Consider the following 72,089-nt stretch of genomic DNA (forward strand, 5'->3'; position numbering starts at 1 on the left):
GCTAACCCATCCTCCCACACCCTCCCCTCTAGAACCCTCAGTTTGTTTCTCAGAGTCCCTAGTCTCTCATGGTTCGTCTCCCCTTCCGATATCCCCCCCTTCATTTTTCCCTTCCTACTATCTTTTTTTTTTTTTAACATATAATGTATTATTTGTTTCAGAGGTACAGGTCTGTGACTCATCCGTCTTACACAATTCACAGCACTCACTATAGCACATACCCTCCCCAATATCTACACCCAGCAACCCCATCCCTCCCACACCCCCACCACTCCAGCAACCCTCACTTTGTTTCCTGAGATTAAGAACTCTCATATCAGTGAGATCATATGATACATGTCTTTCTCTGATTGACTTATTTTGCTTAGCATAATACCCTCTAGTTCTATCCACGTCATTGCAAATGGCAAGATTTTGTGGGGGTTTTTTTGATGGCTGCATAATATTCCATTGTATATATATACCACTTCTTCTTTATCCATTCATCTGTCGATGGACATCTTGGCTCTTTGCACAGTTTGGCTATTGTGGACATTGCTGCTATAAACATCGGGGTGCACTACCCCTTCGGATCCCTACATTTGTATCTTTGGGGTAAATACCCAGTAGTGCAATTGCTGGGTCGTAGGGTAGCTCTATTTTCAACTTTTTGAGGAACCTCCATACTGTTTTCCAGAGTGGCTGCACCAACTTGCATTCCCACCAACAGTGTAGGAGGGTTCCCCTTTCTCTGCATCCCGCCAACATGTGTCATTTCCTGACTTGTTAATTTTAGCCATTCTGACTGGTGTGAGGTGGTATCTCACTGAGGTTTTGATTTGGATTTCCCTGATGCTGAGCGATGTTGAGCACTTTTTCAGGTTCTGACACTATCCTTTAATACAGATATTGAGTCATTAACATTGGATGACAGTACAAGCACATACTAAGGAAGGTGATCTGGACAACATGAGGAATATAAACTTGAGGGGTCTTATCTTCCCCCAGTGGCAAAAGTTATCTATTTTATAGTGAAAACTATGACCGTGGTTGGTCCTAGAGCACACTCTGCAAATAACACACATGGGTGAGGTCTCATGAAAGACAATGTATGGAGCAATGGATCTTCCATTAAATTAATTCCAATTTCCAGATATCCATTGCTATTCTTATTTTCACTTTCCATTCCTAGCTAGTTCTGCAAAATGATCATCTTGACAGTCACTTTTCCAAACAGTTATAGATTGCCATTCTTGATTTTTACCGAGGTCCAATTATGGCATATACGGTGACACACTCTGATAATAGGTAGCTTCTCAGAAGAACCGGAGAATGCTCTCCTTTCTGAGAGGGTCCCCCCAAACTACTGAATATATGACTGTTTTACAAGCAGGGAACGTTTAGGCATCAAAAATTCAGGAAAGTACTTTCAGACATCAGGACTAGATGTCATACTTTAGACAGATACTTCTTTTTATACTTTTTAGACAGAAATGGACTATTTGCATTCTAGGTCTTATGTAATTTTTTAAACAATGGATAGAAGGTATAACCTCTGATTTTTTTTTTCTATAAAACTTAATCTGTTCGTATAAAACATGAAGACATCAAGGCTTGTGAGAAAAGATTTCCAGTTTTTTCCTTTTTATTAGACTTCACATGTACTACCAGGAGCTCCTGAATATGGTTTTAAGGTTTGTGACTGATTCATAGGATTTTTTACAAGACACTCAGACTTGGCGGTCTCTGCTTTACAGTGTTGCAGCCTGCTGGGTTAGCATGTGGAAGAGGGCTGGCTCGTCATTAAACAAATAGGCATGGGTGCAGAGGTCTGTATAAAAAGCCTGAGTTTGCTCCTCTGCTTGAAGATTTTAGTATGTGCCAGGGCTCTAATACAGGCTTTTCCTTATTTTTTTCAATTCATACATTCATTCAACAAATATTTTTCAGGCATCTACTATGTGTCCAGCCCTTCTCTACGCCCTGGATTTTCAGGAGTGAAGACAATTGCCAAAATCACCTACTCTGTGGAGCTTACATTCTCTAAGGGTGGACAGAGAAGAAACCAAGCAATGAATACATGTAGCATGCTTGTGGGACTCCCAATGTAGCAGAGAGACAGACATGGAAACTGGATTACCAAACAATGTGGGAAGTGTGACCATAAACCCAAGGTCATCTGCTCGCATGAAAGAAGACACAACTCACTGGGGATAGGGGAGAGGATGGATAGGAAGGCTTCCTGATAGAAGAGACACCCAGGCTGAGTCTTACCAATAGCTAAGTGTTGGCCAGGAAAAAACAGGTTGGAGGGGAGGGAGTAGAAGGAAATTGTCTCAACATGACATGATGGAGTCATGCAGGTGAACAACAGAATATGTGCCATATGTTTGTGGGGCGACCAGCACTTTGGTGTTACTATAACTTGTAGGGGAGGCAAGGGAGTGAGGCCTGCCAGTGAACCACATGAAGGAGCGTGGTCTTTGTACAGCTGAGATTGGAGAAGGCGAGAAGATTTAAGACAGGAGAGTGATGATATCAGATTTCCTAGTGCCTTGTTCTTTGCCCTCATGGAGCACCGTGAGGAGCGTGAGCTACAAAGATACATAAAGACACTGTGGGTCTCTGATCTGAAGGTCTTCCTTGCGCACTGCCTAGTTTTTTGGTCTATCTTCTTGTTCTGCTCTAGACCTGCTTAGCCTGACCCACACTTGACACTCCTTTCTTCTCTGCTTAGGACAGGTTAGGCAGGGTGGAGGGTGTTCCCGTGTCCAGTCCTCATCCTTTAGCCCAGCTCAAGACCCGGGTGGAGGAGAGTGAAATTACTCCCTAATTCCTTGGCAAGATTCATGTTTTAGCTTTAGTGTGAGAAGTATTCTATCATCTGGGACCAAGTGGTCCTGTGCTTCCTGGCACCAGAAAACTTTGAAGACCAAAAGACCTGATTCCCTCTCACCATTTTAAGCCTTCAAACAAATCTACCCTTAAAAGGAAACTTCAAATCAAGCCAGTTCTTTAACGTGTGAACCCCCCCAATTTATGTGCAAAATTTGAGACCATGTGCATATGTTAGAATCACCACTCTCTTTTGCATAAAAAAAACTAAAATTAATTTTACAAAGTGGCTGTATTTGTTTTCCTTCAGCAAGTATTCTGTGAGTCTTTTCATTGCATTTCTCTCTGTGTACCTAGTTCTATCCCTACTCTGTTGGTTTATTGTTTTTGTCTTTCCATTTCTTCTGTTGCTTGCTAAGAGCATGTACTCTTACTAAGACTTTATAACTTTATTCCCCTTTATTTCTCTCACAGTCCTCCCTTTACTACTTATTTAAAAATAGTAAAACCCATCTTTTTTTTAAAAGATTTATTTATTTGTTTGAGAGAAAGAGCACACGCATGCAGCCTGACACAGGGCTCACTCTCACCACCCATGAGATCATGACCTGAGCTGAAACCAAGAGTCAGATGCTCAACTGACTGAGCTACCCAGGTTGCCCCAAACCCATCTTTTTCCTAACACTATGGTTCCACTTTCTGTGTACTTTATGTCGGTTCAAAAGCATTATTTTTATAGAGCTGCAATTAAAAATTAATTTTATGTATTTATTCTTTCCCAAATTATTAACCTTCAGTGTAATGCCAATGTAATTAACACAATCTTCATTGTATTCTAGGTTAGTATGTCACAATTTATGATTTCCTTATTGCTGAACATTTGTTTCCAATTTTTCACTACTAAAACGTTGCTGATGCACCTTTAGGCACAGAGTGTTTCTCTTTTGATGAACTATAGCATGTCCTTAGGTTAGGTTCACAAGAGCAGGATTATTGATGTAAAAGTATAAATATGTTTATGATCTTTGATTTGGGGAGTTGGCATAATGCAAGCAAAATGTATTAAAGTGTAACTGATACAATTCTTGACTGAAAGAGAGTGGTAAATTAAATCACAGATGTAGCATCTGCAGACTGCTCATTGTGCATTTACTCTGTGGGAAGGTCAGATCATGGTTTTGAGTATGTCCCTTCATTTTTAATTAACTTCTGCTCTTAAATCTTAGAGGTAGATAATATCAGCTTCCAAGGTTGAAGATCACATGACAAAGAATTAACCACAAAGACTGATTAAAATGTTATGATTAGACTATACTAGTGCCATTTTCAGCTTATGACATTTGTCAATATCATTTAACCTTATAGAAGACAAATTCATTTAAAAAGGCATTTGCAAGCAAAATAATTATATTTTATTGAGAATTCAGAAGAGTTACAGTACTTTAAGACAGTTTTTTTCGTATTGTAAAGAAAAATAAGTTAAAAGAAAAAGAATTGACTCAAGTGCAATGATATTTCAAACTAACAAAAAATCATTTTGAAAAACACAAAAATCCACAGCTTAATTTATTCATGGTATAAGCATTTACTTTCCTATTTGTTATCAAGAAAACTGTAATGGAATAATTTCTGGAGTGATCTTTCAACACATCATCTTTCTGGTTCCAATTTAAATGGTATGTTAACATTAGTATCTAATTCACATGGATTACAGGTGTGTGTGTGTACATGCATAAGAACTAGCTAATTTTAATATGGCATTTTAAGAGAGAGAGTAAGTCATCATTTCATTTATCACAGGGTAATAAATAGCCTTTCCAGTCATTTCTTAAGTATGTTTTCTTATCTCCTAAGTGAAAACCACTTTCATTAAGGCGTTTAGTTGAGTAAGCACTTGGGGCATAAATAAGATTATCCATAACACTGCCAAAGTCTTAACTATTACAGTCAGCCATTTAATGTTAGGAAGTATCTTGTTACACCTTTTAGATCAAAGTTCTCAACTTTTCTTATGAAGGGAGAAGCTAGTTCAGCCAAAAAGAACCAAATAGACTCATTTAGAAAAAAACAAACAAACTCATTTTACACGATCAATGGTCTGTATTTTTACCAAATCTTATTCCTCAACAGAATATATTCATTGGGCCACTGGTATTCTTTTCAAATTTTTATTTATGATTTCCATTACCTCTATTCTGTGTCTTCTCCTTTTTAAATGAAGAAAGGAGAACTGAGGTCGAAGCCTAACATAAACACATGTACTACTGAGATGCTGTATGGGCTGACATCTACAGTGAAGAAAGCCACAGGTAAGCTCCACTAACACCTGAGCTTTGCCACAGCTGGAAATGGCACTAATGTGGAACTTTAATTCATAGTTCCGTTAATATTTTTATAGTGCCTTGCAGTTAGACAGCTTTCCTGCAACTCTTCGGAAAATACTGAATTAAATTAGGCCCTGTTAGGAAATTTACAACATGCAGATTGCATAAAATGCTTATAAAAACGTTAAGTGCGTTGCCTAGATGAGAGGCAGAACCAGTTTTAAGAAAGGAGAATGCAGCAAGGACAGAATTAAAACATAATGTGGCATTTGCTGCTCCAGTATACTTTCTTATTTGATAACATCATACAGATTGGTCTTTAACCAAGGGAAAACCCTAGTTCTTATTTAATTGTGGAGAAATCTGACCATGTGGGGAAAAGAAGATCCTCTGATAAAAATATATATATATCTGAAAACCAGTGTTTTGACAAGTTGACTCTGAAACTGGTGACACCCTTTTGAAGGTAAGGGACTAATGATAACTGACTTGGAACAGAGGTCAGCAGAGGTAAGTGAAGGTTTCCTTTCTCCCCCATCTCAGTGGTGGAAAAGGCTCTAGGCACCTGATTAGCTTTCAGAGAAGGGGGTTCTTTATTGTGGCAGATGAAACGCTGCAGTCGTCTGAGCCATAACATAATGGACCAGATATACAATTTGACAGGTGCAATCGCTCTCATCTGTCCAGGCCCCAAAATGAAAGCAACAGCTGGTCTCATCAAAATAGCTTCTCCAAGAATCTTTAGAAAAGGTTGTGACTCATTAAAACTAAATTTTCAGAGGAAAAAATATTGCCACTGATTTTTTTTGCAAATAAAATACATCATCAAAAATCCTTAAGTAAGGGTGCATTTATGCTTTACATCTAAACAGTTTCTTGTTAAGGATTAAGACTAGTCTCTCCCTTTTTAGCGCCTTCTTTTGCCATTTCAACTTTTCTCTTGTATTTAAAGTATTGGTGATTTAGTGGACTATGTACTGGCTATCGATTCAGCACTTGCTGCATAAAGAAGCCTGGCTGATAATGCGCTCAACATTTTGTTCATGCAGAATCTAAAATTTATTTATTGCTATGATCAACTATTCAAAATTTATTGAATTTGATGAATTAATAAGGAAAATAAACAGGTCAAAGTATAAAAATAAAATTTCACGCATAGACTAGAAATATCTGAAGACAGCTGACAAAATAATAGTGCTTTCTATTAAATAACGGTTTTCAAGTCATTTTATACCAAGTTACACATTTTTAAAAAAACAACTTAATTTATTCTTAGAAACACGATTATACAACAGTTTCAATGACGATTACTTTTCCTATAACTTTGCCCACATTCTCTCAGTATGACTAAAAGCTCAACAGAACAGATTTGATATAAAAGTGTCACAAACAATTATTGGTGATATCTAATGTAAATGTTTAAAAAAAGTGTGATTCTTATGAATTTGTACAAAAATAAAGCTTCTGATACTTTGTTAGAATTGTATTTGATGACTCATTAATAATGCAAAGCAAAAAATACTTGAACTAAGTTAACATTTACATATAAAAATATAGAATACACACACTACAGTGATCTTGATGATATCTTACAGTATTACAAATTATAGTACCATCAGCCTGATTAAAAAGTTCAACATGTTTTAAAGCATGAATTTTTAAAAAAGTCAAGATTCTTAATGTTTTAAATGTAAAATTTTTCATTTTTCATGTCAACTGAGATTGTTTTGGTTAATAACTGGGCTTGACAAATATGGAGTAATGAAAGGTATTTCTCTGGAAGAAACCTGGAGTGTCTCAAGATTTAGTAGTCTGTTATTGCCTTGATTTTTCCTCAGCACAAATTTCTTTATGGTTTTTTTATTCTGCCCATTCAGATCAGTAAAAGGCTATAATAAAAAAGCCACAGGGCTGGAAGGAATACACATATCCTGCATTTTGTCAGATACTTATTTTCTGCCATTGAGAAAGATGGCGCCTACAAAACCCAAAAAGGGAAGAACTAATAAGGAGACTTTGAGCCACAAACAGAGTAGCTGGGTACCTTCTACTAGCCAGCAGTTAAACTGGCATGTGATTTCTATTTTTTAAAACAGAACAAAACAAAAAAACAAAAAACTTCTTTCTCTTGTTGGGGTTTATATGGCTGTAATACATGCTTTTCAGAGTTCTCTGATTTTTATGGTCAGGTCACATATATTATTCAAAGATCACTGGCTTCCTAAGTATTAAAATATAATTAAATAGATGCAACACTAAAGACTAAACTGGACATAATTTCTTCTTTTTTCTGGATGTGATGTAAAAAACAAAAAATCCTGATTGGGGGTCAAAAGATCAGGTTCTCTTGCTTGATCTCAAAGCTGAGTGGTCTTGACCAAGTTAGTTAACCTTTCTGCGCATGAATTTCCTTAGGTAAGAAATAAGGGAATTGTGTTGGATAACCCTTAAAGTCTCTTTCAAATTTGACTGAAACACTAAGTCAGGATCTCACACAGTGCCTCAGTTTTCATTGTGTAGATCAACTACCATCAGAGAATAGTGTAGAATAATTCTGGTTGTAGGGATTTCTGATGCTTACATTAGGGTTAATGAGTTTTCTATCCTTCCAGGGATGAACTTTAAGTATTTGGCTCTCTAGTAAAAACACAATTTAGGACATTTTTATATTATACACAAAGTACACTCTGATATTCACCGAGACAGTGAGAAGATTTTTGTTAACTATGTCCTTCTTTGATTCTCTTATTGTTAGAACCCTGTTCTCCCCTCAACTGAGTGGGGAAAGAGGAGCATGGGTATAAAAGAGAATCTTCGTTAGATTATTTCTGATTGAATGAAGAATAGTGGAAGTCTTTTTATTCTTTAATTTTTCTACATTTTAATTTCTTAATTTTGATTTAAAAAATTTTCAAAACTAATTTTTTTGAAATTATTGCTAATAGTTAAAACCAATAATCTGTCATAGTTTACCACTATCGGTAAAGAATTACAGTCTACTACTAAAATACCATTACTGTGCCAAAAGAAAAGAGAATTTGGTTCTATTTTTAAGCACATGGCAATATGTTCTACTAGTTCTTATTTTCATCATTTTCAGAATCAAGACAAAAGGAGAAGACTCATAATTCTGCTTCCACTATTTCAAACCAGATGGAAAGCAGGTTGAATTCAAATTTAGAGAAGGGTTTTGTGGTGCGCCAACTTTGGGAGTAGGATAAATAATTTCTTCCACAGTTACATATGTACCTAAGAAGAATCCCACAAGTCCAGTGAATGCTATGGAAGTATTTTTCAGGACCATCCACAGGCTGTAGTGTTCCTTAGAGAACGTAAGAATCTCAACGAAAGGTGGCAGGACCAGGGCCAGGGTGCTGCTGCTCACAGCCCCGACCAAGGAAATCACAGCATCCAGACGCGGGATCAGAATCGCTCCGGCACCTAGGAGATGAGAAGCCGTCGTCTCCTTACTTACATACTCAGTACTTAAAGGAGTACTAAACATAGATAGTGGGTATGGCAACTCTACTTGCCTTTATAACTTTTCTGAATTATTTCAAAACGAAAAGTTAAAAAATAATAATAATAATAACGTACCACTGCTTTCAACCCGATTTTCATCCAAACTGCCGGCAAGCTTTCCGAAAAGCTCTGATCTGGCACCTTCTCGGTCCTACTTACCCTTCTCTTGCCGAAGATACCAACAGAGGGCCTGTAAAAACTCAGACTCCCATTCCTTCCTCAAACCTGCTAAAACGGCCCACTGATGGACTTGCTGAGGGTCTGCAGAGGCCCCCAGAAATAACCCCGGAGCCCTCTCACAGAGGACTCACAGCTACGTCACCCTGCTACCAAGGAGGATTTCATCACCCCAGTTCCGGCTTTGGGGGCTCCACTGATGCGTGCATTGGCGCTCCCTAACTTGTCTCCTAAAGTTACCATCTTCCCTCTAATCTTTTTTATCCCTCCCTCTTTTTTATGTATTTATTTTTAGAGAGAGAGCGAGCAGGGGGAGGGGCAGAGGGAAAGAAACTCAAGCAGGCTACCCACTGGGCATGGAGTTCAATGCAGGGCTTGATCTCACAATCATGACCTGAGCCGAAATCAAGAGTTGGGCACTCAACCGACTGAACCACCCAGGTGCCCCAACCCTCTCTTTTTATTTCTCAGTTTACATACTTTTGCTTTTCCCATTTCTAGCCTCCTGGTCTCTTGCTGAACTTTCTTGGTGTATATATAATTTAACTTGGGCTCTGTAATTAACTCTTCCGTTTGCAGCTTGTGGCTCTCGGTGTTTTTCACGAGGATGTGGTATTAATTTGGAACTACTAGGTTTGTTGGAAGTATTTATTTCCTATTTAATTTCTTTTGAAAGCTAAAACCCTAAAAGTTATTTTGAAATAATAAACCTAGCCTCACACCTAGAGGACTGAAGTGTGGCAAACATTCCTAAATAAGATACATGACTTTGAAGATGTTGCAGCTCTAAACTAGAAATGCTTGATAAAGTGGGTTCCCTATTGAATAGAAGCTTGCTACATTCCTTTAACATTTTTCTCCAGGGAACTATAATCATAACTCCCAAACAAAATTAGGACCTTTCAAATTTCATTGACAACATCCGTTTCATGGGGGACACACTTCTACCTACTTATACTAGATGGCAGTATAAAAGGAAGACCAGACAAGCAGGACTAGAACATTGCCATCTGAAGAGCCTCTCATTTGGGGATTCATTTCTCCTCATTCATGTTTTTCAATAATCCAGCTGTTATTAGTAAAAATCAAGTGAAATATGGTTGGAAAACCATGTGGAGGAACACTATAGGTTTTTTAGAATTTGTTCATTCAGACTAAAATTCCATTTATCAAACACTTTCATTTTTTTATTTTTTATTTTTTTGAAGCTTTTATTTATTTATTTGAGTGAGAGAGAGAGAGAGAGCACAAGCAGGGGGAGCATCAGGCAGAGGGAGAAGCACGTGCCCTGCTGAGCAGGGAGCCCGATGCGGGACTCAATCCCAGGACCCTAGGATCATGACCTGAGCCGAAGGCAGACGCTTGACTGAGCCACCCAGGTGCCCCTTATCAAACACTTTTAAATCATGAAATTTATCAATTAGCTGAAGTCATCCCATAAATCTTATATAATCAATAGATATTTGCTAGTTAAAAAATGACTTGAAGTGTTATTTGGTAATGCTATCAGTCAATAAGGAAGAGAAATATATATATTTTAGGCAAATTTGATATATAAAAACTCCAAAAACAGGAAGTCAAAGGATAGTCTGGGATACGGAGAATTTATTCATTATAAATATTTACTATAGGATTACTGTAAATAGGCTGCCCTATGTCATTTACAGACAGGTGTTATGAATAGATCTATTAAATACTAATTAAGTTTATTCAGTATTTTCCAAAACTATATTATAGAGAAAAAGAATGTATCCTTAAGGCACAAAATTTCCTCTCATTAAAAAAAAAAAAAAAAAAAAAACAAAATTAAAAAAAATTTTTTAAAAAAAAAAAAAAAAAAAAAAAAAACAATTTTAAGTCCATTCTTTGCATCTGCAGGGTGAAAATACAGAGAAGAAAATACAGAGAAAAAAACAAAATACTTGATATTATAACATCAACAACAAAACTGTGAGGAACACTCCAGCACATACATTTTAATTACACAAATAATTAATGGTATTCCCCACGTACCACCTAACTAGAATATGAGGAAGATACAGCTTTCCTCACCTGCAATGGCAACTAACTGAAATGAAGGATTTTAGTGTGTCTTCTCTAATATTCTACAAACTACTAAGATTTATATTTTTTGGTACTTTGCAGTCATATCTCCTAAAACCATAAAGCAAACTCCCAAGGCCAAAAAATTTTCAAATTAGAAATAGTGGAAAGATCAACGAATTGGACAATAATAGAAATAAATAGTACTTAACATATTTTACAGATTCAATTCAAACATGGAATTAAACACTGGTCTCAGGGGCGCCTGGGTGGCTTAGTCATGAAGCGTCTGCCTTCGGCTCAAGTCATGATCCCAGGGTCCTGGGATCGAGCCCCACATCGGGCTCCCTGCTCAGCGGGAAGCCTGCTTCTCCCTCTCCCACTCCCCCTGCTTGTGTTCCCTCTCCCACTGTGTCTCTCTCTGTCAAATAAATAAATAAAATTTAAAAATAAAGATAAACACTGGTCTCAGTGTTCATTATAATTCAAAATTTAACAGTTCTTTCTACAGGTTTGCTTGTAAAATAAAAGGTATTTATTGTAGTTGATGGTGGCTGTTGGCCAGCTTCTATTCACCTTCTCCCTCACCTGTGAGATGCCTCTATAGCAAGTAAATGCCGAGAGAAAACAGGTAGAAAAGAGTCTGACCCATCCTTCCAAGCGTTTGAGTTCCACTAAGAAGATGCTTTGAAATGATGAATCAAATGCTAAATAGAGACTTGGGTGTAACCAACACAATCCAAGCTGATAAGCTCACTGCTTTGAACACCAATACTACAAACTTGGAAAGGATTATGGAACACGGAAAGATGCTCAATTTTCAAAGCACACCCAGCTGAGCCTCCACTCTCACTGCTAGTGTCACACAGCCTGCTCTGTGGACATTACAGGGTCCCATCAGCTGTCCACACACTCATCCGTAAGGAGCCTGCCCCCCAACGCTTGTCAAGTGCTTTACAGAACAGATAAAAAACAGTCCTGTCATGCATATCGGCTGGCTTTTACTTTAATTTGGAAGCATGTGCCAAAGACTCCAGTGAAGCTCAGTGTCCGATGATGTGTCCCAGTGAAGTAGAAGGGAATACTACCTGGTTTGTGTTCTCTTTGTCCAAAGCATGCCATAACTGTAACCCTCATTTACCGTTGAGTAGCTTTGACTATTTTTAACTAAAAAGAGAGAAGTGGCAAAGAAACACCGGCCATTCTCTGTGTCATGAACTCAGCTCTTGAGGAGAGCCCCTGGCTTCTGGGAATAGACTCATGGTAGTGGATGTACAGACAGAGCACTTTGACATAACAATGGTGGCCAGTGTGAAGAAGTGGGTGAAGTTACTGAGCTATCACAAGTTATTAAACCCCATTAACATTTTCTTCAAGCTCCTTCAAGTGAACTTCAGTTACTAATTTCAAAAGGAGAAATGCTTTCAGAGCAGAAGTCTTACATCTATGATAAAAGGATTTGTACTGAAATCAGCCTTTTTATTTAGTACGGTTGTTAAAATATCAATAAAAACAATGTGTAAGAAATATTTCAAAATGTCTTAAAATAATTTTCTCCTACTGACTGTTTTCTTCGTCATCAGAGTTTGGGCTCATTGACTTCACTCTTCAATATGATTTACCTTATTGTTGCTATAATTCATTTAAATGATTAATTTGGAAAAAAGTTTTCCTTTACTTTTCCCAGCTTTGCCTTTTCTTTAGATCTAGGCTAAGCTCCACCCCAAGCTGCTCACTGAAATTTATAGTTGCCCCTAATTTCTAGCTCTCTCATTCTCTCACCTTGACTGGGCCAAGATGGTTACTCATATCTTCCACAGAAAGCTGACCCATTTCCAATGGTCCCTGGTATCATTCTAGATAATCGCTGGTTCAGTATTATGGTCATCTTATATTTGCGGTTATAGCAATAATGGTGACAATTACAACTTCTGGCTACTTTGTTAATATTCTTAAACCCTACAAAAACGCCATGAAGGAAGTCTTCATTTCTCAGTTGAAAAAAGAGGGGTTTACAGATGCCATGGAACTTGTCTAAAGACACCAGCAGGTGAGTGGTAGGTTTGAACTGTCAGGTCAGTGTGACCCCAAAACTCACACTATTTCCACTGTACCAAAATCAAGCTTCTTCTCCACAGGTCTCCATAATTAGTGCTCCCTGGTGGAGGCATTTTATAATGTGAAACCTCAAGACGAGATTACACACATTCCTTCAAATAATAAGCAAAATTAGCCACTGAAATTATTAAAGACCAAAACAAAACAAAACCCATTTCTATAGGTAGTCATGGAGAGTTAAACTGTTAAATATACAAAAGTTAGCAGAGGGCGCCTGGGTGGCTCAGTTGGTTAAGCGACTGCCTTCGGCTCAGGTCATGATCCTGGAGTCCCGGGATCGAGTCCCGCATCGGGCTCCCTGCTCGGCGGGGAGTCTGCTTCTCCCTCTGATCCTCCCCCCTTGTGTGCTCTCTCTCTCTCATTCTCTCTCAAATAAATAAATAAAATCATTAAAAAAATATTAAAAAAAAAGTTAGCAGAAATTAAAAACCCAAGGAAAACTAAAACCAAAGTAAAATGTATATCAACAATATAAGGAGTCCCTTACGCACCTGATTTAAATATATTTTAATCACCACTGATGTAGTTTTCAAAATAATAATTTAATTAGTTCTTTTAAGTATAAGAGGCTCTGGTTTATGTTTTCCTTATACAGTAGTAGAATAACAGAATTTTAATCCAAAAAGTATCTCAGTTATGTAAACAAAATTGTTTTTAAAATATTAAAAAATATACTTAAGTAGCTTCATTATACAAAATTCAACAAGAAAAAATTATGATGATATAAATGTGTAGTAATACTTACACGTAATAGCAACCAAGAAGGACCTTATCGCAAATTCACAGATTTGTTTCCATTTAGCATGAAATTTGGATGTGATCACAGGGATGATGATCTCTGCCGGAACATAGAACTGAATTGAATATGTCACAAAGATGCCAAAGGAATATAGAATTTTCACTGATTGATACAACCTGTTAAAAAAATATTTTAAAATTCAGTCATTCTTTTTTCCCCAGATTTACTGAGGTATAATGGATGACACTGTAGGTAAAGTGTACAATATGACTTGATATAAGTATACACTGTAAAAGGATTCCAACTATCGAGTTCATTAACACCTCCATCACCTCACATATTTGCTTTTTTTTTTCTCTCTTTTTGGTGAGAACACTTTAGTTCTACTCAGCAAATTTCACTTATACACTACACTGTTACCAACTATGGTCACCACATTATACATTAGATCCTTAGAATTTCTTCACCTTACAACTAAAAGTTTGTACTCTTCTATCAAACTCTCTTTTTTCCCCATCCACCAGCCCCCTGGCAACCGTTAAGTCTACTCTGTTTATGTGAGCTTGATATACATATATTTTTAAATTAGTTTTTTAAAAAATTTATTTATTTATTTTAGAGAGAGAGAGCAAGTCTGAGTGAGAGGGGGAGGGGCTGAGAGAGGGAGAGAATCCTCAAGCAGACTCTCTGCTGAGTGCAGATCCTGATGGAGGGGCTCCATTCTAGGACTCTGAGATCATGACCTGAGCTGAAATCAAGAGCCAGCCACTTAATCGACTGAGCCACCCAGGCGCCCCTATATATATATTTTTAGATTCCACCTATGAGTAATACCATGCAGTATCTGTCTTTCTTTCTTTGCCTGGCTTATTTCACTTAACATAATGCCTTCCAGGTTCATCTACACTGTTGTCTTAACATGAATCTGGCTTTCTTCTTTTTATCTTTAATGTTAAGATAGGTAAGAAATCCAACACAAACTTAGGCCAATATCTTACTAATTAGATGTTTATAAAAAAAAAGCCAGCTGATCTCTACTAAATTTCTAGATGACTGGTGGACAGTTCATTTTGACAAGCCTAGAGAGCTTGAATGTGGCAATGCAAAGGTTTGCTGGAAAGATTTCATTGTAGGCTAAGCCAGTGTGCTAAAGGCTACACTGTGTTCCATGAAGAGTTAATGCTTTCTCAATTCTCTTTTAAAAATTGAGCATACTGTTATGTCTTTGATAACTTACTGGTCTATATATAGAAGAAAACTTCACATTGAACTCTGAGTTACAGTTCTCCTTGCTTAAAAATCTTGGTATGTCATTAGTTGCAGAAATGTCGTCATTCTTAGGTCCAAAAGGAGGGCATTTTAAATGGTTTCACCTTAAAAAGTTCTCCAGATTCTACAGGAATTCCACCTATGTTACAGTTATATTAATACGGAAATAAAGTTTGTGAGGTTGGGTTGATGCCCAGTGCTTTACAACAGCACAGCAATGTTCAGTTTTAGAAATATCTTTAGATCTCTGCATTGTAGATAGCCTCTTGTCAAAATCAGTGTGCACGTGTGGATAGAGACTTCGGTTGTCTGGCAAAAGAACACTTTTTAAATGTTGATAACGGCACAGAGAGAAAATGCAGAATCATAGGACTCAGAACATTATAGAGCCTACTCTCTTGGGTTATAGATAATAAAATTACATTGTGATTTTTGAAATTTTGAATATTTTACAATAGTTAAAATAAAAAACCCAATTGCTCTTGTATCCTTTTAAGAAAACAACCGGAGAGCAGACCGTGGATCGAATGTGCCGCAGCATTGGGGTAGTGGTTAACACACGTGTCCTCTCTAGGCCGAATCATCCTTGATAGTCCCAGTCGTCCCTTAAGAGTCCTGCTTTCCCACCTGCAAAGCCTATGCAAGGGAAGAGTGTTTCTTTCTTAGGAAAAAATGAAATCCTTTTAAAGAGATACGAAATATTCCACTTTTGGTAAAGAAAGGCCTCAACATTAATTAGCCTTTAAGCTTATTTCTGATGTCTTAAGGTTTAAAGTAGCAAAGATTATAAACAGTTCTCTAAACTGCAGCCACGCGGGAAGGAATTCCGTAAGTCTCCTCCCATGATATATGCATCATAGGAATGAGTAAGAGAAAGGAAAAAAGTCGAGTAGAAATAGATTTGAAAATACTACAAACATAATTAAAGAACAAAGGAACTCCTTAGGGCTAGCAACGATAAAATCTTAATTTTAAAATGATTTCAGGATATATTTCTCAGCTTGAGACTTAAAGTTTAAATATAAATGGTCAAGTTACTGCAATGCACAGAATAACTGAAACACTCCTGCTCCATATACTCTGATATGTAATTATAGATAATTAAATGAATATTCTTATCAGTTTATTAGAATATTCCTTTTGTTCGAATTATCTTTTAACTTACATGTTTTTAAATATGGTTAACAATATATTTAAAAATACATCACTATGCGCATAGGTATAATTACTTTTCTATTGATTTAAAACAAGTTATACAGGCTAAGAATCCGGTTATTATTAACGCAAGTCAATAAGATTAATTAGGTATTACACAGAGTACAAATGGGAAATAAAATGGTATGAGTCTTTTAAAAGCTAATATACATGCTATTTATCAACCAAAGAAGAGTAATAAAGATGTTTAAGAAAAGCACTGCAGTCTTTTGAAATCAATTGTTCTATTTTGACTTCTTTTCTGTTTTAAGAATCTACTAGTTTCTATGTTTGCCATCTATATTTTCAATCACTCTATTTTTCTCTAATCAACTTTTCTATAGATATTATCAACCTTTGTTCTCATTTTGGTTTTAAGCAAGCATCTATGTACTCAGCTGCAGAAATGAAGAGTTGAAAGAAGAATCTACCCTGTAAACTCTCTCTCCAAAGGATAAAAAACTTTCTTAAAGTTGTAAGAATTTGTTTTGAAGATATAGGAGAGCATAAACAAATTTTAAATAACACTTAATGCACATTAAAAAGTATTTTAAAATTCACTGCCAAAGTTTTGTTGTTTTGTTTTGTTTTTTAAGATTTTATTTATTTATTTGACAGAGAGCTAGAGCCAGAGAGCACAAGCGGGGGTAATGGCAGAGGGAGAGGGAGAAACAGGCTCCCCGCTGAGCAGGGAGCCCCATACAGGGCTCGATCCCAGGACCCTGGGATCACGACCTGAGCTGAAGGCAGACGCTTAATGGCTGAGCCACCCAGGCGTCCCTACTTATCATCTTTAAAACACAATCTTTGCTTCAAAATCTAAATGTGATACACTGAATAATACTACTCGTAACTAGTTTTAAAAGGTGATACCTCAATCAATAAACAGTTAATAACTTGGAGCTTCTCTAATCCATACTTGCTTTATCCTGGGGCTGCTTTCTAATTCAGCATTTTCTTGTAGGACTACCCGTTCTGAATTCATGTAAGTCACATGGCATCAAAAGCCCTTTACAGCTTCCCATCACTAGCAGCTATGAGCCCCCTAGGCTCTTGTGACAGCCAACGGCTTTTATACCAACAATAACCAGTACACTGCACATTCTCTGACTTCCTGGGCCTATCGCCTGAAGCACAGGGAGGGAAAGGAAGAAGAGACTCACACATAGTACAAGAAAGAAATTTTAGATATAATCCTATGATCATTCCAGTCCAAACTTCTCATTTTACAGAAGACTATCACTATATAAAGACAAGCATCTCCTCTGCATTATTCCTCAGTCATGGCTGTTATTTTAACTGTCCCAGAGGCAGAGACCATAAAGAAATGGACAGCGGGCCACAGAAGGCTTATCTCCACAAGGAAAAGGAATTAGCCAACACAAGTTCTCTGAAGGAGAATTACGTATCTTGACTTGCTTTCCGTCCAGATTTTTGTTTCTTAGGATACATGTACTATCCTTTCCTCTAAATGAAAAGCAGGTGACTAGCTAGGCTTTCTTGAACAGAAACAAGGATGTGATGGTCCCTTTTTTTTTTTTTAAGATTTTATTTATTTATTTGAGAGAGAGAGAATGAGAGACAGAGAGCACGAGAGGGAAGAGGGCAGAGAGAGAAGCAGACTCCCTGCTGAGCAGGGAGCCTGATGCGGGACTCGATCCCGGGACTCCACGATCATGACCTGAGCCAAAGGCAGTTGCTTAACCAACTGAGCTACCCAGGTGCCCCGTGATGGTCCCTTTTTAATCAAGACTTTGCAACTAGTTCTAAGTGTAAAGCCATACAATGAGGGATAAGGTGAGAGGCAGGAAAGGGGTGCGGAAAAAGGCAAGGATTACACAGAACTACTGCAGGGGCATCAGGGCTCCCTCAAGACTCAGTTGTGAACACCGACAGCATTCCCTGCTTGTCTCTCCCACTGTTCTTCGCCATGCTCTTCACTCTCTGGGAATAGGAACATCTTAACTTGACATGCATGCATACTCCCCCTTCGATCCCTTCTCTCTTTAAATATTTCTGTGAAGAAGAGTAGGGAAGAATTCTGAGATTGTTTCCACTTACATTTTATATTTGACTTATTAAAAGTACTTGTCAATTTTATTTATAAAATTATTCTTCAGATTTATTCTAAATATTATTCTAAGTTGGGAAAATACTATTTTCTAGACATTATATAGTAGTTGAAAAAAAAAGAATTATGCTACCATAATTTTTAGCCTTGATTATTTCTTATATTAAGCTGTTTAAGCTTCTAGCCTGTATTAAACTATTACAAAAAGAGGCATATTTGGAAGAAACAAAATTATATAAATAACTATAAGTTAATGAAATAAATGCTTAAAGTTATATATCTTGTTTGTGATCATGTCTCTAGTCTGAAATGAAGGCATAACATTTGACACGTTTCCATCATGAAATACATTTATAAAATGTGTCATAGCTAAAGTAGAATTATAATTATAAAAAAATGAACACACTGCATGTTTGCTCCTTGTGCAACCTGGAAACTATTCTAGGTACATTCTATCACAAATGGCTTCCTATATCCATTTGTTCTTACAACATTTTTGACTCCAATAAAAACCCAGGGTTCAGATGACTACTGAGAGGTAGACAAACTCCCAAGCTACCAATAGGATGCCAGTCAGAACACGTAATATTTAAAAACATCTCAGGTTTCACAGACTTCTATCCAAGCAGCTCAACAAGCAGTGGGACATTAATTAAATGAGCAATTTAACATTTATTCTTTGTATTTGTCAAAACTAAGGAGTTACTTTCTGTTTTATAAATAAGGGAGCACGTCTACATGGTAATTGCTGCCAATACCTTTTTAAAAATCTCCAGAGACCAATCTCTGGAAGAAGGAAAAAACCCTCTGTATTGCTTCATTTTGCAGAATATGGTTCTAATATTAAGAGAATATTAAGAGGCACCATATTATTTTTTAATAATGTGTCCTATCTGTGTTCTGAAAGGATCTGGGGTACATACCATATTAAGGCTGACCAGTAAAATAGTGAGGGTCATAAGTGATGGGTTTTATTATTTTATCAGGAATCCAGAGTGTTGGGTTTTTTGGCAGTGAGTATAAGTATTACATTTTTTATTACAGTGAGTCCATAGTAAAAGAATCCATATTTTACTTTTATATTTTACTCAAATTTGGAATATACTACAATTTTTAATCTTTTTAAAGAATCCCAAGAAATCTGTAAAATCATAGACGGTCTCCTCTGAAGATTATGAAAAAATTCTAGGTTACACAAATAAGAAATCACAATAAAATTTTTAAATGTTTAAACCACAAATCCAAAAATACACCTTTATCACCAAATATTGGTAAGCTATATCTATAAAGTATACAAACTAGGATTAACAAACTCATATCTACCTACCATACATCCTGGGGAAGATTTAATGTTATGCTGCCTTTGATTTCATCACGGAAACACATATATCCTAAGGTAGCTAATGTTACATACAAGGTTGTAACAATTCCCATGCCAATATTCAATGCTTGGGGGAAGCGTTTTGATTCTTTCATTTGATTTTCCAGTGGAAGAACCTAAGAAGAGAATGCAGGTAATACAAGTAATTTAAAACCATCTAGTAGCCCATCTTATATATACGCAAATTATGCTTTCTATAGTTTATATGCACATTTTATTTCCTTTAAAATAACACATAACTGCTGAATATTTTTCTTGGTGTTATATATTTTTTTTACACTACAGATTTTCAAATCCTTAAAATAAAAAGATCTGAAATTAGCTCTTGGCAGGCAAATCTGTCAGATTTTTTTAAATAAACTTTTTATTTTGGAATAATTTTAGATTTACAGAAAAGTTGCAAAGATAAACAGAAAACTCCCATATACCCCTGACCAGTTTGCCCTATTGTTAACATTTTAAACTACCAAAGTACATTTGTTACAACTAAGAACCAACATTGGTTCGTTACTATTAAACTCCATATTTTATTTGGATTTCACTAGTTTTTCTACTAATGTCCTTTTTCTGTTCCAAGGTCCCTTCCAGGATGCCACATTGCATTTTGTCACCATTATCTCCTTGGTCTTCTCTGATCTGTGTTGGTTTTGTAATCCTTCCTCATTGTTCATTATCTTGACAGTTTTAAGGAGCACTGGTTAGGTATTTGGTATAATGTCTCTCTGCTGGGATCTATCTGATGTTGTCTGCTGTCTGTACACTGGGATTATAGGCTTTAGAACAAGCTACCATAGAGGTGAAATGCCCTTCTCATCACACATGCTATCAACATGATTTGCCACTGGTGAAATTAACTTTGATCACTTGGTTTAAGGCCGTGTTTGCCAGGTTTCTCTGCTTATAAAGGTCTTTTCTTCTTTCTCATCATATTCTGTTCATTGGAAGCCACGTCACTAAATGCAGCCCATACTCCAGGGACTGGGGAGATTAAGCCATACCTCCTGGAGGGGAAGCATCTACATAAATTATTTGGGAATCTCCCCTATATATGTATTTATTTAATCATTTATTTATATTAGTATGCATTCATATATATTTGTTTTATACTGTGAATATGAATCCAAAACACTTATTTTGTTGCTCATATTGTTCCAGCTTTGGTCATTGTGAATTCCATCAGGTTGCTTCCTGTATTCCTTTGCATGCCTCCATTCTTTTGTTTTGTTTTGTTTTAGCATTTCCATACTTTCTAGCACTACAAGATGCTCTAGACTCATCTGGAATGTCCTTGTTTCAGCCCTAGAATCAGACCTTTCTCCAAAGAACTTCGGTTCTTTTGTTGTAGAATGGTATTTAGAAGTCCAGATCTGGGCGCTGGGTGTGCCTGTCGCTACTGTGTATCTCTCAGCTGAAGTGATATACGTGTGTACACACTAACCCAGGTATATTCATGTCTGTGATTGCTTCTATATCTAGCCATTTGTATCTGCTGTCAATTTAGTGAGATGAAAAAGTTATTTTTATTATGTGAAAAAAAAAAACCTTGAAAAAAAGGCTAATTGAAGAGTTAAGTTTTTTAAGGCAAATCTTCAGAGGTTTTGGCCATATGATTGACCATACAGTAAAAGATACTAAGAAATAATAACAGCAAGTATTTACTGAGTACTTACAACGTGCCAGGTATTTTTCTTTTTTAATTAAGATAAAATCTGCATATAACATTAGTTTCAGTTGTAAACATAAGAGTTTGATATTTGTATACACTGCAGAATGATCACCACAATAAGTCTAGTTACTATCTGTCACCATACAAAATTATGATTTTTTTTCTGTAATGAGAACTTTAAAGATTTACTCTCTTGGCAACTTTCAAATATGCAATAAAGTATTATTGCCTATAGTTGCCAAGCAAAATTGGCAAACCTTTAGCTAGACTTACCAACTAAAAAGGAGAGAGGGCTCATATAAATAAAATCAGAAATGAAAGAGAAGTTACTACTGATACTACAGAAATACAAAGGTTCATAAGAGACTACTATGGACAATTATATGACAAAAAATTGAGGAAACTGGAAGAGATGGATAAATTCCTTAAAATACACAATGTTCCAAGACACTGAATCATGAAGAACTAGAAAATCAGAACAGAAAGATTACTAGTAAGGAGATTAAATCAGTAATTAAAAAACTCCTAACAAACAAAAGTCCAGGACCAGATGACTTCACAAGCAAATTCTACCAAACATTCAAAAAATATTTAAATACCTATCCTTGTCAGATACTTCCAGAAAACCGAAGAGGAGGGAATATTTCCAAACTCATTTACTATGCCAGCATTACCCTGATACCTAAACTAGACAAGGACATGGAGAGGGAGGACGAAGGGGGGGGGGGGGGGGGGGGGGGGGGGGGGAGGAGGAGGGAAGAAGGGAAGGAAGGAAGGAAGGAAGGGAGGAAGGGAGGAAGGGAATTGTAAGCAATATTCCTGATGAACATAGATGCAAAAATGCTTAACAAAATATTAGCAAACTAAATTCAACAATACATTAAAAGGATCATATATCAAACCAAATTCAACAATACATTAAGAGGATCATATATCATGATCAAGAGGGATTTATTCCAGGGATGCAAGAATGGTTCAGCATCTACAAATGAATTAACATCATACACCAAATTAACAAAATGAAGGATAAAAATAAAAATCATATGATCATCTCCATAGATGCAGAAAAAGCACTTATAAAATTCAATATTTGTTCATGATAAAAACACTCAAAGAAGTGTGTATACAGGGAACATTATTCAACATAATAAAGGCCATATATGACAGGCCCACAGCTGGCATCAACTCAACTATGAAAAGTTGAGAGCTTTTCCTCTATGATCAGGAACAAGTCAAGGATGCCCATGCTCGCACTTTTATTCAGGTTAAGTGCTCCTTCAATTCCAAATGATAACCTTGCCAAGTAGAGTATTCTTGGTTGGAAGTTTTTTTCCTTTCAGTACTTTGAATATATCATGCTACTCCCTTCTGATTTTTCTGGTAAAAAATCAGCTAACAGCCTCATGGGGGTTCCCTTGTATGAAACAAGTTGTTTTTCTCTTATTGCATTTAAGATTTCCTCTTTAACTTTTGACATTTTAGTTATGTGTCTCAGTGTGGATCTTTTGGGGTTCATCTTATTTGGAACTATCTGGATGTCTGTTTCCTTCCCCAGGTTAGGGAATTTTCCAGCCATTATCTTCCCCCTTTCAATCCCTATAACGCAAATGCTATTCTTTCTGGTGTCAAATTCTTCTTTTTGCTGTTCTGTTTGAGTGAGTTCCACTGCCCTGTCTTTGAGGTCACTGATCAGTTCTTCTGCTTCATCTGGTCTGCTTTTGAATCCCTCTAGTATATTTTTCAGTTCAGTAATCGTATTCTTCAGCTTTACAACTTCTGTTTGGTACTTACATTTTTCTTTTGCTTTGTTGAAGAATATCCATTCTTCTTCCAAGTTCCAGGAGCATCTTTATGACCATGACTTTGAACACTTTATCAGGTAGATTACTTATCTCCATTTCACTAGGGTCTTTTTCTGAAGTTTTGTCTTATTCCTTCATTTGGAACATATTCCTGCACCTCATTTTTCTTGACTCTGTGTTTGTTTCTATGTATTAGCTGAAACAGCTACATTTCCCAGTCTTGAAGGAGTGACCTTGTGTAGAAGATGAACTCTATCATTCAACCTTGACCTAGTTCTTGGTTGTCTCTTGGACCTTTGTGATTATCTAAGTAGCCTGATTTATTCTTGATAAATTTCAGTTGTTGAAGGTGTGCCAAGAGCTGCCAGTGTTCCAATGTAGGGATCTCAGTTAGTGCCAAGTTTCAGGATGACTAGAAGTCAGATCCTCAGGCAACAGCTTTTAAAGTATAGAAATACACAGTCCTATGGGACCATAATTGTAAACCCTGCTGGCCTCTAGACCAGGAGATGTGGAGGGTCCCCTTGGGGAACAGTTGTAAAAGTCAAGGTTTCAGATAACTGTATAAGCCCCTTTCTGGGAGGTACCAGAAAGCTGTAACAAGACCAAAGGAGGGCACGAGATAGTATTTCCCCGTCTACGTTCCCTGAGAGCGCTTCTGTAGCCTTGAGATATGTGGCAAACCTGAAGCCTGTCCCTCGGGTTAAAGCTTCAGCACCATAAATAGGCCTTTTTCACTGGCTGACTTGGGGTGCATTTCAGTCTGTTGTCTGTGCAGTGCCCTCAGCATGGCATGCTGCCAAGAACTGTCATTCCCATTGTTAAAGTCCTATGGGGCCCTGGAACACAAACCCCCCTAGCCACGAGGGCCAGGTGATCAAGGGGCACCCCTGTGTGGACTACACTTGTCCACAGCTTTAGTAAGGCAGGGGAAGAACACCGAGGGCAGGGCAGGCCCACCAGTGTTAGCAAGCCATCGGGAGATTGCTGTGTTTGTGAGTGTCCACCTGCACTAGCATCATAGAGGGAGACTACAGATATGGTGCTCACCATCCCTGGAGAAAGTCCCAACTTGTCCCCACCCCTCCAGCAGATGCTTTAAGATTAGCAAATGAATCTCCTTCACATAGAGTCTAGGCACCTTTCAAACTGCAGCTTCTATGCTAGGTTCTGGGGCAGGTGAGTCCACATGCAAGCCCTTTAAAAGGAGTTTCTCAGATCCCAACAGCCCTTTGGGTCCTATGGATGGAAGCCCCATTGGAGGCTTGTCTCTCCAGTGCAGGTCTCAAGGGCTGGGCTGCCTGCTGTGGGACACAAACCCCTTGCTCCCTAGGGAAAGGCTCTGGGCTTGTAAGATGCCTGCCTATATTGGGTTGCTGCACCAGAGGTAGAGTTTTTGGTGAGCCCACATCTCTGTCTCTCCTATCCGTCTTGAGGTGGCCCTATTGTTCCTTGTTGTGGAGCAGCTGTTCAGCTAGTTTTCAGCTCCTGCTCAGAGGCAATTATTCCATATGTAGCTGTAGCTGTAGTGTGTCCAGGGGAGAAGGGGCGTTCAGGATCTTTCCCTACTGCCATCTTGGACCACCCCCTGCCACGTATTATTCTAGATGCTTTGCAGGCAGCATCTCATGTAGTCCTTACAATAACCCTATGTGACAATAACTCCAGTAATAGCTCTACTTTTTAGGTAAGTGAGGTCCATATGGAAATATTAACTGGTTAATAGAAGGGAGAACCATCTGATGTTCTGGAGATAATCCAGACCTGAAATAAGAGGCTATGGTTAAGAATGGTGCCAGTGCAGCTAGAAAAGGAGGAAAGGAAGGAAATTCACATTTATGTAGGCTCTCTCTGGGGTTAGCAACACTGTGGGTGTTTTATTTTTTTTATTTTATTTTATTTTTTTTTAAGATTTTATTTATTTATTTGAGAGAGAGAATGAGATAGAGCATGAGAGTGGGGAGGGTGAGGGGGAGAAGCAGACTCCCTGCTCAGCAGGGAGCCCGATGTGGGACTCGATCCCGGGACTCCAGGATCATGACCTGAGCCGAAGGCAGTCGCTTAACCAACTGAGCCACCCAGGTGCCCCACTGTGGGTGTTTTAAATGTAATTTCATTTATGGGGAAATATGAAAGAAAAATAAACATGCCTTAATTACCAATGGAATAGGGGAACCAGGGACAAAGTGAAAGGAAATGCTCCAATGTTTCAAGCTTGAGCAACTGAAAATAAAACTAAAAGAAATAGGGAAATGAGAAAGTGAAGCTGGTTTTGGATTAAGAAAGTCTATGTCAGACTCGGAGCTGTCGAACTTGAGATGTTAGAGGAACAACTTAACTGGAAATGTCCAATAGTTAACTAGAACTTACTGGTTAAAAACAGAAATGAAAATCTGCAGTTATGTCTGTAACCGTTTGATAAATGGAACTGTAAGAATTTGTGAGAATTCTCTAAAGGAGGATTCAGGGAGAGCAAGAACCCAAGTAAAATAGTATAAAATTGTCTCCTAGGTCTTATTTCATCTGTAGTTCATATAGATATGTTTAAGTGGTTTCCCTCCCATACCAAACCATCAGACAATGAAACATAAGCTATAAAGCAGAGAGTGATATTCTGTTTTCCCTAAATCTACACATTCTAGGCTTTAAATAAACTGGAAGCATCTTAAATGGAAATATTTAAGATCTTAGAATCCTCAGGGTGCTTGTATTTCTTGATATTAGCTTTATGATAACATCATTTCTCAAAACAAATATGGTATGTGTAAATCTAAGGGGAGAATTTATATTTGATTCTTCTATGTAATAGTAACTTTGTAACAATTTCAATTCACTTCAAATCATCTAGTCTATAAAATATGATGTTTGGGATCTGTCTGAATGTAACCTGGGCTTGGCAGAGTAGATGGAATACAGATAAAACAAAACTGGCCATGAGTCGATTTTTGAAGCTGGGTGATGCTTACACAAGAGTTCATCACGCTATTCTCTAGATTTTGTCTTAGGCTTGAAAATTTCCATAATAAAATGTTAAAAATCATCTAAACTAAGCTATAATTCAAGTCTAACCTACAAAACTACAAATAGTGTTCTGGCAATGAAGAAAATGGCAACAAAAAAGAAAAATGCATTTTTAAATGTAGTTTGACTACATAAATCTTTGTGTTGACTTAAAATTTTTTAAAATAATAATAAAGACTAAATTCTTACCACTCCTATGCCTTCAAAAGCAAACACAGCAGTACCAAAAAAGAGTGGGTATTTTTTCCAACCAGCCACTATTGGAAGGTTGTGGGGATCTGGCATATTCTGGAGAAAGAGAGAAAAAATAAGAGAAGTTGTATCTTTACTTATTTTAAAGAATTTAAAATAAAGAGCGAAATCATATACTTCTGAGCTTCACAACAGCAAATGTATGTTATAAAAGTGAATAATTCTTTCAATAAACACTTTAAGCATCCTATGTTAAATGTAGCCAAGCTGTTAGGACTTGACTGCCAAGAACCACTGCTTCCCTCATGCCCGCACATTTCATCTGGGCTAAATGCTCCTGATTACCTGCTTCCACCTTCAAGTCCCGGGCTGTTCACTCTGGGTATGGCTCCTGGCACAACAGGAAATACATAAGCATACTCAATCTGAGCTGAGAGCCATAGTATCAACCACTGCTCATGGTGTCCAGTGAAATCCATTTTCTACTCTGTTTTCATTGCTCTTTCAGTTTCCAAGGTACCTGGTTCCTGACTTTGGCTTTTTACCTCATAACTCTGCTGCTTCCTAGTACAGGTCTCCTCCTGGTCTCAGTGTCTTACTCTTTTTTTTTTTTTTTTTAAGATTTTATTTATTTATTTGACAGAGAGAGACAGCGAGAGCAGGAACACAAGCAGGGGAGTGGGAGAGGGAGAAGCAGGCTTCCTGCCAAGCAGGGAGCCTGATGTGGGGCTCGATCCCAGGACCCTGGGATCATGACCTGAGCTGAAGGCAGATGCTTAACGACTGAGCCACCCAGGTGCCCCGCAGTGTCTTACTCTTTACCTAGACAGTTACTATTACCCTTATTATTTGTACATATTCCTTGATTCTGGCTTTGATTACTAGGTCTTGACGCATAGACTTGTTCCAACTTTCACTATCTGGAAACTCACAAATGCACATCTTGTTCAAGATCTCTGGTTCCATGATGGCTACCGCTTCCAGCCACCCCAAGACTGGTTCCCACTCTGCTCACCATCCTGTGTTCTCTGCCTTACCTAATTGGAAGTGGAATTCAAGGCCAAGGAAAGAGGATAAAAAAAGAAACTGAAGTGTGAAAGCACATGGATAATCTGGGAAATAGAGAGGTCTAGAACATCTGAAGCACAGGGAGACTTGTGTGATATGATGGTGATACATGATGGAAAACCCAAGCTATGGTCAAAATGAAAAGGGTAGTAAGTGTTTGAGTCATTTGATAACACTGTTAGTCAAGACTCACACTGTTCCCTCTACCTAAGGAACCTCCTTTTCTGCTCCACTAACTCTTACATGTTCATCTAAGGGGTCATGAACTACAGAAAGCCTTATGAGACCTTCCTGCCTGTCCCCTTCTACTCTTATGTGCAATAAGAAAACGTCTACAGGTTTTGGAATTTGGGGGGCAGGTATGAAACAGAGTTTGTAATAAATTGGCAGTGGAGATTTTAGAACAATTGCAGCAATAATATATAAAATAGATTGGATCAGAAAAGAATAGCACAGGGATGCTTAACCTTTTCTGAGTCATTGGCCCCTTTGAGAAATGAAAGCTATACACTGCTCAGTAGAAGAATGCATATATACGTACAGAAACATTAAATCTTGCGAATACTTTTAATGGATTTGCAGATCCCCTGAATCCCATCAATTTTTTTTTTTTTAGGAATACTTCTTTTATTGTTAGGCTCCCCAGACAATGGACAATGAAATCAATTGAGGTTGCATACTTCCAATAAAGAGGTTATGGACTAGGATAGTGGCAGTGAACTGAGGTGGTGGCAGCAAATAAAGGTTCAGAAGTAAAGAAAATTAGGGCGCCTGGGTGGCTCAGTTGGTTAAGCAACTGCCTTCGGCTCAGGTCATGATCCTGGAGTCCCAGGATCGAGTCCCGCATCGGGCTCCCTGCTCGGCAGGGAGTCTGCTTCTCCCTCTGACCCTCCCCCCCTCATGCTCTCTCTATCTCATTCTCTCTCAAATGAATAAATAAAAAAATCTTTAAAAAAAAAAAAAATAAAAAAAAAAAAAAAAAAAAAGAAGTAAAGAAAATTATAAAATTATATCTATCCTCCCATGTGGAGACTGGTTCAAATCTTAAAAGAGTAAACAAAACACTAATGAGGTCTTTGTTTCATGTTATACAGTGTGCTGAGGCATGATCCTAAATCTCACAGCTTACTAGGGTAGGTATTACTCTCTTCTGCAGCAATGTCATAAAGCCCAGAAGCATATTTACCAAGATTTAAAACCAGACCTGAATACAAAACCTGTGCTCTATGTCACACACCTTTCCAGCTGATCGGTATCCCCCAAAAGGAGACCAAAGCTGACTGATTATCTCCTGTGTGCCACATAATGAAGTAGGGGTCTTTACATACCATTACTTTTACCTCAAAAGTAAACAAAGAATTTACTTATTAAGAAACATATGACACTCAGTTAAAAACACATTATACTTACCCTAATGACATACTGATAAATTATCACAAGGCTGACAGCCATGGAAATGTTGGCAAGGAATGAAAGCACAAATAGATTCTTTAGCTCACGAATGAAGACCAAAAGAATTATGAATGGAAGAAAGCAAAGCATATATATCCTTAGGTCAATACTTCTTCTCTCACAAGGGTTTGATGAATTGGTACTATTCAAAAGAAACACTTTACTCTCCAGGAATCCTTCATGAACCTATATAGGATTACCAGGAGAATAAGAAAGAGGGGGGGAAAAAAAACTTCCATCAACTTATAAATAAAAAAATATAAAGAAATTTATTATCTATACACTCTATGATAAGTTCCTTTACAATAAATCAAATATTTACATTTTTTCAAGATATTATAGCTTCCTGGAAATATATATTTATCAAATTTAAAGGTAATTAAAATAGGATAATCTTTTTTTTTTGTATTTGAAAAATTTAAAAATTTTTTATTGTTATGTTAATCACCATACATTACATCATAAAATAGGATAATCTTCTTTGCAATATAACTTCTTTTATCATACTGTAAAAAGAAAGTTCACTAGAAAATTATGAGGATGGGTGCCTGGGTGGCTCAGTTGGTTAAGCGACTGCCTTCAGCTCAGGTCATGATCCTGAAGTCCCAGGATCGAGTCCCGCATCGGGCTCCCTGCTCAGCGGGGAGTCTGCTTCTCCCTCTGACCCTCCCCCCTCTCATGTTCTCTCTCTCATTCTCTCTCTCAAATAAATAAATAAAATCTTAAAAAAAAATTATGAGGATGAATTTACTAATTTATTTTGAAGTTTTGTGCTCATGATCCCTGCAAAGGTTCAATTTGATTTTGAGATAATCAAAAGTGGATGCACACTTGTCGAGAATGACCATATTCTACTCTGGATATCCTACTCTGACTTATTTTCTTCAGAGGAGGAAACAATCTCTTAAGTACATCTTAGAAATGTACAGTTGTCAAAATAAAGTTTAGAAATCACAGTCTAGCTTTAAAACTGTTTTATAAAACAACTGTTTTTAAATTATCATCACTATCAATAAATACTTATTAAGAATCCACTAAATTCATTCATGACCATGTGTTAGATGTAGATAAATTTTTGCTAGAGCAAAAAACTTCAATAAATCAGTTTTACCTTAAAATTTATTCAGCCACTTCTATAAACCAACATTCAGTGTTCGAGATACAATAATTTATAGGTTCCATATATTAAAAATCGTCTCTTATTCAATTAATCACATAATCCAACTTACTAAAATAGAAATGAAATTATAGAGGATTTTAAAAACATTTTTAAAAATTCAAAGCAGAGGCAGAGAGTATTATAATTTAAATACTAGTGAAAATCTATTTGCCCCCAAACACTGTACCCCCCCATTGAACACAATAACATGATCAAGTCTCTGAATACACCAATTCTTAAGAACCAGACCCTATAGTAATAATAGGAAGCATTTTTTGAGGACTGAACTAAATACGTGATACACAACATCTCATCTCATCCTCAAAACAACTCCCTGAGGTTGGTGGTAGTATTAATTTTAATTTGTGGTTGAGAAAACTGAGGATTAGGGAGGGTTAAAAAAACTTACATAATATCAAATCAGTAAGTGGTAGTTCTAAGATTCCAGCCCAGGAGTGAGACTAGAATTTAGCTTGCGACAGCTGGATGCTCTAACTTGACCAAATACTCCAATCCGGGAGGGGGCCCTGCCAAGTAGCAGCCTGGCCTTTACTCTGACATCTCTCTTTCTAAATATACTAAGTATTAAGAGGCCCACAACCAGAAGTTTAGAACAAAATTACAGTATGATTAACAATTCAAGTTGTTTCTTTTAATTTTATACTTACAATTTATGATAAGCAATGTTTAGTGTCACTACAAATGTACACATCATCTTAAACTGTAGGGAATATATCTACTAGTTTTAAGCTAGATAGGCAACTTGTAACTCATACTGGACTAACAAACTCTCAGGTCACACCATGAACCATTTAAGAAATGCATACCTCATGTTTACCTCGTAACTGCTCATCAAAACTTTATATTTCATATTCTATAACTTGAAATAGAAGGAAGATTGGTAATTCACATTACTTGGTTTTTAAAAGTATATCTTTTTTGTTGACTTTATTTTCCCAGTTACAAAATTATTTATAGCCAAATGCTTCTGTATCCAAGAAGTACCGCGAATAAGCAGATTAGGTAATGATCAAAATTAAGCTCTAACAAGGATACCTGGCAAGAGAAAATCAGTTACATAACCAATTTTAAAAAGGGTAGTTTGAATGGTGAGATGGTTGGGAATATGAAATTAATTCTGTCACAAATATCTCATAATAATTTAGTATTCTTTGGCAGAAATATGGTTATAAAAATTGTCAGGATTAAAAAATAAAATAAAGTGTAGATACATACCCAGAGCAAGATTCAGGTAAACATTTGAGTCCTTTGGTGCCCTCTAGAGACAGATATTGGCTATCTAATAGGACTTCCTATGATCTCACATGTTTACCAAAATGCAAAACACTGAAATAAATATTATAAAATAAAATTACTAAATTCAGTTGTTTCCATTTAAAGCTTAAATTTACTAACATCTACTACTTATTAGTTTTCAATGATTCAGTAATCTAATGGTTAAAATTCCAAAGGTAGATTATGTTCTTCAGCAAAGCTAAAATAAATGCAGAATTAAAGCCTTAACACCCTATATTTGTATACTACTTTACTTTTTGCAAAGGGTTTCACAAACCTCTTGTCAGCTGAGCCTCAGGATAAGTTTAGGAGGAACAATGGGAGATTTTGTTGCTATTCCCATTTTACAAATAAGGAAACTGAGGTTTGACCAGGGATCAGGAGATCTTGTCCAATGTGTGACTTAAAATGGAGAGAGTAGGGACTTGAATTTGGATCTTCTATCTCTAAAGTCCATAGTCTTAGGTATCGTTATATATTTTTTTCTGTTAATGTAATATTCCTTCCCCACTCTTCATGCCCATATATACTGTTTTATCCACCTGAAATTTTCTAGAGTATCTTAGAGTAAGAACAGAGAGGAACTACTATAACCACGATGGGCTAGAATCCTTGGAGACACTACCCACCCCTTTCCCCCTGCCTAATGCTCACAATGACCTAATGGGACCAAGAACAGCCCTGTGGCAGTTATAGAGCAGGAGGTTCACACATCTGTATGGTAACTAAACCCTGACTTCTTTGATTTGATAAAATATTGCACCTTTGATTTTATGTAGATTAATGCAGTAATAAACTTAGAGTTTTTAACTCTAACAGTAGCAGTAATTGGTAAGGCATAATCAAGCAGTGCGTCTACTGCTGGAGTCTGCTCTAAAATGTGGCAGTGAACATCTCTGACACTGCTGTTTCAGTGACCATCTGTCTGCTCTGCCAAGGCGAGGTGCTCACTATTGCTTTCAACTTTTCTCAAGTCTGAGTATCTTTTTCCATGTTGCTTTTTATACCTCAAAAGGACTTTTGTCCTTCTATCTACAGCAGGCATTCTCCTTACTTCCCAGAAAGCCACCTTTTCTACCTGGTTTTCTTAGAATATGTGCAAATAAGTTACATTCTTCCAATCTACTTTGGAAGAAACTGATAACATTTTGCAGGAAAAAGTCACCAACCCTAAGCTTATAGACATCTATTACATCACATGCACACACACAGCTAAAATCAGACAAGCTCCTGTCCAACGATGAGCAGTTAATATACTGGGTGGCAGCTGGGTCACAGACTTAGGTCTCAGCTTAATTCACATGACTTAGGGCACACTGCTCATGCTTTGTGAGAGTCAATTTACACATTCAAAAAATGAGCGTTGTACATTACGAAGAAGTTGTAAAGACTAAATGAAAAATGTCATACTTTATTAATGTAACGTTGTAAGGCAATATTAGCATTATCCATAAATTCAAATCAAGCTTTTTGGTAGCTCTCTTAGGAGATATTAGAAAAGATACATTACTACCAAGCTGTACAATCCTAAAAAAGGATCATTTCCACTGTCTTCTATGTAAATGACTGGTAAAGTGCTGTGTCTTATCAGTTCTTAACAACAGATAGCCTCTTGACTGAGTTAATAGTCCAAAGAATATGCAACTTGTGGAATTAAATACTTATAAATCAAAAGCACATCATCTATAACAAGCAATGCTAATGAAAGCATCAACTCTCTTATTTATAAAGAAGGGTTGACTCAATGAGCCTTTCCAACATTAAAAATCTAAGCTAGGGGCTTTAGCAAATTATGGCCCATACACCAAATCCAGCCTACCACTTAATTTTGCAAATATAACTTTATTGGGATATTACCATGTATGTTTATATATTATTGTCTATGGCTAAGTTGAGAAGACCATATGGCCTGCAAAACTGAAAATATTTATTATCTGGCCCTTTCCAGAAAAAGTTTGCCATTCCTGGTCTAAATGTAAATGAAGCATACTTTATACTTGAAAAAGTGAGCCAAATATATACTTATATATTTACATTTAGATTCTTTAGAAAACATATTCACATCATCATTTTGCATTAAAATACCTACAAGTACTATATATTACTATGTAAAACGTCTACTATTGCACCATGCACATGTGCATAGTTAATAAACGTTATTGATTAAAGTAATGATTAAAGAAGAACAGGGTGTAATGTACTAGTTACAAGCTAGAGCGCATAAAGAAATGTGTTTTGGCATTGTTTTGATAGGGGAGATTTTTTATTTCAGTGCTTTGCATGTTTGTTCAAATTGACAGTCTCTACCAAGACTGCAAACCACTTCCTTTTAAAGCAAACCCTAAAAGGATGGAGAGAATTACAGAATACTGCACATTTTTGGACACAGTATCTTTTAGGCAATAGCAATAGTTACTGGATTTTAGTAATACCCACTTTTTACTTCACTTTTTAGGTTGCTGGCTAAAGGCTTCTATATTTATTTATGAAAAATCAATTTAAAAATATACTCCCCAAACATCTGTGTTTCTGCTTTGAGACCTAAATTTCAAGTATCTAAGAGTCAGTTAAATTATGTCCAGTTCAGATCTGACAGAAAAACATTATTGATATATAATGGCAAAAAAAGTAAAATCAACAACAGTAGCAGAAAATCCAACTTACAAAACAGAAGACTAAAGGAAAATTTACAAAGTAACATGCTTTATGAAAGGAACACATTTCCATGTTCAACCATGGCTTACTCAGAGGAGATATGATGCCATAACTATGGACGTGGAAGAAACTGACCTCAATAACTGGAGAAAAATACTTACTTGTTTTACATTTTCAGCTAAGAAGACAATGTAAACACTACAGAATCCCAGCTGTGTTATCACCAGAAAAAAGTCAACCACAGTCCTGAAAAGAGATACCCACAAATAAGTATCAATAAGAGCTGCTGATATATCAATATATTTTTCTCTTTTTAGACTATTTTAAAACATTTAATTATAGCTTATATTCTTTTCACTTCCTTAAAATAAGAAATAAACAAAATATGTATTTTCTACAAACAGCACACATTTGTGATCAGTATGTCACTAGAATTATTACTGAGCAAAAAGATGTTCCATTAAGTTAAAAGGCCAAAATTTCCCTATCACTTATTTCTGAAATTCAACAGTCTGAGTATCTGCTTATAAAATGATATCATGAAAACATTTCATCTTTTAGATTAGGCCCATCTCTCCTACTTCTCAAGATCTTTTTCTGATTAACCCAGTGTATCTTCCGGCCCTCCTGGCTTCATGTCATTTGGAAATATGAGGAATGAGATGTTCTCCACTATCCGAATCACTAATACGAACATGAGATGGGAGAGGACTGGGGGCATGGCCCTAAATCATAAGACCAAAGACCCCTCCAGTAGCTTAGCTCTGTTCTTATTGTTTAATGAGATACTTAAGAAAATTCTAGCTACATAAAATAGTGTACAGAGGTGGGAAGGGGATGTCACCCCTCAAATTAGCATAGTTTGGGAATCAAGTTATAAATCTATCTACATTATTAATATGCAGCCCATATTTCTCTATTTTGTTTGGAGAACAATAAGTGATTACAACAACATGCACCTACTAATTAATTATAGTCTTTATTTGACTATTGATGTCAAGCTATCAAACAACCTGGTCTACAAATCTACACATCTTCCTTCTCTCATTTGAAATTGGAAGGGCCCTTGCCTATCTTCATTCTTGTCATAACTATAGCTCTCATAGTTCTTCAGGGATCTCCCTTGTAAATAATCTTGGTACCCTGCAATGAATTCAAGTTTCCTCTCTCTGATGAATTATATTTAAGTATTCCCTTAAGATCTTTTCATCCACCTTGGATTTTAGTATCCTACCAACAATCATTCCAGCCACATCTACCTGCAAGTCATTCTAGAGACAAAGCTCCCTCTACTCTGGGGGAGAAGAAGGAAGAAGATAGGGTTCTGGAGCAAATCCTAGGGCATGAGGCTGATTTCTTCCTTCTTCTACTTGGCATATCAAGAGCTCTGAGCAGCTCATAAACAAATCTGACTTCCTACAAATCCCCAGGAAGGCCCTATTTAACCATAAACTCTACTAGCACTGTTTTTTTTCTTCCTTTAATTTCCATTTCACGTATCACTTGTACCATAGGGAGCATTTTGTTGACTACCTATGCTTATTTTTCCAGTCCTGTATTCATCTGGCTTTGATCTGCTATGTCTACCAATGATAAAGTTACATTTAAACAATAAGATAGTATAATTACTATTGTGCTAAAATACACACTTCATATATCCTATGAGCATGTAGCTAAACACCACAATTTTATCTAAAATAATGAGATTGCAACATTTTTCTTGCTTTTTCTCCTTTCCTTAAAAAAATATTAACATGATTATGTCATAGGTTAGCCAGATGCTTTATAAATATCATTTTATTTAAACTATTATAGTAATCCTGTGAAGTAAGTATCACCATAAACTCATCTGATGGTGGGAAAACTAAAACAAAATGATAAATCAATTGACTCAGGTCATAAAACTGAAAAATGGTAGAGCTGAGATTTGAACCCAAGTCTGTGTAACTCTGAAGATTATGTTTATTCCCCCAGCTTTATTATACTTCTACTCATGTATCTTGTCAAATTAAAATACTTAAAAAGTATGTGACTTCTGTAGCCAGATATTAATAACATAGCAAGTGCTTACCGTCCCCACGCTGCTTGCTTCTGAAGACAGCTCCAAGGACTTACTTCCATAGCAAAACTCACAGTGTCACTATAACCTAATGTCGACTTTTTAAACCTGTAATTTAAGAACATACATGCATATGAAAAAGGAAAATTTGAAGTTGGTCCATAAATCCAACCCTTGAAAAGAACATCAAATAAATAGGAATTAAAATACAAGGCTATGCACCAACAGAAGAGTTTTTGAAATTTCAAGATCTGCATGCTCTATGTCTCATGAAATTTTAAATCTGTTATTTTTACCAATGTATTACTTTTTATCTGCTGTTAAAATTTATATATTTGTAGAAGTCATATAATGTAATATTTGTGCTTCGCTGATTTAAATATGTAAATATTTCAATTACTGGAAAACATCAACTACATTGTTCATGCCTAAATTATTTATTCTTAGAAGGGCATTATTTTATACATCTGCACAGGCTTTACAACATATTTACACGTAAACTATCTTACCCAATACTCAGCCTCATGAGATAGGCATTATTTCCCCTTGTTCTCTTTCCCACTTTTTTTTTCAAGTATCATTGTTATTTAAAGATCATAAATGACTTGCCCAAAGTTTTAAGAACATTTAACAACAATAACAAAAAGAGTTAAGATAGACTATCAGTTTACTAGAATAGGCAATATTTATTTTTTAAATATCCATTGTGCAGTAGAAACATTTTATGAAAAAACAAAGAATAAAGAAGATTATTTTACTATTTACCAACCCACATATCAGCAAAGAACACCAAAGGCACCATACCCTAAAATGAATTCCTAACAAATTGAAGACCATCACTCTTTAACTAAAAGTAGCGTTGTGGCTTCCATTTCCCCCCATGTCTTTCCTGATTTTTTTTTAATTTACATGGAAAGAAACCATCCCATTTCACTAACAGGGCTATATTTTTTTAAAAAGTAAATATATTCTGACCAGATTTCAATCACAGGAAATATTATCTTTTTCCATATTCATTATTTTAGACTTATCTACATAACAGATTAGAGGAAATACGATTCTTAGTTGCAAAGCACAGTTAAGACTATCTGATACTTTAAATAAATACACAGCTTTAAAATAAATAGAATACACTTAACAAATCCTCATTTACCTCTGACACAGAAAGTGACTGCACCGTACCAAAATGTGCATACAGTGAACAGAAATAATTCCTATAAACACAAGGCTGATTGGTCCAAGCTGTGGGGGGAAAATGTACAGGATTAAATATTTAAGTTTAACAAAAATTACGTTGTCTTATAAGCAATGAGACAATGGACTACTCATTTGTGTGAATCAATTTTGTTGGACAAAATGATTAGTCATTTGCATATAGGAAAATTCATAAACTTGATACTGAAAGAATTTCAGCAATACTTAAGACAAGCGCATATGACTCTATCCCATCAGCTTGCTAAGCCAAACCTATGAACACAGAGTATAGCTGTGCAAAAAGATAGGACAGAATACATCACATTTAACATGAGATGGCAAGTCTATGACTATCAGTGTCCCACGGTGATAATTAGATGCAACTATGAATCATTATCTGAATGACTAAAAAGCACTATACTAATCTGGGATTGTGCTTATTGAGCACTTACTATGTGAGGAACTATGCCTAGAAAAAGATTATTTGAAAAAGCGGTACATAAAAAATTTCAAATATTTGTTTACTAAAATTAAAGGATTATTGAGACCTAGACAAATTACTGTCAAAATTTATTTTTATAATCAGAAATGTTTAAGTCTCTAAATTAGGGTGAGCAAGTCAAGCGCAGAGAAAGATGACAGTTAAAACTGTTCTTAGAAAACTGGTAAGGTTTTAAACCTCTAATAAAAGGTTAAATAGAGGTGCCTGGATGGCTCAGTCGGTTAAGCATCTGCCTTTGGCTCAGGTTCATGATCTCAGGGTCCTGGGATGGAGCCCCACGTCGGGCTCCCTGCTCAGCAGGGAGTCTGCTTCTCCCTCTCCCTCTGCCCCTCCCTTCACTCGTGCTCTCCTCTCAATTACTCTGTCTCAATTAAATAAAATCTTTTTAAAAAATTTAAAAAAAATAAAAAAGGTTAAATATAATTTCATTACTTCATAAGTGAATTCTCCCTTACTGTGATTCTCTGTAATGACAATAACTGGTTCCAACAACACTTTGCACATCTGTTTTCAAACAATATTCTTACTCCTTTTCTTAACTCTTACTCTTTAAATCTGAAAACCACATATTTTATTCTGAATCTAAAAAACAATAAAATTTCACCAATACAAATAATCTACTCTATAAATATACTTGTTGATATGAGTACATTGCTTACATCCCTGAAAATCCAAAAGAATAATAAGATATAACCATACTTGGAAAAATTGAATACTATTTTAGGATCTTTCTGTCAAATATTACCAAGTATTTGGAAGTAAAGTAATTAAACAGAAAGTTAAACAGTGAAACAGAAAGTTAAGTAATTAAACAGAAATGAAAAGAGTAATTAATTCTCATTTTTGTTAAATTATCAGTGTTCACATAATCTTATCAGTACAATCTCATTGTCACCTGGTCAGGTTATATGTGACTAGGCCAGAGGTTAGCTTATAATTTTTGCTGTAATTAAGACTGATAACTGTAATTTAACCAGAGTTCACAAAGATTAAGTCTTACCACTATGCCTGCATTTTTTATTGCCAGTGGAAGCCCTAAAAGGCCAGTTCCAATATTTCCTTTAAGAAGATGCATAAGAGTTTGCACAAATCTGAAAAGTAAAAGGTGTAAGATTTTAGGAAAAAAGCTAATAAAATCACATGGGGACTGAAAATCAATCTCGGCAAGGACTCAAATAACATTTCCACTCAACCAGAAGTTGAATAGGCCAGAGGTCATATTGGTTCACATGCTACCTTTGCCATTTAAAAGGAGAATACAGAGGGTTATTATGGAGATTAAATGAGATTTAACTGAAAGTATTTTTGTACATATTAAAGAAATACAGAAAAGGTAATTTTCTCATAAGATCCCTGGCAGGTATGACATTCAGAATAATGTAGAAGATTATATATGGCTAGGCTGATAAGACAGAGCAATTTATTGACACTATGTAATCATGGCACTAAACACATTTGATCTATGATTATCAACCTAACAGGAAGTTAATTAAAAGAAAAAGCACACAAGTTTTAAAACTATGTGTATCATCAGATAAGATAAATACTAATTTAGACATCATGTACTCCCTAAGGAATTTCATCAAAATTTCCAAGAGGCATTTGAAGGAAGTCAGTTGACCAAGAAAAAATAAATTAAACTAGGAAGAATAGCCCAAATTTTAAACTTATGAAACAAACATGCTTGCCTAAATTTTTTTTTAGTTTGTACTATTCTTTTCTGATCAACTAAAATGTAACTTTTGCTTTTTGCTTGAGTAAGAACTTACTCAAATCTATTAATGATGACAAAATAACAAAAGCAGTTCTTTAAGGTTCCACTGCCTTCCCACCACCATGACTTTGATACCATTCACTCAGCATAAAGAAGAAATGTTTACTACCTCCAACCGTCTAACTCCTAACCATTTCAGAAGCCACTGCTCTTAAAATTTCTATTCCTTTCAATCAGATCTCCCTTCTTGCAAGATCCATAGCATGGGACATGTATCATCATTGGAATTCCCACACACTGCTCTGTATTTTAGATGCATTTCTTCTTTCCCAAATGAACTATAAATACCTTGACAATATCTTACTCATCTGTGTGTCTTCTGTAGTATCTAGTTAGTGCTTTACCTACAGAAGATTACAAAATATATACCAAATGAAAAGGAGACATATAACCCCGTAACACTTACGAAATACCCTCTTGATCATCAAGCTGGTAATGCTTCTGAACAGGAAGGAGCTCTTGCTCATGCTCTTCATCTGATGTCCCATCAAAATTCTGCTCATTTATTAAGGGCCTCATTACATCCATATCTTCAAAAAGAAAAACAAAGTACTTCACTATGATGTTTAACACTGAGTTAAAGCTGGTATAAATGAATTTTTTAAAAGAAGGACATACCACTTGTACTTATCTTTACTATTTCCACCCTAGGTTAATTCACACTAACACTTTGAGTTTTAGTGTATTTAAAAGACAATTAGACTTATTTGCTGGTTATTTTGTTTGGACAAAGCAGTGCAAAGTGCAAAGCTTAAGTATTCAATGCAAAACTTTTTCTCATTTGTCTATATGAGGTTTTTAGCAAATGATCAGTTATGAGATAAAAAATGTGAATAATCGGAGCACCTGGGTGGCTCAGTTGCTTAAGCATCTGCCTTTGGCTGGGGTCATGATCCCAGGGTCCTGGGATCGAGCCCCGCATCGGGCTCCTTGCTCAGCGGGGAGCCTGCTTCTCCCTCTCCTCCCACTCCCCCTGCTTGTGCTCTCTCTCTGTCAAATAAATCAGCAAAATCTTTTTAAAAATGTGAATAATAAAATGAATTTTTACCTCTTTTAGCTTCAATCATACTGTAGACATAAATAGTAATCATATTTTTAAATACTTTAAGAAAATTATAGCAGGGGTGGGGGGAGGGGCAGAGGGAAAGGGAGAGAGAGAATCTTAAGCAGGCTCCATGCCCAACGTGGAGCCCAACATGGGGCTTGATCTCATGACACTGAGATCATGACATGAGCTGAAATCAAGAGTCAGATGCTTAACCACCTGAGCCATCCAGGCACACCCCCCCCCCGGCAAAATGTATTCTTATATCTAACAATTTTTAGCAAGATGGATGATGACATTAGTCATCACTGTCTGCCTTATTCTAGTAAAATTCACTAAGCTAAAATTTATCGAGATGAGTGATATGCATTAGCAAGGTTTGAAGTATAGGATATTTTAAAGAAATGAAAGATTGTTCCATTCAAATACATACAATAAACCTACAAACCATACAATTGGGGTAACCTAAATTGTTGGGAATGACTGACATATAATTTTTTAAAACTTTTATTTTGGAATAATTTTAAATTTATATTAAATTTGCAAGAATAATACAGAAAAACTCCTATGTATCCTTTACAGACTTACTAATTTTTAACATTTTGCCATGTTTGCCTTTTCTCTCTCAAATGTATATCACTTTTTCTGAACTATGTGAGAGTAGGTTACATGTATTGTACCACTTTACCCTACAGTTGGCATGTACTCTCTAAGAACAAGAAGTTCTTGAATATTCACATCACAGTCAACAAACTCAGTTTAATATTGATGCAATATGTTAATCTACGTTCCATATTCCAATTTCATCAACTGTACCAACAAAGTTCTCTTAGCAATTGTTTTCAGCACAGGATCATGTATTGGATTTAGTTGAGTTATTCTACTGGTGACCTTGCCCTTACGTCTTTTATGATGCCCTTAATCCTCCTTTTTTACTTCCTTAATCTTTTACTATCTTGTTTGTCAGGTTTGTCAGATATCCTCTGGGGGCACCTGGGTGACTCAGTTGGTTAAGCATCCAACTCTTGATTTAGGCTCAGGGTCGTGAGATCGAGCCCCACATTGGGCTCCATGCTCAGTAGGGAGTCTGTTTTGAGATTCTCTCTTTCCCTTGGCCCGTCCCCCTCTCTAAAATAAAATAAATAAATCTTTAAAAAAAATGGTATCCTCTGAATTCCACCTATTACCTATACAAAAATTAATGGTCTTATTCTACTTTTGCTATTTATTTATTTATTTCCCAGAAAAACCACACTGCTCCCCCGCCCCCCCAGAAATGTCTTTCTTTTATTCTCTCATTTTTTGTTGTTGTTGTTGTGTTCTTTCTATTTTGGCAATATATATGATGCTTTACAAATTGTTATTCCAATCATGTCTCCACACATGTCTTAGACTTATATCTACAATCAGTATATTAAATGCTTGCTATCAGTCCTCTGCCAAAGTGTTCTCAGTCTTCCCTTGGCTGGAAGTTCATTCTCTTGTGGACTGTGCATCACAATGACATGTAGGACTTGATAAAATACAAACTGATGTACTTCACCCCAAGGCCTCTGATTCAGCAGGCCTGGGGTGAGCCTGAGAATATGCATTTTTAACTTCCTGGGTGATTCTGATGTTGCTGCTTTGGGAACCACACTTTGAGAACCACTGCTCTAGTAGATTCTTGAGCATGGGCTCCTGGGCACAGTACTCCCTAAGTTATCTCATGCCTTAAACTGTTTTTCTATAGCCTTCATATGAAGGACAGCTAGATATAACACCTTGGACTCACACTCTCTATTCTTGAGTTTCTTGAAAATACTGTTCCACTCTTGCCCTGCTATAGAAGCTACTCTCGAGGAGTCTGATGCCAAACTAATTTTCTCAGCCATTATATACTTTGTCCTTTTTGCTTCAAATTCCTGAGGAATTTCTCTTTGACTTTAAGATCTAATGGTTTTACTATGATATGTCTTGGGTTTAAGCATTCTGAGTCAATTTTCCCAGGGACACACTGGGGCTTTTTGATATGTAGATTTACGTTTTCTCTTATTTCTGGAAATTTTTCTTGGATTATAGCTTTGAATATTTGTTTAGCTCAAATATTTTGTTTTTCTTCTTTAGAGATTCCAATTATACGTAAGATCTCCTCTGCCTGTCTTCCATTTCAACCACTTTCTCTTTGACCCTTTTGATGTCTTCCTTTACCTTCTTTGAAACTAAATGAGTCTATTAAATTTTCATTTCAACATGTTCTCCTTTGGACAACTTGTACTTTATTATTTATTTATGATTTTTCCTACTGCTAGGCAGTTCATGGACAGGGATCCTAATTTGAGAGTGGTGCCTTCTGTCAGCATAGTGAAGTTCAGTTTATCTAAGGGATGACATGGACTTACTGGGGTTACAGGGAGTAATTGGTATGTCTCTGGTTCTCTTTCATTTCTGCAGGATATTCAATTCCCTACCCACCCCCCACCCCCTGCCCCTTACTTCCTTCTTTCTCTTCACCTCCAGGTATCAGAGGGACATCTCAACTGCTCCTTTTATCTCCTTCTCCTCCAGAAGCAATGTTTTGCCAAGGCTACTGTGCTTCTACACCTCCTAACCCCCTCTCCTCTTTTCCAGAGTTTCTAAAGACCTTCTTTAGAGAGTCCTTGCAGCAGCAACAGGAACTCTGAAATTTGCCGTTTGTTTTCCTGCTTATAGATAATTTGAGGTTTGTGGTATCTTGGTCTCCTACAAATGCTAAAAGAATAACTTCATGAATGGTTGACTTGTGCTCCTTTTCAAATTCACAGGTTTTGTGGGGAGGACATGTGAAGAGATTAGGATTTAGGTAGCCTCCATTATCCCTAACTGGAATTCATGACAACAGTTTTTCATAAAAGTAAAGTTATGCTTTAAGATATTGAAAGATGCTTTAGCTTCGTAATATATATTTTTGTAATGCATTTTGAAATCAGGCAGTGTGGTCAGCTTTGTTCTTCTTTTTCAAGATTGTTTTAGGTATTTGGGGTCTTTTGTAATTAAAAGAGTATGATATTGGCATAAAGATAGACATACAGACCAATGAAACAGAATAGAGAGCCCAGAGATCAATCCATGCGTATATAGTCAACTGATCTTTGACAAGGGTGTCAGGAATGCACAACTGGGAAAAAGTCTCTTCAACAAATGGTCCTAGGAAAACTGAAATCCACATGCACAATAATGAAAGTCTTCATCTCATGCCATACACGAAAATCAACTCAAAACATATTAAAGACTTGAATGCTTGAAAAAGCTTCAGACGTTGGTTTTGGCAATGATTTCATGGATATGATACCAAAAGCACAGGCAACAAAAGCCAAAATGGGCACGTGGGACTACATTGAACTAAAAAGCTTCTGCACAACAAAAGAAACAATCAACATAGTGAAAAGCCAACCTACAGAATGGGAGAGAATATTTGCAACTATATATTTGAAAAAGGGTTAATTTCTAAAATATATAAGAAACTCCTACAACCTAAGAGCAAAAAAACCTAGTGAACCAATTAACAAACTGGCTGAAGATTTAAACAGATATTTCTCCAAAGAAGATATACAAATGGTCAACAGGTTTATGGAAAGATGTTCAATGTCACTAATCATCAGGGAAATGCGAATTAAAACCACAATAAAATATCACTTCACACCTGTTAGGGTAGCCATTATCAAAAAAACAAAAGGCAACAAGTATTGGTGAGGATGTAGCAAGATTGGAACCCTTGTACAGTTAGTGGGAATGCAAAATATTGCAGCTGTGAAGGAAAACAGTATAGAGATTCCTCAAAAAGTTAAAAACAGAAGTACCCTATGACCTAGCAGTCCCACTTCTGAGTATTTACCCAAAAGTATTGAAATCAGGAACTTGAAGAGATGCTAGTACTCCCCTGCTCAGTTTAGCGTTATTCATGATAGCCAGCAGGTAGAAACAATGTGCACTGACAGATAAATGGATAAAGAAAATAGGATGTATACATGCAGTGGAATATTATCTAGCCTTAAAAAACAAACTCTGCAATATGCAACAACCTGGATGAAACTTGAAGACATTATGCTAAATGAAATAAGCTAGTCACAGAAGTTCAAATACCACGATTCCACCTATATGAGGAATCTAAAATAGTCAAAGTCATAGAAGCAAAGATTAGTGTGGTGGTTGCCAGTGGTGGGGGGGAGAACAGGGAGTTGCTAATCAACATGTATGAAATTTCAGTTATGCAAGATGAGTAAGTTCCAGAGATCTGACATACAACATTGTGCTTATGGATGATAATACTGTATTGTACACTTAATATCTGTTAAGAGGCTAGATCTCATGATGTGTTCATGCTACAACTTAAAAAACAAGACACTGGAAAAAATGCTTGAATACAGTTTATTCTTAAGTCATTTAAATATTCTTCCTCTAGGGGCACATGGGTGACTCAGTCGGTTAAGTGTCTGACTCTTGATTTGGGCTCAGGTCATGATCTCAGAGTCCTGGGATCGAGCCCCACATGAGGCTCTGCACTCAGCAGCAAGTCTACTTAAGACTCTCTCTCTTCCTTTTCCTCTGCCCCTCCCCCAATCACTACCACATTCTCTCTCTAAAATAAATAAATAAATCTCTTAAAAAATATATTCTTCCTCTAATAATATTACTAATATGTGTAAAGTAAAATCCAATGAATTATCCAAAGTTCCAAATGGCCAGAGTCTAAATTAATGAGGATTTTCTATAATTCAAATTCCCCAACTTTGCCCTTGGGTAGTTTTTCTAACCCTTTGATCTGCAGGACATTCTCCACAGACTATTTTGTAGGATTTCCTCATTTCTTTTTCTTCAGTATCAAAAGTGGCTCAGCCTAAACCTGTGCACAGTGAAAATTAATTGTTTCTCACTATTAGAGAGCTAATACTGGGATATCTACTACATCACATTTATTCTGGTGTCTATTAATATTACAAATTATGTTCATCTTTTGTTTGAACAGATTCTACATCCTTTTCTGTTACACTCTATACAAAGAAAATTGATACTTTATCTTATAAAACCACTGTATTAGTTTGCTAGGGCTGCCATAACAAGGTACGACAAAGTGGGTGGCTTAAACAACAGAAATTTATTATCTAACAGTTCTGGAGGCTAGAAGTCCAAAATGAAGATGTTGGTATGGTTGGTTCCTTCTGAGAGCTAGGAGAGAAGGATCAGTTCCAGGCTTTTCTCCTTGGCTTATAGATGGCTGTCTTCAAGTTCCTAGGGCATTCTCCCCATATGCGTGTCTGTGTCTTTATTTCCCCTTATTATAAGGACACAAGTCATACTGGATTAGTGGCCCATCCGCTCCATTGTGGCCTTATCTTAACTAATTACATCTACAATGATTCTATTGTTAAATAAGGTCACTTAGGGACTGAAGGTTAGGACTTCAATATGAATTTAATCGATAACAATCAACATTTTTTGTTGCATCATCTTTAAACAGAAACGTGTTAATATTTTCATTCCAAAATTTATTCCATTGCCCTTGCTGACTCGAGTTCATTTGCATTTTTATTCATTCAGCTATTCAAATTGTCAGCTATTTGAACTCTCTAATTTCTTTCTGCCAGAGGATGTACAGTATGTTTTCTGCATTACTAAGCACATTATTTAAGTTCTTCATAAGATAATTATCACTACCAATATATCAAAAACTGAACAATCTGTTATTTGAAGCATACCTCCCAAGAGATCACAGCAGCAATGGGAATTCTGAAAAAAGTTTTCTCACAACTTAAAAAAATATGAACTCTGAAGGATAAAGTTTACTTTTAATGGCATCCCAAATAATTTATTTTTAATATCTTGTAGTTAAACCTGAATATATAGAAGTGTTAAAATAATCTATAAGTACTAGTTCTACTAGTTCTATAATTCACAGAACCTAGTTTTTATAATAATAGGATTACAAGGTACACTCAAATTCTCAACTAAAAGTTAGCTGGGCTCTCAGTCACTCTTAACAAATTTACACTGAGTAGCAACTGTCTTATTTAATTTTAACAGCGTAATGCCTTATGGTTTAAACTTTTCCCCACTTCTTAAATTCATTATTTCTCAATTTCATGTGGTTAGGAAACATTAAATATGACTTACATGAAAAATAACTTTTCACATATATTTCTTTGGTCTAAATCCATTTGTCTCACCCCTCGCCTTTAAAACCTTAATAAAAATTTAATAATTCCAAGAAACTTCTCAAACTGTAACAATGAGATTAAAGAGTCAATTTTTTAAAGTTGAAACTATTTGAAATAAAAATAATTCTTAACAATGTTAGGAATTTAAGAAGTATACATTTATAAACTGTTTTTGAATCGACCATTATTTTTTTTAAAAGATTTTATTTATTTATTTGAGAGAAAGAGTACAAGCTGGGGAGAGAGCCAGAGGCAGAGGGAGAAGCAGACTCCCCGCTGAGCAGGGAGCCTAATGTGGGACTCAATCACCAGGACCCTGGGATCATGACCTGAGCTGAAGGCAGACGCTTAACCGAATGAGCCACCCAGGTGCCCCTCGAATCGACCATTAAAGCGTTGTGACACATTATTAGCCAAGTTCTAAGTATATGCTTAAATGTATTTTTAAAAACTATATTTAAAAAAAAATAACTCTCTAAGACTTTCTCTGCGGTTTGGCCTATATTCTTTAGGTAACATTACATACTAAGAAATATATATCTGTTAAATGAAGTAAACTAAGAGTAGGTGAAGAAATCAGGTTTTAGGGCTGATTATATTAGCTTGAATGATACAAAATAGTTACTGAATCTAAAGAATAAATTAAAAGACACCTAACTACAAATATCAGGAAAGTGATATACTTACATACCCAAGAAGTTGCATCTTTAAATGGTAAGAGCCCGCTGAAGCCTGGGTTTCTGAGGATGAGATTTATTAATAAATAGAGTCGACCAGTCATTTATAACTTTTAGAAGCTCCAGGTAATACTTAAATATAAAATGAGAAACTCCATTTTTGTTCCAAAGTTTGGCATATAGTATAGCAAAATGCAGTAATATTGTTTTCTTATAATTAACTCTTGAATTCTTTAGGAGAGGTTTTAGCATTGGCATAAGCCACGGGAATGAGTGGGACATTCCAGATTGGAAAATATGCACTTCCTTGATTATCTTTAGAGTTATTTAATGCATATGTATATGGCAAAAGATTAGCTGGAAAGCTTGAAAAGATTTTCGGAACAGTGCTAAGGACTCTGGACTTGATCCTATAAGCTGTGAAAAGCCAGAGAAAGAATTCAAGTTGAAATGATCAGCTCTGCATTTGGGTAGTATCACCTTGGCAGCAGTGTCAAGGATCAACAGGAAAAACAGCAGCATTAAAGTCAGAGAGACCAATCAGAACACAGTACAGGCAAGAGATTGGTGAGGGCTTGAATTAAGTTAATTTGGTTGAAGAGAAAAGAATGGTTATTGAAAGGAGAGAAACAATAAGACTTGTTGACCAACTAGATGTGGAAGATAAAGGAGTAGAGGATGCTTCCTAGGTGACTGTTATGGAGAAAACTGAATGGATGCTGATATCCCTGAGAAAGGAAACACAGGGAGACAGTGTGGTGTGGTCCAGAGCCCCTGATCACAAATTTAAAAGCCTGGGTTGAATCTCAGTCCTACCAGTACTAGTCCTGCGAATCTAAGCTAGTCTGGTAACTTTAGCTCTGCCATAGGGAATGATTTCTCTTCCCTTAGTGGCCTTTTTCCTCTTGCTTCTGGCCTTCACATATGTTGTTCCCTCCTGAATCATACTCTATTCTCCCATTCCCTGTTCTTCCCTTCCAATTTTGTATAACTACTTTGTCTAACTATTCCTTCCTCATCTTGCAGGCCTCAGTTAAGACACCACTATTTCTCATTAGCTTCCTTAATCCCAAGTCTGGCTTAAGTCTCTCCCCCTGGGTGTCCCCACAGCACCCTGCAAACCTCCTGTAATAACCTGTATTGTAATGGCCCATTCTATTCGTCTGCATTCTCCATGAAGTGACAGCAGTGATGTCTGACTTGTCTGCTAGTGTATCCTCAATATTCGGAACATAGTAGATGCTCAACAAATGAAGAAATAAATGCATAAAAGAGAAAGCAGCATGTTAAGGAGGAAATATGAGTTTAATTTTTAAATCATGCAACCTGAAATTATATCCTGAATGAACAGTTAGAAACAGGGTCTGGAAGTAAGTTGAAAATTTGGGGCTAAATATAAAGATTTGAGAATTATATCAGAATGCAGGTAATAAATAGCTGGGGTCAAAAGGCAGGATGAGGTCACTCAGAGATCGTATGGAGGAGAATAGAGCCGAAGACAGAATAACAGAGATCCACTAACATTTTAAATTCCAGTACAAAGTTGGCAAAAGTAATTGAAAAGGAATGATCAAAGCCTCCACTGAGTTTGGTACAACAGACATCTAAAATTGTAAGCAAGAGATTAAAGTTTTCAAATCAGTCTTGTCAAGAACCGCCATCCCTTCCCGGCGAGCAGTTCTGGCTCAGGTTCAAGGAAGGCAGCCCCACTCACCATGTCCTTCCCTGGGTTATTGCTTACTGTCCTGTCACTGTTACCTCTCTGATCTCATCTCCTGCTACTCTTCCCACTGCTCACTCCTCTGAATGGTCACCACTCCCTGACAGAGAGGTAGAAGCAGGGAGAATTGTGTTCCTCTTCTCTCCTGGAACCACTCCACTGTAGAAAACAGCAAGATGTGGATATGGAAGCAGTCAGTAGGATGTTTTACACTGAATGTTTGTGTCCCCCTAAAATTCATGCGTGAAAACCCTATCCCCCAGTGGGATAGTGTTGGGAGGTAGGGCCCTTGGCATGTAATGGGGGTTAGATAAAGTCCTAAGGTGTCCTTCTAAGAAGAGGACACTTCTTACCATGTGAGGACATAGCAAGAAGATGGCCATCGGTAAACCAGGAAGAGGGCTCTCACCAGGAACTGAATCAGCCGGCATTTGCTCTCGGACGTCCCCCTCCTTCAGAACCATGAGAAAGAAAGGTCTGTGGTTTAAGTCACCCAACTGAAGGTATTTTGTTCTAAAAGCCGGAGCTGAGTAAGACACAGGAGTTGCCTCGCTTGGCACAATAAACTCTGGAGCCTTGCCTTCTGATTTGCTGGAGAAGAGAGCGGTGGCAAGCACCAAGACAGCCTGCACACATGAGCACTGCCGGCAGAGCACGCTGCCGGGGCCGTGCGGGTGCATGAGCCCACCACAGCCCCTCAAGAGCCTCTACAAATGGACTGTCATGGCGTCTCCCCAACATCTACTGCCAGGAGCGCGCCATCACAGAAGGTCTGTGCCTTCTGATGGAATGTACTCGTGCAAGACGTTGCCATTCTTTTCAGTTCAGTTCCACAAATCCTACCACCCAAAATATGTCAGGCACTCTGAGATGCTGGGAATAAAGCAATTCCTACAACTAACAGGAATTCTTGCCCTTGTGGAGCTCAAATTCTAGTAAAGGAAAGAGACAATAAGTAAGTAGAATACGGAGCATGCTAGTCTTAAATATTCAGAAGGAAAATAGGGATTGGGAGGGAGAGCCTGTAGTTTTAGTTAGGACAGCCAAATTAGGCCTCATGAAGGAAGAAGGATTTTAAAGAAGACCCGAAGGAGGACGGGGTGGTGAATACTGTGGATATCTGAGGGAAAAGCAATTAGGCTGTGGGAACAAGAAAGGCAAAGGCTCTGAGGATGTAGAGAGCCTGGTGTGTTTAAGTAGGAAGGAGGCCAGAGTAACCAGAGAGGAGAGAACAAAGAGGAGAGTATAGGAGAGGAGATCAGAGGTAACAGAGGACAGATGGTACACCGCTTTGTAGACCATTCTGAGTGACAGGAAAGCCACCTACAGCAGTGTTGTACAACAGAAATATAACGTGAGCCACAGACATAACTTTTTCTAATATTTACGTTTTTAAAGAGGGAAAAACAATAGGTAAAATTAATTTAATAATACACCTTATGTAACTCAATAGACCCAAAATATTATCATCTCAAAATGCAATCAACATAAAAAATTACTAACCAGACATTTTACATTCTATTTTTCATACTAAGTCTTGGAAATCCAGCATGTATTACACTTACAGCAGATTTTAATTTGTACAAACCACATTTCAAATGCACATGGAGCTAAAGATGATCCCATTGGACAACACAGCAATAGAGAGTTTTGTGCAGAGGAGTGATATGATCTGATTTGTATTTTAACCAGGGCCTGCCTTCTCATGTGTAAAATGAGAGTAACTTCTACCTCACAGAGGTTTTACGGTAATGAAATGAGACAACATTCAGAGAGCACAGCTCCTAGTCCTTGGCAGGTAGGTCATCAATAAATCCTAGTTTTCTTCCCCTTCCTACACAATGATGATTTTTTTAAAGATTCTTTAATTTATTTGAGAGAGAGAGAGAGAGAGCACACAAGCAGTGGGGAGGGGCAGGGGGAGAGGGAGAAGCAGACTCCCTGCTGAGCATGGAGCCCGACTCGGGGCTGGATCCCACAACCCTGAGATCATGGCTGGAGCCGAAGTCAGACGCTTAACTTACTGAACCACTCAAGTGCCCCGAGAGATTTTTTTTTTTAAGATTTATTTATTTTTACTTGAGAGACAGTGCATGCCCGTGCATGGGGTTGTGGGGGTAAGGGGCAGAGGGAAAGAGAATCTTAAGAAGACTCTGTGCTCAGCACAGAGCCACTGCAGGGCTCAATCTCACGACCCTGAGATCATGACCTGAGCTGAAACTGAGTCAGATGCTTAACCAACTGCGTCACCCAGGCGCCCCCACGATGATATATTAGAAGCAAATTATGCTGCACAGGATTTTAAATGTAAATCTTTGACAATAAATTAGTTAATTTACCACCAATAATTAGTAATTGTGAGCATTTATGAGCTACAAACTGTGCTATAATACTGAGTAGGCAAAATGTGTTATGCCAGCCAAAAGGAAATAGAGACTAGGGGAAGACACAGACACTTAAAAATCTAACATGGTAGAAGCTTTAACAAAGTTAGGAAGGTTTGGAATAAAATCAGAACACTTGTGCAACATAATTAGAAGTTACAAAATACAATTTACATTACACACAAAGTCTATTATTTGTCAACGTCTTGCTGTAATTTTTAGCCAAGTACTGAACTGGCAGTTCTAAAAAGTGCTATGTGATTACTATAGGTAAGAATTAACAATGTTTTATAAGATAAAACACTATTAAGCAATGGGTATCAAACTACCTAAACACAGTTATTTCTATTTACAAATGGAAAAATTATGTATGAATAAGAAACACTAGCTTCATTCAATATTATACACCATATATGATATACCATACATATACATTAATGGTACATAAAACTGGAACATTCTTATATTAGGCAGTACTTGTATGATCTCCTACACTGCCCAGACAATTGTCTCAACCTCAATCTCCCAACCTAAAATCAACCTAAATTTCTAGTTGTAGTTAGAATTAAAGAAAATCACATTAATTTAACAATATGTCTTGAAATCTTAAAAATGTTTATTCTTTCACCTAGTAATTCCACTTCTGACAAGCCAGTATATAGAAAAAAGGATTTCTGCACAAAGATGTTGATTGAAACATTATTTATGTTGAAAATTTGGCAACAACCTAAATGTGCAACAATCAGGAAATTGCTAAATTAACTACAGGACTTCCACTTTATAAAGTATTACACTGACACTAAATTATAGTTTTGAAGTCCGAGTGAAACAGGGAAAAGTATATCATGCTGAGTGTGAAAAAGCTGGATAATCACAGTATGAATTCAGTGATGTTTTAAAAAGTTAATTTAAAATGGAAGCAAGGAAATATAACAAAAATGGGAATAAGGGTTGCCTGGGTGGCTCAGTCAGTTAGGCACCCCATTCTTGATTTCAGCTCAGATCATGATCTCAGGGTCGTGAGAGTGAGCCTGTGTCAGGCTCCACGCTTAGTACCCACTTGACTTGAGGTTCTCTCCCTCTCCCCCTGCCAGCTTTCTCTCACGCTCTCTCTAAAATAAATAAATAATTTTTTTTAAAAAATGGGAATAAGTTGGGGCACCTGGGTGGCTCAGTCATTAGGTGTCTGCCTTAGGCTCAGGTCATGATCACAGGGTTCTGGGATGGAGCCCCACATCGGGCTCCCTGCTCAGCGGGAGGCCTGCTTCTCCCTCTCCCACTCCCCCTGCTTGTGTTCCCTCTCTCACTGTGTCTCTCTGTCAAATAAATAAATAAAATCTTAAAAAAAAAAAAAAAACGGGAGTAAGTTAACAAGGATAGAGATGTGCAATGGGATCATGAGTACTTTTTACTGTCTTCCTCTGGAAAATGCAAAAAAAAAAAGAAGAAAGTAATAAACTTACTACTTTTATAGTAGCAAAATAAAGGAAATCATTTATATTTTGACAGTGGACAAACTAAAACAAAGTAGAAATAATTTCTTTTTTAATACAACATAATGTAGCTATCTAAATCTACAAACTACTATATATGTAAGATGGAAACAGTAACTATCTTATTCATTTCTGAAGTGGTAAAAACATGCACAGCAAGAAACCTTCCAGAGGTCCCCACTGCCCATGAAATAAAGTGTAGTTCTTAAGCTACACAAATGGCTATTTGTGTAGCTTAAGGAAACCTGTATCTTAATATCTCTACCAGTGTCTTTTACATAGATATCCAATTTTTTAAAAATCCTTTTTAAATTAAATAATATTTGGTCATGTAGAAAATCAGAATATATGTAAATAAGCAATATTTTTGAAATTAAAATTACCTCACCACCCAAAAATAACCACTGGTAACATTTTAGAGTATACACAAATACACTCACCTCCTGTATGTTCTCATTCAGTCCCATGGCTTTAAATACTATCTACATGCTGATGACGTCCAAATTTTTATCTCTAGACCAGACCTCTCACTAACTCTAGAAATAAATCTAATTGCCTACTCAACATCTGTTTGAGTATCCTCACAACATGGCAGCTGGCTTCCCCAAAGTGAGTGATCCAAAAAAGAGAGAGCAAGGCACAATGTCTTTTAGAATCTGGCTTTGAAGTCACACATTATCACTTCCACCATCATCTATCCATTAGAAGCAAGTTATTAAATCCAATCCACATTCCAAGGTAAGAAAATTAAATTATTCCTCTTGAAGAGACAAACATCAAAAAATCTGTAGACATTCTATAAAACCACCATAACATCCGAGTTGATGGCAATTTCATTCTTCCAGATACTCAGGTCCCTGGAGTCATCTTTGCTTCCTGTTTGACTCTCAACTCTTATTCAGTCCATTAGGGAATCATGCTGGTTCTACATTCAAGTATATCCAGAGTCTAACCATTTCCACTCCCACTGCTACAAGCATACTTCTGTGAGGAAGAGGTACATCTCTTTCTTGCATTTCAGAAATACCCATCTGCTTCTATTTCTGCCCCTTACAGTGTAATCCTTTTAGAATTTAAGTCAGATACCTTGCAGCAGGGGGAGAATGGCTCCCCATTCTCTCAGAATAAAAGCCAAAGTCTTTACATGACCTCCAAGACCCTACATAACCTGGCCTCATCACCACTTTGATCATCCCACTTCAGCCATCTTAGCCTCTTTGCTATTTGTCTTTATTCTAGCTGTTCTTCCTGCCTCGAATACCTTTCCCCAGATTTCCACTTGACTTGTTCCTTCATTCCTTCCAAGTCTTTACACAAACCTCACTGCTTCCATATGATCCATCCTGACCATTTTATAAAATACTAGAACTGCCCAGCCCTCACCCTGACTTCTGATTTCTCTTACTCTGCCCTTTTTCCCATAGCACTTTTCACTTAACATAATATATAATTAGTCTTTACTGTTTATTGTGTGCTTCCTCTTACTAGAATACAAGCCCCACAAGAATAGGAATTTTGATCTGTGTCAGATATATCCCAAGTGCCTAAAACAGTGTCTGGCACATAGGAGAAGCTTGCTGAATATATATTAAATGAACAGACATAACTTTTAAGAAATAATTTGGAAACTTTTCTCAGTTAATAAAATGTATATGGTAAACATCTTCCCATACTACTTTTAATGGCTATTCAGTACATGACTATATGGCTATATCACAGTTTACCTAAACATTTTCCTTTAACTGGACATTTAGATAGTTACCAGATTTTCTCAACTACAAATAATGTACTGAACATCTCTTGATGTAACTGTTACATGACTTACTTCCTTGGGAAATATCTCTAGAAGTAAAATTGCTGGGTCAAAGGATATGTGCATTTTTAAGGACGAATGCATTATACTGCTCTACCAGCAACCCATGAGAATGCACATTTCTCCACATCGTGAGATGTGTTATTAGTGAATTTAAAACAGTCAGATGAACCTGGGTTCATATCTGGGTTCTGCCATTAATTAACTTAAAATTACTGTAATGGGGATAATAATAGCATCTACCTCACCCAATTGTGTTAAAGATTAAAGGAAACAATGCATATGTAAAGCACTTAGCGTGCTGCTGGACACAGAGTAAACAATCAATAAAATGCTAAGTTTATTTCACCATTATTATGACTTGAAAGAAATTACCTGCAGAGTGCCCTGCCCATTATTACAGGAACGCCAACCTATTAGTTACTATAATGAAATGTTGCTTTAAAGCTCAACTTTTAAAAAATCATTTAATCATTCCGCATCGAATTAAAAATATTCCTAAATATAATGCATATAACTGGGCGGAACAATGACATGCCTACCCTGACCCTCGCTTTTGTTTTCCTTTTGACAGCAGGAAACCACAATGTTTTTGCATTCCCAATCGCCAGGAAGATAAGACCAGATCAGAGGACAGCAGGAAAACAAACTTGGGCAAGTGAGCTAGCTACAGGTATCCGGCGTCCGGTCTGGTCGGCACGTCGCGCTTGTCACTCCGGGGGTGGCACAGGGTAAATGAAGGGTTCACCTGGGACTCGGAATGGGGCTGCGGCGCATGAAAGCCTTCAAGCATCACTAGGGAAAACGGTGAGAATCACAGAGCAGGCTCTCCTTTTGACGTGCATACACAACGCACCCCAACCCCCAACACACGCGGCGCGCGCACACACACACACACACACACACACACACTCGCGCGTGCGCTCGCTCCCATTTGATGCCCTTTGTAGGCCCCGCTTGTCGCCGGCCCAGCTCCCTGGTCAGCGGGGTCCTGCGCGGGTGCGGTCCCGAGGTCGCTCACCTCCCGAGCCTCAGCTCACCCCATGTTCCGGGGAGGTTTGCTCGGCTGGGTTTTCAATTCAAACCCGTGCCAGACCCACGACCCCAAGAGCCTCGACCAGAAACATCCCGTGGCCACAGGAAAGCCACCCGCGACTGTCCGGGTCCGGCGACCAGCCGCTCGGACCCGGATGCGGCCGGGCCACGCGCGTGGGGAGGGGCGGCGGCGGCCCGGCGCCAGCACCCGCCTTCCCCCGCCGAGGCCGAGCGCCTGCCCGAAGTCCGGGCGCATCCCGCGGGCACGCGGCCCCACGCCCCGGCCGGCACGCAGCACCCACCGAGCTCCTCGTGCCCCGCCGCCTCGGCCGCCGCCGGCGCCGCCGCTTCCATCTCTCGGGGGTCTCCAGGACGCCGCCGCCCCGAAGCGCGCTCTCCCGCCGCTGCGTGACCCGCGACAGGCGGAGGCCTTCCCAGACGAGCGCGACCCACGCCCAGCGCCCGCCTCCCGGCCCCGGGCACCCCACCCGCGCGGCGCGGAGCATGCGCAGTGGCGCGGCGCGGCGCGGCGCGGCGCGGCCCGGCCGGTCGCGGTGCTGGGGCGCCCGGGAATCCCTGGAGTTCGCGGGGCGCTGCGGACGAGCCGCACCAGGGCAGGAGACCCGAGTGAGGGAAGGCGGGACGGAGGAGGGCGGGATAACCCGAGAGAAGGGGCGCCTTGGGATCACCGGGATGGGAGATTAGAGCTGGCCGGGGACCCAGGCCTGTAGTTTCCTGGAGGACTTTAAAGGTGACCACGAACTTAAATTTGAGGAGCCCATCTATTTGCAAGGCTTTAGCATTCTGTAAGGCACCTGGGAGAACGCAGAGGAGGAGGGGATTGTCCCCTTTCCGTGTTGGAGTTCTGACTGTTCCTTGGTTATCCATTTTCTGTGCCCTTATTTAGAGAGATACAGGATGCACTCACATTTAGGATTTAATTTAATCAAATAGTTTCACTTCAAGGAATTTTAAGTGCCCTCCAAAAATACTTGGCATTCACCTCAGGGCTGAAAGAAAATTAAGGGTAAGAATAATTATACTGATGTGGTGTCAAATATTCTTAAACACTATATATATAATTCTGATGACAATCCTGTGAGGTAATTCTAATATTTATATCCATTTTACAGATGAGGGAACTAAGCACACAAAGCTAAGTAACTCGCCCAAGGACAGTGAACTAATAAATGGGAAAGATGGAATTCTATCAGCAGCCAGAGCTGGGGCTCTCAACCAAGATACAAAGCTGACCTTTCAGGTTTGTACCAATTAATATTTGATGAATCAATAGATCAAGCAAGTTTTGGTTTGAAAGGAAAATATTTTAACTTTGAAAATGCTTTCTTGGGCGCCTGGGTGGCTCAGTTGGTTAAGCCGCTGCCTTCGGCTCAGGTCATGATCCCAGGGTCCTGGGATCGAGTCCCACATCGGGCTCCCTGCTCTGCAGGGAGCCTGCTTCTCCCTCTGCCTGCTGCACCCCCTGCTTGTGCTTGCCTCTCCCTCTCCCTTTCTCACTCTCTCTCCTCCCCCCCATGTCAAGTAAATAAATAAAATCTTAAAAAAAAAAAAAAAAGAAAAGAAAATGCTTTCTTTTTTTTTTTTTTCATTTCATAGTTGTTTAAAGTTCGAACATTAGACTTTTTCCATTTCAGTGGGGCCTTTTTGGAAAGTCTTTTTTGAGGGGGGAGTCTAATTTCTAAGACCACTGATGTTAAGTACATAGTGACGGTGTTAAAATTCTGAGATTAAAAAGGCACACAGTTACATAATATCTACATTTTTCCTCCTGTTGCATCCTTTGTAGGTTTTACTGGCTATAATGATGATTTGCCAAAACCATTTGTTTTCCCTCCCATCAACCCCAATCACTCACACATATCAACAAGCAAACCCCAAAGAAAGATTTGATTTGAAATGTCCCTGACAAGTAATATAGATGTAGGGAAGATAGAGAAAGAAGAATTCTATTCTAGATCATAGCTAGAGGAATAGTCCCTAATCTGCATTGATGGAGCACTATGTTAGAGATGAGTGGGAGAGAAAACAAGCATCAGACAGGTAATTGTCCGCAAAACTACCCACTGTAATGAGAATACTTGGGACTGCGTTGTGACAGAGGAGCATTATTCTTTGAGTGTTAAAAGGGATCAAAGCCATTGTCCTCTAATCTCAGAATCAGGAAAGCAGATCTGGCAGTGTGGGGAAAAAAAAAAAAGCCCTGACCTGTAATACAGGCCTGGGCTTTTCTGAAGAATCCTGGGCTGAGGCGGGCAGCTAGACTCAGTGTCTTTGCAGAGTGATATGGAGATAAGGCAAATGATAGAGATGATCCTAAGATTCAAGAAAATTATAGTTTTCATATACCACTACTTGCGAAGATCCTTACTGTCACTCTGCTCCAGGTCTTATAAATTGGAAGGGTTATGGGGAAAAGCTGTATAGGATAGAGACATAAAGAATCTAACCATTTGAATGGCATCCCTGGCAATTCCTTTCTTTCCTTTCCTCACTTTAACTTCCTGGATTATATCCCGATTATTTCCTCCCTTGTAACCATGGCACTTTGTTTATATCTCTGTTATAAATCTTCTCCCCTGGTATTATATAATTGCTTGAGCCTCACGCTCTACTGTGAACCCCTGCAGGAGAGAAGTCATATCTTCTTCTGTGTCTTTGGCTCAGTTAGGGCCTGGCAGAGTGCCCTGCATGTTACTACTCCCTCAAGAATAGGTGTTGAAAGTTGTTGACTCTAGCCTCATAGATACATAAAAGAAAATATTTAGAAATATTTAATGTCTCCGGGCGCCTGGGTGGCTCAGTCGGTTAAGCGACTGCCTTTGGCTCAGGTCATGATCCTGGAGTCCAGGGATCGAGTCCCGCATCGGGCTCCCTGCTCGGCGGGGGGTCTGCTTCTCCCTCTGACCCTCCCCCCCTCATGCTCTCTCTCTCTATATCTCATTCTCTCTCTCAAATAAATAAATAAAATCTTCGGGGTGCCTGGGTGGCTCAGTTGGTTAAGCGACTGCCTTTGGCCCAGGTCATGATCCTGGAGTCCTGGGATCGAGTCCCACATCGGGCTCCCTGCTCGGCAGGGAGTCTGCTTCTCCCGCTGACCCTCTTCCCTCTCATGCTCTCTGTCTCTCATTCTCTCTCTCTCAAATAAATAAATAAAATCTTTAAAAAAAAAAAAAGAAGTATTTAATGTCTCCAGACACATTTTATGGAGCCACTTCCATGTGCCAGGGACAGTGCTAGATGCAGGGGCCTCAGTGGCAGACAGCACTGTATAGGCCCCGCCATCCTGGACTCTTCATAGTCTCGCACAGGCGAGTGCAAACGAAAAGAACTAAACGAAATACTAACTGTGTGATTACATTGTTGGAGAAGGAAAGAAGGTGTTACTGAGGAACCTACTCGAGATCGGGGAGGCAGGACAGTCTCCTCTGAGAACATTTAAGCTGACGCCTCAAGGTAAGAAGGAGTTAGCTAGGTGTCTGTAGGAAAAAGAGCAGTTCAGGCAGCGAGAACCGCTTTCCCATTTTATAGATGGAGAAGTGGTGTGTTTTTGACATGCTGATTTACACCAGGGGACATCTAGATAGTGGCATCTATTATACAGCAGTTGGAGTTGTAAAATTTCTTCATGTGTAAAATAATTTTACCAACCTCAGAGAGGTTCAATGAGATAAAGTTTATAAAGCGTTAATACACTGCCTAGTTCACAGAAAGCATCAAATAAACTGAGTGTGTTAGTTAGGAGGGATTTTTTACTGTGGAGAGAGAGGCCAACTCAAACTAGCTTAAGCCAAAAGGATAATTTAATGAGGATATTGAGATCCCTAGGACAGAGATGTGACTTCGCTCAGGAACAGCGGATCCTGATGCCTCTGAGACTCTTATCTCCTTTTCCACTAATTGCCTTTCTCTGTGCAGCTGCTTGTGCTTCTGTGCTAGTTTTTGCTGCAGAATTCCACTGCTTCTCAGGTTCATCTGGCAGGAAACATGGTTCCTAAGAACTGCCAATTTCTATATCTTATGGTTTAGGTGCCCAGAAAAATACTGGTTGCTTTTTCTCAGTTCTGATTTAAAAGTTTCCCAGAGAAAAATTGTGATTAAATCACCTTGGATCAGGTCCCTACCCCAGACTAATCACGTGAGTGGGAGAGAAAGTCACACATCATGGTAGGTACTGATAGAACCATGTGCATGACAGTGTGGAAAGGGAAACAGCTTTCAAAAGGAGAAGATGAGCACACCAAATCCTGGATGTCCACCCTACTTTGATTCCCCTCTATGTAAAATATTACTCATTATGTATCTTAAGGCTATTTTACTCCCTTATGTTTTCAGTGGATATGGAGACAAGCTTCTCACCATCTTTTAAATAATATCTGCTTAAATGACTTCTCTATTCTGTTAATGAGCTTAGGAAACATGATGACATAAACATGAATAAACATAAAACAAGAATAGAATGCCATAGAAAAAGAAATGTTTAGGGAACAGAAAGTAGAACAAAGAGACAAAAAGGAAGGAAAATAGAAAAAATAAGAAAATTAAAGGATCCATCCAGCAGATCTAAGATCTTAATTCAGAAATTTAAGGGCTAACGGGAAGAAGGAAAAAAAATCAAAGTAATAATACAACAGAAATTCTCAGAGTTGAAGGACTTTTGATTAGAAGAATCCACTGAATGACCAATGCAGCAGATGAAAACACAACTATGCCAAGACATACCATCATAAAATTTTAGACCACTGAGAATAATAGGAATATCCTAAAATCTTCCTGAAATGAAAAAAATAAAAGGGAGGGGGCTCACATTCAATTCCATACTGAAATTCAGTAGCAACATCAGAAGCTAGAGGATAATGGAGCATTGCATTACAACTTCTGAAGGAAAACATGTCCAGCTTAGAATTCTGTATCTAGCCAAACTGTCAATCAAGTGAAAGGGCTTTTTCTTTTTTAAATTTAATATTTATTTTTATTGTGTATTTAAAAAATCAAATAAGACTTATAACAAGAAACAAGTTCTGTCCCCCTTTTCAAGTGGCAACCACTTTGAACTTTTTTGGTAGTTTCATTTGGTATTTATCTCTGTATTTCTAAATAAAATACTTATAGCACTATTAATTTTTCAGTTTTAGAAACTATGGTCTCTCAAATATGAAAGTGAGAACTTAGTCTTTTACATCAACTTCGTACAGAATATTTCTCCCCACTCCAGCTGCATCTTCAGAGTCGTAACACATTCTCCATTAGTCATATTTTTTTTTTTAGTATTATGGCTCGCATGTGCTTTTCACTGCCAAGGAAAATGGTGCACTATACCTATATTTCTTTTATCAATGTTTTGTTTTGTTTTTGTTTCTGTGGAGTATCCCTTCCTGGTAACTTCTGTCCTCCTGCTCCAATTTGGACTAAGTGCTCTCCTCAGCCTTCAGTACAACCGTGATACTGGAACTTCCCTTTGGCATCCTCTCAGGATTCCTCTCTCCTGGGTTAAATCCCTGGTTTCTTGGATCCCAAGTCTCCTTATTTCTAGGTTTACTCCTTAATTTTGATAGAGCATTCCTCTACAGCTTTCTAAGGAAAGGAACATGAGAAATAAACAAAACTCTTTGTATAGAGCTTAAACAAAGCTCTTTCGAGATCCCATATATCTTAAAACTGGTCCCTGCCAGTTACTAATTTTTATTAAGTCAAGTATCCCAAAAGTCATCTATAATGTGAAGTGTATTATCTCTATATTCCTATGTTTTTCCCATGTGTAGTTGGGTTTTCTTTTTAAAGATTTTATTTATTTATTTGAGAGAGAGAGAGCAAGTGAGCAAGCAAGGGGGAGGAGCAGAGGGAGAGGGACAAGCAGACTCTGTGCTGAGCCTGGAGCCCAACTGAGGGCTGGATCCCATGACGCTGAAATCATGACCTGCGCTGAAACCAAGAGTCAGATGCTTAACCGACTGAGCCACCCAGGCGCCCCTTTCTGTAGTTGTATTTAAGGCCAATCAGCCATATGACTAGAGGGACAACAGTTGCAGAACCTAAATTTTTAATGGCTGGGAAAGACTGAATGAAGCAGATTTTCTAAAAAGTCCTTTGGAGTTTTATAGTCAAAATAAGAAGGAACCTTCTCATTAAGGATTCCTGACCCACAAGAAACAGGTTTAAAATATATTAATTTACCCAACCACCACTCCATCCCTCTTTAAAATTATTTATGTGCAGAATTTCATCACCAATAATAAATTATAAGTCTTTTTTTTCATTTGGAATAGGAAAAGCTAAATTCTCCACACAGTGTGGCTTTTATTAAAAGCATGGATGGGGTGCCCGCGTGGCTCAGTCCATGAAGCATCTGCCTTCGGCTCAGGTCATGATCCCAGGGTCCTTTGATTGAGCCCCATATCAAGCCCCACATCAATTCCCGCATTGGGCTCCCTGCTCAGCAGGGAGTCTGCTTCTCCCTCTGCCTACCACTCCCCCTGCTTGTGCTCAATCTCTCTCTGTCTCAAATAAATAAATAAAATATTTTTTAAAAAGCGTTGAATTGAAATGCTATTTGTTTCACTAACTGACCTGAGGAAGGCTCTCTAGAGAAGAGAAACATTCCAGAGAAAAAGGAAGTTCAAATTGAAGAACTGGTTGACAGAATTATATTTATTCCCAGACTTCCCCAGTAATTTGGAGCAACACTGTTAAACTTGTACTTGCAACATGTACAACTAAGCATACAAAACAGTGTTAGTGGAAAAAATCCTCTTGACAATAAGCAGACTGAAACATATTTATGAAATCTTTAGAAAATTTATACTTATAAACTTTGAATATTTCAAAAAAAAGAAAACTCTGGAATTATCTGCTCCCTAACCCCCAAAGATGGAACTAGAATTTAAAACCTGGTCTGTGTATTCTTTCCTGTATTGCAGTGATTATAATAACTATCTATGTGGCAGGCAAAATACTATGTACCTGATAATGTTCTCCATTGCCTTCCATTTTACCCTCCAGATCTACTTTCCTTTCTTTTCCATTTCGCTCTGGGCTCTGGAAAACTACCCTGTACAGAATGCTTCAGTGGGCTTCCTGAGCTCTGGCCTCTGATTAGGTTTGGTGATTGGATGTAGAGGAAGGAGATCAGAAGAGGTTAAATTGGTAAGAAATTCATTCCTCTGGTGCCCTCCTTACTGAGTCACTACAAGTTGGCTGCATCCCTCTATGACAGCCACAGCTTCCGTCCAGCAGCCCTCCGTAGGGTTCCTGTAAACACTCCTTCCCATTGCCTGTCTGGGCCTAGAGGCAGGAATACTTCTCCCCAATGCCTGCTCGAGGGCACTGCATCATCCCTGTTGATTTTCTTAAAAATCTGCCTATGAGTTCCTCTACTTGGCCCCCCTCAATTAACAATTTGTGTGCCATTTCCTAGAGAGACCCTTATAAATGCACATACATCATCTTGTTTATTTCTCTTAAAAAACCCAAAAAACGTCAAGTAGTATCTTCATTTCACAAATGAAGAAATCTCAATTAAGAGAAGTTAAGTGAGTTGCTAAAGATCCAATGACACTGTGTCCAGAAACATTTAATCAGGCAATGGAAAATCACATTCCCATCCCAGATAGTTCTCCAATCTTAGAATCCTATGGGCTTTCATTAGCACCTCAATAACTTTTGTTGGGGATAGTTATTTATACAGGCTAATAGTTGTCAGTCAGGAGGACAGCAGTTACTGAAGCAGCTGTTGTCTTGATTTTGGCCAAAGACTAAGGCCTCTGACCAAAAAAATAAACCATGCTGAATGAACAGGTACATGGGCACCAACAGAGGGGCCCCTGTCTTATGTCACCTCACCCTGTGTAGCCATCTTTCATCTCCAGCCCCGTCCATTTTCTTCAGGGCTGATTGGGAACAGAGGTTTTGGTAATCCTTCTCCCCCTCATCTTCCCTTCCCCTACTCCAGTCCCAGGAAGGCCCTACTGAGGATATACTTCCTAGGGCTGGGCCATCAGATTGTAAGTTATCTGGGAAAAATTATCCATTGAGACTCCATTTTTCTGCCATTTGGCAGTGAGGCAGGGATGAGGGTTAAAAACAGAGTAAAATGATAAGAGCAGAATAAGTTTAGTTCAGGTTAGTCCCCTTCACTAGATTCTTGTTCCTCACCTCTTCTTGTTAGTCACACAGAAAAGAGAAGGAGATAATTTTCACATCACAATGGTCTAGTTAATTTTGTTAATAGTAGTAATAGTAATCAATACAATAACAAGAAAATCTAACTTTCATTAAGCCAGTCCCCATGCTAAATGCAGTGCAGAATTACCTCATTTCTCCTCCACAACAACCCTGTGAGGTAGGTGTTCTATTACTTCATTTTTTAAAAAAGATTTTATTTATTTATTTGAAAGAGAGAGTGAGCATGAGCAGTGGGGAGAGGCAGAGGGAGAAGCAGACTCCCCGCTGAGCAGGGAGCCTGACATGGGACTCAATCCCAGGACCCCAAGATCATGACCTGAGCCGAAGGCAGACACTTAACCAGTTAGACTGAGCTACCCGGGTACCCCTACTTCATCTTTTAGTCAAGAAAACAGGCTTAGATAGACTAAGAAACTTGCCCGAAGTCCAACAGCTGGTAGTCAAGTTCACTTATGACTCTTGGATATACGCTCTACACCACTCGGTCTCACAACGGCTTGACCTGAGCTCCTGAGCTGGCAGGGTGTGGCTGCCATTGTGCACTGCTGACCACTGGCTGGTGGTGTGATTTAGTCATGAGAGCATTGCACATATCTGCCTATCCATTCTCCCCATATAGCTAATCAAAGATAAGGAAAATCATCATGAAATCAGGTAATTGAGCTTCTTTGTTGGGCCTTAACTCTGCCATAAATGCCACTACCAACATATTTAACATTGTCCTCTGAAAATATTACTCTTTGAAGGGCGATAGAAAAAAAGTGACTTATGGCTAGTGCTAAGAAGCACACTGTATTTTCCCACGTTATTTATTCCTCTTGTTATTTAACGTCAGCGGTAAAAAAGGCTTTAAAGCTTGTGCTTAAATAAATCCCAAGTGTACTTCTACAGTCCCAAAAGTAAGAGAGTGCTTTCAAAAATTAGCTTCTTTCCATTATAAGTATTATGTATTGGTGAGACATTAACCTACATGGAAATTATTTAACTTGACTTGTCTTCTAATGAAACTGTTGTCACGCCGAGTATAAAAGCTAGTTTTCTCTGGACACTAAGAATTCATGATCCTCACATATAAGTTTAACTTGATAAGTCTTCTCTGTTTTAGGCTTTTAACATCAAGGTTGGTTTGGGATTTAATCTGACAGGCTGTACCTGTTGACTTTTGTATAGCCTGCTTTTCATCATAGTTGAAAGAGAATGTGTGAACGACTTACTTATGCTAAGTATGTCACCTGAGACACAGGTCATGCATGAGGAATCCCAGAATTCCTGCTACCTGGAACCCTTTCCACAGCGATTTAAGGAACTTGCTCACAATGAATGACACTTTTGAGTGATACCAGCCACACTGGGGAGGAATAGAACCATTCCTCATTAAGGAAATCTGGCTAGAGATGCCAATCTCCAGTGGGCCTCTTTAGAGAAAGTAAACACAAGCCGTATAACCTGCTTTCTGGTAATAAACTAAAGTGATGTGGAAGTTAGAATGTTCCACTCAGGAGAAAAGAGAAGTTCCAGCTAGAGGATTGCGTTCCAGCTCATGTGCTGGGAAGTTTTTAAGACAAGAAGTCCTTGGAGAAAGGTACCATTGTAAAAAGAAAATGTCACCTACCTGTTTCCTTTAAGGCCAGGCTGGTAGACAATCACATGATTCTCCATTTATATGGTACTATTCCTGTCAGTTTTGTTTTTCAGTCATAGTAACAGATAATTGTTCATTGTGTGATTTTTCTCTCATGAAAACAGCTAAGCACTTTGACCTGATTTTCTCAATAGACTGCATCCATTTTATAATAAATTAGATCATTGATTGACTACTTAAAGATGGGCCATTACATTAAGTCAGAGAAATGAGAGATTGACCAAGGAAGAGTTCACTTTGCATAATATAAATATTTCCTAATTCATCATCCAGTCAGCTCTTTGGACCTCCATTAGTTGTGTCAAGAGACTCTCTATCATCTAATGAGTTTGACCTTACCTTCGCTGGAGATTATTCAAATATGACGCTTTAAGGAAATAAAAAATACAGTTATTTATATCACAACATTTAGAATCTTTTAAATAAAGCTCTAATTTATGTCTTTATTTTCATCCTAATTACCAAAACTTGACTCTGAAATATGGAGCTCCATGGGTAAAATTTACTTGGCCTCATATCTTCTGAACTTGGACGAGTACAGTAGGGATGGAGACAGAGTGAACTTTCCATTCATGGGGGGGGGGGCTGGTTTTCCACACAGAAGAGGGTGTTTTCTGGAGTTGACCATAAATGACAGCCTCATGCTGCACTAAATAGTGTCACTCAATTGCTATGGATGTTCCACAGCTTGATGTCTTTGCGTGTGTCCTGGAATAAATGAAGCCTCTAGCCAAAATTGGGCTGAATTCCAGATTGTTTAACTAAGTGATCAAAGAATTCCAAAAAAAAAAAAAAAGGCTGCCCTCCTATATCTTGGGGTCCAAACCAATAAAAGAGCATATTGTTAACTGCTGCTACTCACAGGGATTGGCTCCTTCCTCTTGAAACCCCTTTAACTGTGTTTATAATGATGTGTTGCTGAAACATCTATCATCCTTGTAACTATCTTCTGCTACTGTTGAGAAAGAAATAGAAACCAGGAAATGGGGTGCTTTACAACAGAACTGTCCACCATGTCTAGAGTAACATACAACCATATCCTTATGCCTTAAGTGAATGTTCCTCAAGCAAATAGCTATCCCCATGTCCCCCTTTTCCCTCTCCTTTCAGGGCTTGGTGTTTTTGGCATTTCTGCTCTAACAGAGACTATTCAGTGTCTCTTTCCTTCTTTTATTGAAATACAACTTTTAGCTGTACAAATGACAGCCTAGTCATCTCTGCTATCTGATTAGACTCTGGTCAATGAGATAAGATCAAAGAATATGTGCAATATATGAGTCTTACCCTTGTAACCATGGAAATAAATGCAACACTCTAGGCATGGTAAGTCAACAGAACAGAAGGAACCTGGGCCCTTGATGATTTCCTAGAGTAAAGCTGGTCATACCATCTTGAACTTTTATATGAGAGAGAAATCTTATTTAAGTCATTGTATTTTGGATCTCTGTCACACACAGCTAATGAATACAAGCTTTCATTCAGGTGACTACAAGATTTAGGCTAAATCATATGAAGGAAAGATTACAGACTCTTACTCAAGTCTGTTTAGCCTAACAGAAAATGTCAGCAGAAACCTTCCTCCACACAAATCCTATGTGAAATTTTATATGTGCTCATCCAGATCTACAAAGGAAATCAATTTACTTTGCTAGCAAACTCTGAATTTACAATGATACTTACCAGAATTCTTCTTAGACAGATGCCTCATTACTTGGACAGTAAAAGAGCCTGGGCAGTATCACTTTCTATTGACTTACTTCTCAAAGTCAGGTCTGTGGATGAAGAGCATCCTTATCTTTTCAAACTTCAGATCTCAGACCCCACCCCACATCTACTGAGTCAGAATTTCTATTTTAAGAAGAACACCAGGAGGACACCTGGGTGGCTCAGTCCATTGAGTGTCCAACTCTTGTTTTTAGCTCAGGTCATGATCTCAAGGTCATGGGGTCATGCTCAGTGTAGAGTCTGCTGGAGATTCTCTCTCTCTCCCTCTGCCCCTCCCCCCACTCGCATTCTCTCTAAATACATACATACATACATACATAAAATCTTAAAAACTCTGGTAGTTAATGTGCGCATTAATGTTCAAGAAGCATTGCTATAGGAGATAATATGAAAGAGCATGATAGAATTTTTATATTCTATAACAGTATTTCTCACATTGTGGTCTCCAGACCAGCAGCATCAGCATCAGCTGGAAACTTGTTAGAAATACAAATTCTTCTCCAGCTAACATCATACTCAGTGGTGAAAAGCTTAAAGCTTTCCCCCTAATATCAGGAACAAGATAAGGATGTCTGTTCTTATTACTTTTATTCAATGTAGTACTGGAAGTCATAGCCACAACAATCAGACCAGAAGAAGAAATAACAGTCTCCAAATTGGTAAGGAAGAAGTAAAACTGCCACTATTTGCAGAAGACACAATATTATATATAGAAAACCCTAAAGACTCCACCAAAAAAAACCATGAAACTAATAAATGAATTCAGTAAAGGTACAGGGATACAAAATCAATATATAGAAATCTGTTGTATTTCTATACACTAATAATGAAATAGGAGAAAGGAAAATTAAGAAAACAATTTTATTTACAGTTGCATCAAAAAGAATAAAATACCTAGGAGTAAATTTAGCCAAGTGGAATTTAGTGAAAGATCTGTATTCTGAAAACTATAAGACACTGTTGAAAGAAATAGAAGATGACACAAATGGAAAGATACACCATGCTCATGGATCAGAATAATTAATATTGTTAAAATTTCTATACTACCCAAAGCAATCTACAGAATCAATGCAAACCCTATCAAAATTCCAATAGTATTTTTCACATAACTAGAACAAAAAAAATCCTGAAATTTGTATGGAACTACAAAAGACCTCAAATAGCCAAAGCAATCTTGAGAAAGAACAAAGCTGGAAATCCCAGATTTCAAACTGTACTACAAAGCTATAGTAATCAAAGCAGTATAATATTAGCATAAAAATAAAGACATAGATCAATGAAACAATATTGAAAGCCTAGAAATAAACTCATGCTTATATGGTCAATTAATCTATGACAAAGGAGGCAAGAATATACAATGGGGAGGAAAAAGTCTCTTCAAATGGTGTTGGGAAACTGGAGAGTTACGTGCAAAAGAATGAAACTGGATGCCTGTTTTATACACAAAATAAACTCAAAAATATATTAAAGACCTAAATATGAGACCTGAAACTATAAAACTCCTAAAAGAAAACATAGATAGTAAACTCATACATATTGGCTTTAGCAATGTATTTCTGGATATGTCCCCAGGCAAGGGAAACAAAATAAAAAATAAGCAGTGGGACTACAACAAACCAAAAAGCTTTTGCACAGTAAAGGAAACAACTAACAAAACTAAAAAACAACCTACTGAATGAGAGAAGATATTTGCAAGTGATATATCTGATAAGGAGTTAATATCCAAAATATATAAAGAACTCATACAACTACACACACACACACACACACACACACAAATTATCTGGTTTAAAAAGGGGCAGATGACCTGAATAGACATTTTGCCAAAGAAGACATCCAGATGGCCAACAGACACATGAAAAGATGTTCTACATTACTAATCATCAGGGAAATGCAAATCAAAACCACGATGAGATATCACCTTATACCAGTCAGAATGGCTAGGATCAAGAAGATGAGAAATAACAAGTATTGGCAAGGATGTGAAAAAAGAAGACTCCTTGTGAACTGTTGGTGGAAGTGTAATTGGTGCAGCCATTCTGGAAAACAGTATGGAGGTTGCTCACAAAAATGAAAATAAAAGTACTATATAATCCAGTAATTCCACTTCTGGGTGGACTTTATCCAAAGAAAACAAATACACTAATTTGAAAAGATATATGTACCTCTATGTTTATTGCAGCATTAAAGAAGATGTAGTATATGTACACACACACACACACACATACACACACAATGGAATATTAGTCAGCCATAAAAAGGAATAAAATCTTGCCATTTATATCATGAATGGACCTAGAGGGTATGATGCTGAAAGAAATAAGCCAGACAGGGAAAGACAAAACTACAGAATTTCACTTATATGTCTAATCAATAAAACAAAACAAATGAACAAATAGCAACAACAAAACTAAAATAGATTCATAAACACACACACACACACGAATTATCTGATTTAAAAAAGGGCAGATGACCTGAATAGACATTAGAGAATAAATTGGTGGTTGCCAGAGGGAACATGGGTGAAATAAGTAAAGAGGATTAAGAGAAACAAACTTCCAATTATAAAATAAGTAAGTTACAGGGATGAAAAGTATAAGATACACTGTGCTGGGAATGTAGTCAATAATATTGTAATAACTTTGTATGGGGACAGATGGTAACTACACATCATGGGGAGCGTTTTGTAATGTATATAATTGTCAAATCACTATGTTGTACAGCTGATAGGTTATATGGCCACCCTACTCATAGCACTGGTTTTCTTCCAACATGGGAGCTCGTGCTCAGAGAGTCATTCTTGTCCCTTATTCCAGCAAGGCAGATCCACATCTCTGGTACTATTCACGGAGACATAATGCCATGAACCAATACCCTCACTTTTTGGAGGAGTTGTGGATCTGGTAAGGTCATTGCTCTTTGAAACGCATCCTCCTTCTACAACCATTTAAACAGTCACCTGGCTGATAATAATGGCAAATTATCCAGATATTTTTAGTTTTAACAGTGCATTATATTTTCAGAGAGAACTGCTAACACATCAATCATAGATTCTACCCTGCACAACAGCTCTGGCCCTGAATACTCAGAGGAAGACTTGAGTACCTGGTGTTGTCACCCAGTGAACTGTTTCCTCTACAGTGCTCAGAAACAGCTGGAGAGGTGTGCTAAGCAAATATCAGAAATAAACATTACGTTAAGCAAACAACGAGAGGTAAGAATACAGGATAGGGAAGCAGCCCAATGCTACACAGCTGTTTCAAGGGCAAACAGACCTGTGGGCTTGCAAAACTTGTCTGTGGAGGAATGAATATATTAATTTGGCTAAACAGAGAATGCATATGTGAGAAAGAGATTTTGTGAGCTAGCAAAGTGTAGGTAAAGAGAAAGAGATTTTGTGAGCTAGCAAAGTGTAGGTAAAGAAAATGCATATGTGAGAAAGAGATTTTGTGAGCTAGCAAAGTGTAGGTAAAGAAAAACAGAAAAAGTCTCCCTAAGACAGATATTAGCAACACCCATCTGTACAAGAGAGGCAGCGACCTGGCCAGTATTTCTGGTTCTGTGAGTGAGGCACTCTTCACCCAATGCCGCTGACCTGATGTCAACTTTCTTCTTAGTTCCTGTGCTCTGCATTTGGAACAACTTTTTTTGATTATGGCAAAGCTTCTGTCTTAAGAAGACCTGTGTTGGTCAAATGGAACTTTGCATTCTGTCCCTATGCAGTAATTTCTTCTTGTGAGTGGACTAACAGGCTTCTGATCTTGATTGGATACATCATGGAATTTGCTACTGATCATAAGAACCCCAGCCTTCTGAGAGTAATTTCTCATCAGAAATTAATGGGCACCCTGTTGGAGCAGACACAGCTCATTGGTTCTGCAATATCCTCATTTAGTGACACACTATCACCATTGGTCCATGCTTGGCCCCCTTTTATTTATTCATTTTATTACACCATTGACAAATAAAAATAATTAAAATTAAAAGCTACAAATAAAAACTACACTGGTTTGTGTATCTCTCTAGTAAGACTGATTATGTAGAGAACTAATCCTTAGAGATGAGCTTTCTCTCCTTGGATGGACAAAATTAGGGTTCTTGGCCTGTGTGGGTGTATTGAGGTCATGATCCCACCTTGGGAGGCCTGTAAAGGGTCATTAGTGGCTTTTCCTGGTAGACATGCTCTTGACATCATTGCTTGTTCTCTGCAAGAGCCACTGAAGGATACAATAATAATGATTATTAAAAACAGCTATACTAACACATTTATTGAGTAATTGCTACATTCTAGGCAATGTGATAAATACTGTGAAATCACTGTCATTATTCCCATTGTCAGCTAAAGAAATCCAGAAGAGTTAACAAAGTCCCACAGCCAGGCTTCAACTCTGGTATGTTTGATTCCAAAGCCCATTCTTTTTATTATTTATGGAGTTAATATTTTATGTTAGGTAAGAAGAGAAAGGGATGAAAAAGTTGAGTGTTTGAGTGAAGTCTAGTTCCAGTGCCATTTATCTGGGCAAAGTGAAAATCAAGAAACTGACAGTGTATTCTATAAATACAACCAGATAATTATTTTTGTAAATTTAGAAGGATACTCCCTTCACCCAAATTCCTATCCTAAGTCAACAGAACACACCATTTTTTATGGTAAACTACTCAAGGCATTCCACTAAATCAGGAAGAAGACA

At 37.8% G+C, this 72,089-nt stretch overlaps 1 protein-coding gene across 1 annotated transcript; it reads right to left on the reverse strand.

Moving 5' to 3' along the window:
• Positions 1-7,764: 7,764 nt before the first annotated feature.
• On the reverse strand, positions 7,765-40,040 carry SLC36A4 (solute carrier family 36 member 4). Its single transcript, XM_021679120.1, has 10 exons — positions 39,899-40,040; positions 38,719-38,809; positions 37,176-37,264; positions 36,035-36,130; positions 34,125-34,209; positions 28,812-29,039; positions 26,331-26,429; positions 19,599-19,768; positions 13,744-13,913; positions 7,765-8,579 (listed from the first exon to the last, which is right to left on the reverse strand). Exons 1-10 carry the CDS (start codon positions 40,018-40,020, stop codon positions 8,278-8,280), a joined length of 1,452 nt encoding a protein of 483 aa, XP_021534795.1. The 5' UTR covers positions 40,021-40,040; the 3' UTR covers positions 7,765-8,277.
• Between the last annotated feature and the right edge of the window lie 32,049 nt (positions 40,041-72,089).

This window comes from Neomonachus schauinslandi, chromosome 11 (genome assembly GCF_002201575.2).
Source record: "Neomonachus schauinslandi chromosome 11, ASM220157v2, whole genome shotgun sequence".
NCBI lineage: Eukaryota > Metazoa > Chordata > Mammalia > Carnivora > Phocidae > Neomonachus > Neomonachus schauinslandi.

What these genes read in the sequence shown, in the direction of transcription:
- SLC36A4 (XM_021679120.1), bottom strand. Translation starts at nt 40,020, where the DNA reads ATGGATGTAATGAGGCCCTTAATAAATGAGCAGAATTTTGATGGGACA. An exon ending in AGTCACTTTCTGTGTCAGAG is followed by an intron (nt 36,131 to 37,175) that starts GTAAATGAGGAT and finishes CTTAAATTACAG; the next exon opens with GTTTAAAAAGTCGACATTAG. An exon ending in AATCTTCCCCAGGATGTATG is followed by an intron (nt 13,914 to 19,598) that starts GTAGGTAGATAT and finishes TTTTTTTAACAG; the next exon opens with GTTGTATCAATCAGTGAAAA.